This window comes from Rattus norvegicus, chromosome 1 (genome assembly GCF_036323735.1).
Source record: "Rattus norvegicus strain BN/NHsdMcwi chromosome 1, GRCr8, whole genome shotgun sequence".
NCBI lineage: Eukaryota > Metazoa > Chordata > Mammalia > Rodentia > Muridae > Rattus > Rattus norvegicus.
This window is the reverse complement of record NC_086019.1, coordinates 268256017-268327388: the sequence shown is the minus strand read 5'-3', so window position 1 is coordinate 268327388 and position 71372 is coordinate 268256017. Positions and strand designations below refer to the sequence as shown.

Sequence of the window (71372 nt, the reverse complement as noted above, 5' to 3'; positions counted from 1 at the left end):
TAATGTTTTAATTAGTTCTTTGAGAATTGGATACATGCATATAAGCTGTTCTGAATGTCACCTCCCATTTCACAGCCCACTGATCGTCTTTCCACTCCCACCCAACTTCACATCCTCTTTTGCTGTTCTGAGGGAGCAAGGAGTGTAGCTTAGTTGGTTGGGTGCTTACTATGTAAGCACAAGGGTCTGGATCCCACCCCCAGCACTATATAAAGTGTGCAAGGTAGAGCCAAGAAGACCTGAATCTCAAGGTCATCCTCAGCTGAGTTCAAGACCAGCCCAGGATACTTGAGATCGAGTCTCAAAATAAATAAGTAAATAAACAAACCAATGGAAATGGGGCTGGTGAGATGGCACCAATGGTGGTAGTCATGCCACCGAGCCTGGCAGCCCAAGTTTTATCACCAGAAATGACAGCAGAAAGAGAGAACTTAACTTCAGAAGTTGTTCTCTGACCCTCACATGAATATGTGGTTTGCCTGACTTCTCCAAATAAATAAATGTAAATTTTTAAATGAATAAACATTTTATTTTTAAGTATTGATTTGTGTGTGTGTGTCTTTGTGTGTGTGTGTGTGTGTGTGTGTATGCACACAGAGGTCAGAAAAGGGTATTGGATGGATCTCTTAGGGATGGAGCTACAGAAAGTTGTGATCTGCCATTTGGGTGCCAGGGGAATCAATCCTGGATCCTCTGGAAGAGTCTGTGCTCTTAACCACTCAGCTATCTCTCCAGCCCCAAATTAACATTTCGAAGGGGACAAAAAGAATGTGTAGTAAATAGCTGGGCCCAGGAGACAAAAGCCTATAAATCTTAGCTGTTAAGGAGGCTGAGGAAAGAGGATTGGAAGTTGAATGCCTGCCTAGGAAAGTTGGTGTCTCAAAATAAAACAGTAAAGACTGATGGGTGCATCTTGTTGGTGAAGTGCTGGTTTAGCAAACTTGAGGCCCCTCAACTATGGAGGGTGGGAACTAAGTTGTTGAAGGGATTTATGGCAGAGTCTCAACTGAGCTGTGGGTATTTTTTTAAAACACTGTGTATCAAGGATGTCATGCTCTGAACCAGATGTTTGGTGTCTGGTGGATGCCCCGGGAGAGGCATTTATAGTCAAGATGCTGGGAGAATCTGACTGACTCATGAGGTGGCCTCCTGATCCTTCCTGATTCCAGGGTTTAGAAAAGCCTGTGGACAGGGAATCACAGCAGGCTGCTGTAGAGAGACTCTCCAAGGTCCTTGCAGCTCAGCCTTGGTCTTCAGTGGTCCATACTGTGGAGGGGTGTGAATGTCTCCATCCACAGTGTCTGCAGACATCAAGCCACACTTAAATACTTAATCCTTCACAAACGCTGTTTCTGTTCCTATCTACTCCTCTTCAGGAACATTATACCTTAATTTTATTGTTTTTTTTTTCTTCAGAAAGTTCAGATTAAAGGGGCTCAATTTTGCTTTGAGAAGCCACGCTGGTTTAATTAGTCTACGTTTACAAAGCATTTTTCTTTGCTTTAAAAGAGGGAGTGTGATGTGAAGAAGAACACAGCGCACCAAAACATCCCCAGGCCCCTCCCCTTTATTCGCTGGACCTTCATTCCATGGAGACTAGTTTTGCCTTGTTTTTTGGTCACAGGGGGCCACGGGTCACTTCCAGTCCTTGGTGGCTGTAGGGCCCAAACCCTCCATTTCTTTTACAGGTGAGCATCTCTAGAAAACTCCAAACAATCTTGTCTCTCACGAATAACTGGGAGTCTTCCCATTTCCTTTTCTTCCCGATGCAAATAGAAGTACCCATAATGCATTAGGCTCCCATAATGCTTTAGGCTCGCTCTTCCTTCCACTCCACTTTACTGTCCTTCATTCTTTTGGTCTGTCTTACAAAACAGAAAATAGCTGGGGACAAAAACCGTCTCACCCTCAGTTCTGTAGCTCCAGGCCACAGATCTCTCCTCTCCGCGTGTCAAAGGAAGGACGTCCTCTAGTGTATTCTGCATCCACGCTGGCGCAGTTTGGGCATCTACAGCGACAGTGAGTTCTGCCTTATTTTAGAGAAATGAGCTATGGCACAGGAGCAATTTCGTGTATTTATTTTTATGTCAAAGCATCTCTCAAATATTGTTTGGGCTTCTTTGCCTTCTCAAACAACATATAAATGAATCCCAGAAGGCCATCGGCCTAGATATCTACTGCCTTCAGGTCCTCAAGAGCATTTGAGGTTGTCATGACTTGACTTGTGGCTCTGGTATTTATAGAATTCCCAGGTTTACTTTCTATCCTTATCCAAGGTTTCTTGTTGGCGGGCAGTCTCCATCACCAATGCTCCTGCCTGAGCCTATAATCTCATTTCCCTATACCACCTCTAAGTGTCTGATGGCTCAGAAACGGTGGGGGTGGGGGATTAAATTCCTTAGAATTGAATTTATGGGAGGAATGTGTTGGTTGTGTGCATAATCTCAATGCTCAGATATTGGATGCCAGTCTGGGTTAAATAGCAAGACCCTCTCTTTAATAAAAAAAATGAAAATTAAAAAAAAATTAAGTAGGTGTCTGCTTGATGGAGTGCTTGCCTAGCAGGCAGGAAACCCAGAATTGGTTGTGGTGATGCCCACCATATTCCAGCATAGGAGAGGTAGAAGCCCAAAGATTTCAAGTTCAAGGAAAGCATATTTCATTTTATAGTGAGTTCAAGGTCAGCCTGGGATAGAGGAGACCCTGTTCTAAGATTAGTAAATGAGTAACAGTAAAACAAAACCAATGAGCACCGCAGGCGTTGAGTGGGGAGCTGAAATGGTCTTGTCTGAGCACACGGAACAGACAGCATCTTCTTCCTTTTCCAGTTACAGCTGAATGGAGTGAGCTGTATAGAAAGAGACTCTAGGTGAGGAGCTGTCCTCGCTTCACCCTTTTGACACGGGACCTCTCTGTGGCCCTAGGATCCAGGAGCCTTTCATGCAGAAGCTGTTACTATCTACTGAGTAAACAACCCAGCTGTTTTCCAGCCCGTAAGGTATTTTAGAAAAATGATGGGTTTAAAGATGCTTTGAGACACAAATGTACCCTGTTAGAAAGATACAAATTTTATTACCAGGCTTCCTGGAAAACTTTTAAGTTCTTTGTGACCTAGAAAAATGCTTAATAAAAACCAGCCTTCCTTTTCCTTCTCCCAGAATACTCACCTGGAGAATTTCAAGGAGCCAAATGACCACCTGCTGTCACTTCCCATTTGCTGTTAGACTGTCTCTAATCTCTTAAAGGTGAGGGCTCAACCTGTCCCTTTGTACCTTTTCTTGTTTAAAGAGAAAGGAAGGAGTGAGACAGATGGCTCAGTGGTTAAGAGCACTGGTTTCTCTTCCAGAAAACAAAGTTTTGATTCCCAGGCTCATGACCGTCTGCAACTTCAGTCCTAGGGGATCTGACACCCTTTCCTGGCCCCTAGGCAAAACACCCATATATATAAAATAAAAGCTTGCTCTATCTATCTATCTATCTATCTATCTATCTATCTATCTATCTATCTGAGAAAGAAAGAAATACAGAATTGGGGGGTCTGGGATCCAAGGAGATGCCCCCCTTCACTTTTCAAGAGGAATGTCTTGGCAGATATCGCGCTTGTTATAATTAAAATCTTCGTTCCTTTCATCATCAGGCTAACAAATGAGTCCTTCATTAGCCCATCTTAAGGAGGTCACTCTGAAATATGAAAGGATAAACAAGAAATGTATAACTATCGCTTAGAACTGGGTGATTCTGAAGGGGTCACTAGAGTCCTTTAATTACCACCACCACCACCACCACCACCACCACCACCACCACCACCACCACCACCACCACAGATTTTGGTGCAGTATGGTTCTGGTTAACTCTGGTCTGTGGTATTCTTTAGCCGAGACTATGGACAAATGGCTGAGCTTTGGTTTCCTCTACATCCTATGGTTTTGTAGTTACCTGCTGAGGCCTAACAAACACACCCAAGGCTTAGCAATTTAAAGCAACCACCACTATATATTTTCTCAAGATTGTGCTTTGGACAGGACTCAGTATCAATGGTTCATGCCAAGATCTCTCATAAAACTACCACGAATATCGCATGGCCTTACAAGCACTGAACTTGCTCCTTTTCCCTAGGCTGACTTCCTTTCAGCAGGACAGGTGGATTCAGAATCTGACCACATTGCTTTAAGGCCCTCAAGGGACACAAGATCACATGCATAGAATTTTGTTGACTAAAGCATATGACAAAGCTACCCAAAATTAGCAAAGAGGAAATAGACCACAGCTCTTTATTTTATTTGATATTTTTATTTACATTCCAAATGTTATCCCAGTTTTCCTGTCCATAAACCCCTTATCCCATCTCCCCTCCCCTTTCTTCTATGAGGGTGTTATCCACCTACCCCTTCCCACCTCCCTGCCCTGACATTCCCCTACACTGGGAGGTCTGGCCTTGGCAGGACCAAGAGCTTCTCCTCCCATTGGTGCCTAACAAGGCCATCCCTGCTACTACGTATGCAGCTGGAGCCATGGGTCTGTCCATGTGTACTCTTTGGATGGTGGTTTAGTCCCTGAGAGCTCAGGCTGGTTTAGCTATTTATGGGAGGAAGGGCAACACATTTATGGCTAGGGAGTTTAATGAGATCATGGCAGCCCTTATTTTTTTTTTTTTTTTTTTTTTAGGTTGCCAGCAGTTCAGTTCAGTAACATCAGAATACCAAACACAGACCAGCAACGGTGGCATAATCCAGCAGAAACCATTAGGCCACCACTGAGTCAACATTAGTCAGCAGGAGTGGCCAGCTGTGATACCAGGAGAAATTCTCTGCCATGCCTCTCTCAATGAAGTGAAGATCAGTAAAGACAGGAGACATTGCAATGCTAGGTATGCAAACCCCTGTCACTGTTCCTTGAGTCCTATTTATATTCTCTCCAAACATCACATGTCCTCCTGTGCGTCTTGTCTCAGTAAAACACCATGTGAGTCTGTATCACATGACACTACTAGAAACTTCTACTTCGAAGAAATTTATAATTTAAAATTGTTTACTGTTCTAAGTAGAAAAATGAAATTCTGTGTGTCCTTTCTCTTCCCAAACCAGGACATAAATAATCTATGTGTAAAGCATGTCATCACTGTATGTTATCTGCCTAGAAATGAATAATCTTTGTGTAAAGTGTGTCATCACTGTATGTTAATTGCCCAGGACATGAAAATCTATGTGTAAAGTGGGTTCTTACTGTACACTATCTGCCCACTTGTCACTTGGTAGCTTTCTTGGTTATTTGTCACTACTACTTGTGTTCAATTAATTCTTTTTTTTTTTTTCTTTTTTTTTCTTTTTTTTTCTTTTTTTTTTTTTTTATTAACTTGAGTATTTCTTATATACATTTCGAGTGTTATTCCCTTTCCCGGTTTCCGGGCAAACATCCCCCTCCCCCCTCCCCTTCCTTATGGGTGTTCCCCTCCCAACCCTCCCACCATTGCCGCCCTCCCCCCATAGACTAGTTCACTGGGGGTTCAGTCTTAGCAGGACCCAGGGCTTCCCCTTCCACTGATGCTCTTACTAGGATATTCATTGCTACCTATGGGGTCAGAGTCCAGGGTCAGTCCATGTATAGTCTTTAGGTAGTGGCTTAGTCCCTGGAAGCTCTGGTTGCTTGGCATTGTTGTACTTTTGGGGTCTCGAGCCCCTTCAAGCTCTTCCAGTTCTTTCTCTGATTCCTTCAATAGGGGACCTATTCTCAGTTCAGTGGTTTGCTGCTGGCATTCGCATGGCAGCCCTTAAATCCTGGATATTCATTATTGTGTGGTGCTTAATCCGCCCACCTTCACTACACATTCCCAGAACCAGACACTGATCCTGGCTGGCTTCTGGTTCTTTCTTGGTATCTCTTGTTCTAGCTACATGAGGTGCACAAGTAAGGACACTGATGGCAAATATTTATTGACAGTGCTCATGATCTGACAGGCATCATTTAAAGCACTTTATTTTAGTTATTCAATACTTACAGGTGCTACATACAGCAAAACTTATTTTTCTGACAAAATGTCGAGGCACAGAGAAAGAATGTAACTGTTTAAAAATGACTGTCTAATAGGGAATGGAGCTGGGAGTTGCACACATGAATTATGTAACCTGATTGGCCACAGAGTCCATATTTGCTCCATTTCTTTGTTTGGTTTGTTACATTTAAAAAAAAATAACTGAACCTATAGAATTACTGAGCAATCACTCTAAGATTTCTCTAAAATTGAATGCTTCACATTCAAACTATTAATTCACTGACAAAACTTAACTCCCTGATACAACATGCAAGGCTAAGAAGTGGAAGCCAATGGAACCAATTGCTTCATGTGTAAAAAGACTAACCTAGAGTTTGGCTTTCTGCACACTGGCTGGTTCTTAAGGGGAAACAGGACAGAAATACCTGGATGGACAGCTACATTCTCCGTTTTAGATGTTCAATAGAAGCTTGTGTTTCATTTATTTTTCTATTACCTCAATGACTTCCAGCAGGATGGGGGCATTAGTAACTAGACAAGATGGAGTGCTCCACCTCTGGCAACTTTGTAGATGAAAGTTTGTACAAATGCCAGTTATCCTGGCTGTTAATTGATTGTATTCAGTACCCTACTCACAGAAAAGACTTCCTTTCTGTTTGCCTCATCTTCTCTGATGCAGTGGACTTTTACCTCTTATTTCTACTGAAAATAAACAAGGGAAGGGTGATGGAGGACTATGCTTAGCACCATCTTCATCCTACTTTCTAATGCCTGAGTGAGAGAACATGAGCAGAGGCATAGACTATGAAAGACATCCCCATGGCTCAAGTCAACGTTTAATTCATTTCTGTAGCATCATCTCACCCTGTCCCAAAGAGTGCATTCTCTTGCCAACTCTAGGAAGCTTGGGCAGAGATGAGAATGCAGCTTTGAGTCAGGGGTGGGGAGGGGACCAGGACTGCAGCCCAGAGGCCCCCACTAACTAGTTGTCTAATCCTTAATAAATTGCTTTGTCTTTCCCGGCTCATTTTCCTCATCTGTCAAGTCAAATGAAGGTTCTGGAATGGATGATCTCTAAAAACCCTTCCAGCTCTACAGTTCTATTCTGGGTCTCTCTGCACCTGCAGACAGACGTGTGGGGGCAGGAAGGGCAATGGTTGGGGGAAGAATGTAAGCAGGGGAGTAAAACACTTTCACCTGGAGCAGCCCTATGTCCTCATGTGTGTGGCACAGCACAGGCTTGTCTCAGATTATCCAAATAATTGAGCAGATCCCCCTCCCCTTTCTTTTGCCAATGGACACACAGCTTTCGTTTGGCTGAGAGCAGCAGCTGCTTTTCTGAAATTTCCATCCAGGCCGTCCATCCTCCACTGTGTCCTCTGGGAAACCTGTCATGGTTTTTCTGGATGGATGCCCACAGAATTTTAAACCAGTGAGGGGAGGTGGGGGGGGAGGGAGAGAGAGAGAGAGAGAGAGAGAGAGAGAAAAGGGGGGATAGAGGGGAGGGGGAGGGGGCACAGAACACTGACTTTTATTTAATTTTGCTATTTGAAATGCCTGAAGCCTAGATGGGCATCTGGTAATAGTATTATTAGTACTTCCAAGATGGAGCTATGATTAAAGTCAGTGAGTTCCCATAGCTGATTGGTTTGTTCTAGATCCTGTAGAAGACAGCCTGCCTGTGTGCTGGAGACCTCCTGAGTGCTACCTTGCTTTTGACATTTCTAGAGCTTGATAAATCTCTACATCATCAAGCCAGATAGATAGTTCAACGAAAGCATTTTGCAGATTCAATAAGCATTGAATGGTGGTGTGTCTCTGCCCTTACAACTAAGGGCCCCCAACTTAAAAGGTACAATTTTTTCCAACAAAGTTGTTAAAAGAGTCACCCCACCACCCCCCAGCCAGCAGAAATGTGAATTCTTGGATTTTGATCCCAGTCATCAGACAACTTTGAGACACAGAGAACTGGATTTTGTTCACCTCAGATCATGTCGGTGCAGGGTGATGGGCTCCTGGCTAGTTAAAAATAGTGAGACTCAATGTTTCTGTGTCTGTCTCCTGTTATTTGGGCATGAAGTGAAACAAATGTCAAATACTCAAAATGTTTTAGTATTAATGTTAAGGGCACAGCTATGTGTCTCTTTGAGCACTTTGCATCCCTTTGGGATTCTGGGGAAAACTCAAAGCAGGGAGTAGCTGGGAACTAAGCCAGAGCCCCAAGAAGCTGGACGACCTGGAACACTTCTGAGGTTAGCCAGAGAGGAGTTCAAATTTTGTATACACTGAGCTGAGATTCGGACAAGTTATCGAATGTCTCAGTTTCTCTACTCATTTAGCCCTAGCCTGGGATGTTGTTATCTTCCCAAGAAAGAGCTTAAGAATATTTAATGTGATTAGACACCCAATATACCAGTGCTCAAAACAAACAAAAACAAGCAATTGCTCCCGGGTTCAAGTGAACAGGCGCTCCCCAGAAATTTGAAAGAAATGGTGAGCTGGCCCCTCTTATTTTTTAAAAAAGACTTCCTTCCAGGTAGTAGGTGTCCTCCCGGTAAGGAGGAGGCTGCAGAGTCCTCAGGCCTAGGGGCCTGGAACCATCTAAGATAGGCCAGTTCTATCTGATCCGTTGTTGGGGTCTCAATGATTCTCCAAGGTTTTTGAAAGTCAAAGTGGGAACTCCAACTTGCCCCTAAGCAGAAGTCTGAACACCTCACGCTGGTTATTCAGCCCACCACTTGGAGTTTGGTGTGTGTGTGTGTGTGTGTGTGTGTGTGTGTGTGTTTGGGCTGGAATTCCAGACCTGCACCAGGAGCAGTACTACGAAGGATCTTAGCAAGGGCACCCAGACGGTAACATCCGAAGCCTCAGAAACCCTCCTTCACAGAGTCGTCGGGGCCAAGACGGCGCGGGCAGAACTTCTAGAGTCGGCGTGCTGGCTCGCCAAGGAGAGACCCTTTTCTTCTTTCCGTTTCCTTGCGTTCCTGCTGGGTGGACGTTCTAGGCACTTGCCGCCAGGTCGCACGGAGGCGTCCGGCCTGAGGACAGCTCCCGCAGAGATCTATATCTTTGGGCTCTCAACCTGTCCCCGGAATGCTCCCCGCTCAGTGAACAACACTCAACAGAATTACCCCAAGTATCCCCAATCATATAAAGTCGAAGCCCGAGGTCTGCCTGTGGTGCGACAGATACCCTGGGAACTGACCAAAGCGGTTGCCCCTAAGGGACCGGCCCGAGGTGGCTTGGAGAGGAGTGCGGTTACCCGGATGGGCCCACCCCCTCCACGTCCAACAGTCCCGAGGGACCGCGGCGGTGGCCGGGAGGTGACAGCCGGACTGTGGGGGCGGGCGCAGAGCCCCTCGGAGGCCGCCACACACACTCGCTGTCCTCCCCACTCACTCTGTGCCTCCCACCCTCTCGCCCAGACCCCCGCCCCTCCCCCTCCCGCCTCCGCCCCATTCTTGGAATTGTGTGGAAAAATTCTCAGCCAAACCTCCCACCTCTCCTCGCCTCTCCCCCCCAACCCCACTCCCTTTTAAAAACCCCCTTTCCTCCGCGGCCCCTGCACTCTTTGTGAATGAGGGCCGGGAACACGGCCCTTCCCCCGCCCAGGAGCCACGCCAGACCGCCGCACTCAGAGGACTGTTTGTTAATAGTCCAATTAGATAATTGCCATCTTTCACTCCTTTTGCTCCGCATTTCCCATAAAGGAATGAATGGGGAGAGCGGCGTGGAGAGGGCTTCTGCCCCGGCAAGGTGACGAGAAGGGCTGGAGCAAGCTCCTTGCACAAGGCCATGCGCTTGAATTGAATCATTGTGGCCTAATCAATGCTGTTATTGGATTACTGGCTGTTGCTTTTCTCAAAGACATTGTAGCAAGACAATGAAATAGCTAGGGGGAAACTTTTTTTTTTTTGAAGCAGATTTCACAGTTGAGATTTTTTGCGCGCTCTCTCTCTCTCTCTCTCTCTCCCTCTCCCTCTCTCTCCCTCTCTCCCCTTCTCTCCCTCTCTCCCTCTCTCCCTCTCTCCCTCTCTCCCTCTCTCTCCCTCTCTCTCCCTCTCTCTCCCTCTGTCTCCCTGTCTGTCTTCCTCCCTCCCTCCACCCCCCCCACTCTGAGTACAAAGCTGCCCTTTGAATGGGCTGCCTCAGGGCTGCTGGAGGTGCAGGCATGAAAAAAAATCCAACTGGGGCTACAGGAAGAGGGGCAGCAGTTTAAGATGGCTGTCAGCGTCGAGGTGTGTTAAGAAGTCGCTTGGGGAGAAAGCTTGGCCTTTTTGGAGTGTGGGGGAGAGACTTTAGGGGGAAACTTTTCTCCTCCCTCCTTTCCCCACCCAGAAGCAACTGCTTTCTTCAGCTACAGAGACTGAGGGTGTAACCCCCCTATCCGGCTCTCCCTGGCGAGTCTGGAGGAAACCCCCTTTAGCCAGTATGTGAGCAGGATGGTCAAAGGCAAAGAGAAAGTTAATAATGCCTACTAATGGTGCTAACAATTCAGGATGAATCTTGTCAAAAGTTTTTCTGGAAGTGTGGGTCTTTGATTGTGTTTCCCGAAAGCAAGACCAATCATTTCCGTTTATTCACTGGCTAAACCCCTACTTGATTGGGGACAAGGACAGAAACCATCCATTACGATCTGATATATTATCCAAACAATTTAGTGTATTCGTGAGGTAACTGAAACGTGGGGGCTGCGAAATTACCCGTAATCAATTGCAACAGCGAGTGTGCGTCCCCCCGGGTGTCGGACAACCACAACTCGGCCGTCTCAGTAACAGGCGGAGCCGCAGCGTTTCGGAGTTGCGCTGTTCGCTACATGATCGCCAGGCTGGGGACACTGGACGTGCTCAGAGGACGCGGGCGCTGACGAGGCGGCCTCACCACTGTTCCACCGGGATCCTGGACAAGACCTGCCGCATTTCTACCAGAGCGCCACTCTCCTGTCTGCGCTGACCCTCTGCGGCCGCCGAAGCCACCCCGCGGGGACATTCATTCTGGCGGGCGACCCAGCTTAGGTGCTGCGTTTTAGGGGTTTTGTCCCCTTCTGCCTCTTTTTTTTTTACCCCCTTCTTCTTTTCTGTGTTTTTTGTTTTTCTGGTTCTTTTTTTTTCTCTTTTTTTCCTTTTTTTTGCCTATGTTCGGGAAAACAGACAAAATGGACGTCCGGTGCCACTCGGACACCGAGGCCGCCAGGGTATCGAAGAACGCGCACAAGGAGAGCCGAGAGATCAAGGGCGCCGAGGGGAGCCTTCCGGCTGCCTTCCTCAAGGAGCCGCAGGGCGCCTTTTCGGCGTCTGGCGCTTCCGAAGATTGTAACAAAAGTAAATCCAATTCCTCAGCAGACCCAGATTACTGCCGCCGGATCCTAGTCCGAGGTAGGGATGGGCAGGGCTTTGGGGCGCGTTCTTTTGCGGGTAATTCTCCTGCGGTGGCTTCGCGTCGCCGCCTAGGGCTGGCGAGGACTTGGGAGAAAGTTGTTGGTGGCCCTCTCTTTCTTGGGTCCGGTCGGCCGCGGGAACCCGTGCCTGGGGCTCCTTTCAAAGCGCTCTCTCAGAGCCTGGGCCCTAGCAACCCGGAGGGGCCCCGCAGCACGGCTACCGGGAGGAACCCAGGTGCTGTGGACCGGCCACTAAGCTGGGGCTCGGACCCAGCTCCTCCGGGGGGACGTGCGCGCGACCTTCGGCCTGCAAGTGTCTGCGCCCTGGAGGGCAGAGCGCACCTGATGGAGCACTGAGCGAGGACCGGTAGCCTCCGGCTGTCGGCCAGCGCCGGCAAGTTAGCTGGCGGGGCCGAGGGCCCTGGTGCTGCGCTCCTGGCCTGGCCGCTGTCGCCAAGAGGGACTGCGGAGCTGGGCCGCAAGGCTGCGGATGCTGCCTCTTTGCTTCGCTGGTCCTCGCTCAAGGAGCGGCGTGCGCTTCTCCCGGGCAGTGGTGGCGCCGAGGCCCGGCTTCAGTCGGCGCCGCCCCCGCTAGCAGATAGCCAGGCCCTGCAAGCGGACATTCGGTCCCTCCTCCTTCCGCTGCCCGGACTGGAGCAGGCCAGAGACCCGGGGTGGGGGTGGGGACCACAGGAGTGCAGGCTGCCCTGCTATCTGGGACCATAATGGGGCTAGGGTTATCGTTAAGAGCCCCTTTGGGCTACTGGTGACTCGGATCACACACCAGAGGCTCCCCAGGCCGGAAGGAGCATCCACCTATTTGGAATTCAGTTTTGTTTTTTTGTTTGTTTGTTTTTGCTCTGCTTCTCCCCCTCACCCCCCACTCCAGTGTCTGGGAGAACTCTTCAAAGACACGCTGGTTACTCTCCCAGTTCATGGTATAAAGTTAGACTCCTTGGCCTCCATCCACCCAGAGTCTCGGCTTTATGACTACAATCACCACGTACACCCACCGCAGCCTACCAGAGTCTTGTCCCTAGCTAGCTCCGGTCAAGGAGGCAGAGAAAACCGGGGACGGGGTTCTGGTGGCTGACATCTACCCTTCCCTAGATGCCAAGGGGTCTATCCGAGAAATCATCCTGCCCAAGGGCTTGGACCTGGACCGGCCCAAGAGGACACGCACGTCCTTCACCGCGGAGCAGCTCTACAGACTGGAGATGGAGTTCCAGCGTTGCCAATATGTAGTGGGCCGGGAGAGAACCGAGCTGGCTCGGCAGCTCAATCTTTCTGAAACCCAGGTACCCAGCTGCCAGTGTTCACACCACCAGGCTTTCTCTCCCTCTCCCCAGCGCGGTAGCTTGCCTTTCCTCGCTATCTACCTTGTTTTGGACAGAACCTACCAGGGACTTAGAGGAGATGGAATGGATGGGGACCAAGGTCTTAGGCTCCCTCCTCTTTCTTAAAATGCCATGTCCTCTCCTCATTCTCACAAATCCACCATAGTCTAATTTCTGCATATCTTGATTTGGCCCAAGGGCCCCGTATTCCGTCCTTCTGGAATTCTTTTTGGCTCTTAAGAATTTTTGGATGGCTTCTGATTTTTAAAAGGCTGTTTCCCCCACTTGGATACATACCATCTTGGCTATATTCCCAGTTAACACCCCATGTCAGTGCCTTTAGCTTTACTCAGCACCTAGATCAATTCTGCAGGAAGTAGGATTAGAAAGGGGTGCCAACTCTCAGAAACCTGCCTGTGCAAATCTGGCAGCGCCCACTCCTTAAACAGTCAGCCCTGAGCACCACTCTGGGGTCCTAAAAGGCACTATCTTCTGTGCCAGTGACAGGGAGAGTCGGGTGGGTAGCAAATCTGGTGACTTGGGTGCCTGCAGTGTATATAGTGTCTTCTGCATTTTAGGTCCTCTCCTTACCATAAACAAAGTCCCATGCTGCTTTGGAGCTGACCCTGTGAGCTAAGGGTCCAGGATGCTAGAGGGAGGTTTTGCCCCTTCAGGCTGCTGGTCACCTCTCTTTCTAGTTTCTTTTTCTATGTCCAGCCCCAAAGCAGGTAGGGAGCATTTTAGACCTAAAAATCTAGACTGAATACTGGAAACTGAGGGCTGAACAGATGGGGAAATCTGAGTTTAAGTTGGCACTGTAATGGTTTTTTAATTGTCTGTGCAAAACCCCTTGAGCTTTCAAAACCTAAATAGGATGGTTTTTTCCATATAGCCACTACCCTCCACTCTAGGCCAGAAGAGGCAGAAAGAGAAGAGGGGTGTGTGTGTGTGTGTGTGTGTGTGTGTGTGTGTGTGTGTGTGTGTGTAAAATTTATTTAGTCTCCTTCAGTCTCCTATCTTCCTCCCATGATTCCAAAGTTCCCAATGGAGTGCAGAGGGAGGGTTAATGAAAAGAAACGTTCAGATCCTTCAAACCAGCTGGTGAAGAGAGGTGGCGGAGAAAGCTTGACTTGTGAAGCCCACCCTGCACAAATGTCTGCTTCCCACCCAGACCTTCCCTGTCTGCTGCTGGTTCGAGATCAGTCTTTGGTCTAACAGGCAGGGGGCAGTTCTTCGGAGCCACTAAGAGGCACACATAGATTTTTCTGGTGCTAAATTTGAAGTCACCGGACTAGGACCTGAATCTAGGAAGCCTGAGACACCGCTCCCCAATCACTTCAACTTTCTGCACAGCTTTGCTCTGACCTTAAGCTCTTACTTAGCCTGTGCCGATTCACCAGTTTGTAAAACCAAAACTGCTCCATGGGATACTGAAATAGCTCAGGCTTTTTTCCTAGTGGCGTGGACATTTTTATTACTTTGCTTTTGTAACCTGCGCTGGCCTGGGCCTGCTTGCATGACCCGGAAGCGTAGCCTAGTGGAGTGGTGTCCCCCTCGTGGTGGCACTTGATCCGCTTGCCGCTAGCAGCCTTGGAGCTGAGACCCTTTGCTGCGGGGTGGGGCTGCATCGAGGGCTGAGGTTGGGGGAGGGTCTCAGCAGCTCAGGCACACACCCCCGCCCCCCAAACCCTGCAGCGTTTGACCCTGCGTTTTCCTGTTGCTCTCTCCCACTTTTCCTCCTGCCTCTGCGCGCAGGTGAAGGTCTGGTTCCAGAATCGGCGGACCAAGCAGAAGAAGGACCAGGGTAAAGACTCGGAGCTGCGCTCGGTGGTGTCGGAGACCGCCGCCACGTGCAGCGTGCTGCGGCTGTTGGAGCAAGGCCGCCTGTTGTCGCCTCCCGGGCTGCCCGCCTTGCTGCCGCCCTGTGCTACAGGCGCTCTGGGCTCCGCGTTGCGCGGGCCCAGCCTCCCGGCCCTGGGTGCAGGCGCTGCTGCGGGCTCCGCCGCTGCTGCCGCCGCCGCCGCCACTGCCCCGGGTCCGGCCGGCGCGGCGTCCCAGCATCCGCCAGCCGTGGGCGGCGCTCCCGGCCCCGGGCCTGCAGGGCCCGGGGGACTGCACGCGGGAGCTCCGACAGCCAGCCACGGTCTCTTCAGCCTGCCGGTGCCGTCGCTGCTAGGCTCTGTCGCCAGCCGCCTGTCCTCCGCCCCGTTGACGATGGCTGGTTCGCTAGCCGGGAATTTGCAAGAACTCTCAGCCCGTTACCTGAGCTCCTCGGCCTTCGAGCCTTACTCCCGGACCAACAATAAAGAAGGGGCCGAGAAAAAAGCGCTGGACTGATTTTAAGTGTTACCCTGTATTTATATTTATAACATCTCTTGTGGTGGTATTTATGGACTCGCGCGCGTTAGGCGCCCAGTGCTCTTGCACTGGCCTTCCTGGCCCCCACCAAGCCTCTGACTGCGCCCCTGGCCCTCACCCCACCCCGGCACAGACTATTGGTTTCAACTCACTCGGGCTGTTTTGTTCTTTCTACTTTTCCTCCCTTCCTCCAACCCCGGTTTCTTTCTGAATCCAGGAATGATCCAAAGAATTAGGGAGAAATACCCGAATTAGCCAACCCCCACCCTGCTAGCCAGGGAAGGAACAGACTGAGCCTAAGTCCAGGCCCCCACACCTGCTCTGGATAGGGGCGCTGCACAGTGCTCCTATGAATATTCGAAAGAGGAACTATGTTCGCAGGGCGCCAGGGACTGAAAAGGCTTCTTGGGTTTTTTTTTTTAGACCCCAAAAGAAGGGCCTATCCCCTATTGTCAGAGAAATCAGGGCTTTGGGAGAGTTCCTGGTCCCGATTTTTAGACCTCTCAGGATAATTGGTGCATACTCAGCTCCTGTCCAGAACAGAGCTGATGAGTTTTATTTCTTTTAGGAAAACTATCACAGGCGCCCCGACCCTGAGAAACGATCCAGCAGACGTCCTGTTAGACAAAGGTGGTGATAAATTTGATCCAGCAGCAATAAAGCAAAAGTCATTGCTACATAAAACCGGATGAAGTGTTACCTGTTTTTAAACACTTAAACAGTTGAGTTTGAAAGATGTACGAAATTCGGACTAGAGAACGCACCATGGAACGTGCGAAATTAAAATCCTGAGCGCTGTGACTTTAGATAGGAATTTAAAGAGGAAACGGAAGGAAAAGCCAATGACAGAAGCTTGAGAATCTTCTTTTCAGGGCGGTGGCCCACGGCTTCCTGCTCCTCCCAGGAGAGTGCGCGGTGGCTAGTGTCAGTCTCCTGTCATGGGAACTTCTTTTTAGAGGCTCCCAGAAGCAAAGCTACAGAATAACGGGGGGGTTGGAACTAAATCAACACCCATTATATTTGCTTCATCTTCTAAACTCCGATATCTACAAAAGGCTTTTCACCAAGCAGGAAGGGCCGGGATTTTTTGATCAGCTGCTTTCTGAAGGACAGGTTGGGTGCCCGGCTTGGCCTTCACCGGTCCTAGTTTCTTGGTGCCAGTGGTTCCTTGTATGGCTGGCAGTACAAGCACTTCCTCTCCCTTCTCAACCCTAGGGTGTCAGACATCCGATCCCGAGTTACAACCCTTTCCACCACGCAGGTGCAGCCCCAGCCCTCGCAGCAACCTTAGCCCCCAGAGCCATCGCCACTCGCATTTTAACCAAAACCACAGGCCCAGAGAGCGAGGTGCCTCCGTGTCTAGAATGTATTCACCCATCTGAAACAAGCGCAAAACATTCTAAAGAACAAAGTAACTTTATTGTAAATTATTTACATCCGAAGTTTTTCATCTTTTTTCCCATTTTCTTTCTTGTTTCGTTTTCTCCTCTCTCTCTCTCTCTCTCTCTCTCTCTCTCTCTCTCTCTCTCGGCAAATAACGAAGAAAATAACGAACGAACGATTCAAACGCGGGTAGGTGTCACTAAATCCTGGCTACTAATTGTGTTCCGGACGTCTTGGCTCTTTGGATGTTTTTGTATTTATGTGGTGAGAGTGAAATATATATATCTATGATGATAAAGTGTATTTTTGTCTTATATTTGAAAGATTAAAAAAAATCACACACACATACAACCCCACTCCCCAAGGGAAGACCCAGCAAATGGTGAGTTTCAAGGTTAGGGTGTGAATCCTGAAGTGAAGGGAGGGACGGTGGGCACATCCTGTGCTGCCAGGGTTGAGGGTGGTCGCTGGAGAGGGTGTTGTTTTGTCTCTAAGAGGACCTGCATTTGGTCTTGAGTTCTTTCTGGTTTCCCCCTTCTTTGTCCGAAGTATGGGTTCCTCAGGGTCATCCTCTCTGTCCTGCACAAGTTTCTGTCTCCTAATGCTTTCTGTGTTTCTAGAGTTTTCCAGCTGCATCTACTTTACGATTTTGTGAAAATACAGTCCTGAACAAACAAAATTTTAATTACTTTATTTTAACTTGAAAGATATTTTGGCCGTTAAACAGAACCTTTTAGGGCAAAAGAAAATGAACTAGATATTAATTTCTCTCTGTGTTCCCGTGTGCGTGTCTCTCCTTCATCCTTCCCCCAGGACCTAGACTGTGACTCTGGAAGAAGGCATGGCAGTCTGGACTTAGGGGGATGTGGGAGTGCCCTGGAAAATGGTGGCAGTGGACATGGCCTCCTCAAAAGCTCAAGCAAGGGGTGCACACAGGGTGACATCTCCACAAGTGGGAGTCACTAGTGCATGGACCACAGTTTCTCAGTGGTGCAAGCCAGTCCCTGAACCCCAATTCATATGCTGTGCCTAGAGTCCCCAGTGGAAGAATCCAAAAGGCAGGCAAAGATGTCAGCAAGGACAGCAGAATGTTGAAGTGACTAGGAGGGCCTGGGGGTGGGGTGCGGTGGGGGCGGGGAGTGTCATGAACTCTGGGTTCTGCTGACATCAGAGCAGCAGCCCACACACAGTCACTCTTTGCTTTTCAAGTCGGCCATACACCCTCAGTTCTCCCTCTCTCCCTCTCTCTGTCTCTACCTCCCTCTTTTCCCAGATTCCATTTTCTCCCTACCCTGGCTACCCCAAAGCCAAGGCTGTGTGGGTGGGTTGCTCTGTCAAAGCTGGTGGCTGGGGCCCTCCTGGGGTAAGAAAGGGGGAGAGAAGGTGGCATAATCTTACAGAACAAAAGAAAACTCAAAATCTCAGCCTTAGGGTCCCTAATATGCTTGGCCCCTCTGCAACAGAGGCTTGGGAGGTTTCTTCCTGGCTCCCTCCTTCCAGCCCCACCCCTTCTTCCCACTTTGCTTTCTTCTCCCTAGAAGGGGAAGTACCCCCACTCATTGCCTTTGGCTGTCACCTCCCTTCCCTCTTTGGCTCTCGGCAAAGCTGCTAAGCTTGGTGCCCACCGCTTAGGAAGCACAATTGTTCTTAGAGGGCCTCTTCTCTCCTGAAAATGAATCACAATTTTAATTAAAAAACGTTTGTAGACAATCTATTTAATTTTAGTTCCTGTCTTGTTTTCCCTCCTTCTGCAAGGGCCTCCAGCAAGCTGCCATACTTTCTGGAGGCCTCTGGAACTGGAGACTCATAGGCCAGGGAAGAGGCCTCATAGGCAAGTGGCTTCTGTGACAACAGCTGGCTCCACTTGGGAGAGGTGGGAGGGCTCCTGGGAATATAGGAACAGCTGGGATGAGGGCCTAAGAGGAGTGTCAATCTCAAACCTGCACCCATGGTTGTAGAGCAGACAGGAAAGGAAAGAAATCCTTCCTCCAAACAGCTGTGTTTGCTGGTCAGGTCTTGTAAGGCGCTTAGGGAATTGTCCACTTTCGGTTGTCCACAGACTTGTCCACTCTTGCAGTAGGTCTAATCCCGGCTAGATGTCCTGTTTCTCATAGGCATCAGTTAGCCAGTCTTTAGGGTATGCACTCGCATGCACGTGTGCACACACACACACACACACACACACACACACACACACACACACACACGCTCCCGACTTGTTCTAGTGAAACCCCATTGCTTTCATTCTCTTCTGACTTAGATCATTTGTCTTTTTCCTGATTGGAAAGAGTCCTTAGATCTTACTGCTATGTCTCCTGCCCATTCTGAAAAGTCTTCCTAAGGTTCCCTAAAGGAGGCAGGAAGGAAGCTGAAGGAAAGAAGGGTAGGAAATGAGGCAGGCTCTAGGAGGAGCCTATGATCCGATGGTCCTGAGGAAGTCCATTGCTCCAACCCTGCATTTGAATCTTTAAAATGGGGCTGAACTTCCCTCCAAAAAACCAGTGTGTTCAGCCTTCACATGCTTCCTTCTTCCTTCTCTCCTGTTATCTAGAATTTGTAACCTATCTGTTCCCTCCCATTTCCAGTTTTGCAGCTGAGGTGCTCTTAATGAAGGAAGGGTCTGAATTTCTCCCTTCTTTCTCTACTCTTTTATGGCAGTATACCAGCTTGTTCCTCTATTTCTCTCCAGAATACCTTCCACGGCACTGGCCTTAAACTGTCTTTCAAAATTTGTTTTAAAATTACAGTCAGACACCTATAAAGTACATGAAGCTTGAGTATATGAGTTAGATGAATTGCACACACACACACACACACACACACACACACACACACACTTCTGACTTGTTCTAGTGAAACCCCTTTGCTTTCTCTTCTGACTTAGATCATTTGTGAACACTGTGTCCTTTTCCTGATTGGAAAGAGTCCTTAGATCTTACTGCTATGTCGCCTGCCCAATCTAAGAAATCTTTCTAAGGTTCCCTGAAGGATTTTCAAGGCACATACTTCTAGCTCTCCGACATCCCAAGTCTCAGGAACTTGATTCCACAGCTAACCGGAACTTAAACACTTGACTAGGTTAAAAGTTTTCCAAGATTCAATACCACCAGTTTCAACCTCTTATAGTGACTCTTTTATATAAATCTCTGTTTTGAGAATCAGACGCTTAGGATTGTGCTCTGCACAGAGGCCCACGGTTACTGTCGCGTTATCTTCCTTTCTTGCATCCCACTGTACTTTTTTTGAGGTGGGATTTCTCACTAAGCCTGGAGATTATAGATTGAACAAGATTAGAAGACCAGGGTTCTCCAGAGATCTTTCTGTCTCTATCCCTGAAATGCTAGAATTGCAGATGCTTGTCACCAAACTAGGTTTTTTACTCAGGTCCTAGGGATTCAAACTGAGGTTCCCGTGCTGAAGTGGCAAGCACTTTGCCACTGGGCCATCTCCTTGCGCGATTTAAACAAGTCTCCATTGAGATTCTTACACATACTAACATTTGAGAATCACTGCGTTAAATGGCAGACTCCCCATCACTACGGTCTCCAGCGTGTGGCCCGGGGACTAGGAGCTGGCGCAAATACAATGAGTGTCGGTTAAGCAAACTTAACCCTCCCTTCCTGGCCCAGCATAGTTTCTTGGGCTATACACTATAACATAATACCGTTTTATACACAGAAATCGTTACGTGTCACACAGTTTTTACTTCAATATGCGTCATGTCGATGGAGCAGGAGAGGAAGAAGGCGCCACCTTTGCTGGGCTCTAAGCCCTCTGTGAGGGTCTTCTGTAAGCTCAGCCCTGACCACCTTGCTGAACACATCCCTGTTCTCTTCCAGGACTGGTGAATTAAAAGAACAGAACAGGAGCCCATTAGGTCTGTTGAACTTGTCCTTGTTGAACTGACACCAGAGCATCTGGCTACCAGAACAGAAACTCTGATGAGGCTCATTGGCTTATATCCTCCTCTTCTGACCTTGAGTCCCCTGGGAGGTCTGCATCACACCCAGGGTATCATGCATGCAAGGCAAACATCCTAGCCCTGAGCTCCACTCCAGCCCTTCCCCTTATCCAGAAAACAGAAATGATTGTGCTGGTTGTAGTAGCGCTTGCCTATTCTTGGAAATAAACCACTTCATATAGGAATAAAATTTGAACAGAAAGGCTTTTTCTGTATACAAAACCGTATATGAAAAAACTTTCGTCGAAAACGTCCATTTGTCCATGTAGAACTGCAAGCAGCAACGACATGCATTCCTCAGTATATCCCAAAGCTGATGACTCTGGCTTGATACACAAAGGAAAAGCAATTTGTGTCGTTGATTACTACTTGTGACTTTGGAGTCGGGTGGCTTGGATTCAAGTCTGAGGTCTATCAGGGAGTACTTAGGACCCAGATGGAGCACTGAGCCAGCTGTACTTAGCACATGTCTCTATGTGCCAAAATGAAGAAAATAAACAGTCCCTTCAGCTCAGCACTGTCCTGGGCGATCACTTAAGGCAGGGAATGTGTCTAGTAAAATCCTCCGTCCAAGCCTTCACTCAAGGATGGAGAGATGGCTCTGCAGTTTAAACCCCTTGCTGTTCTTGCACAGGGCCTGGATACAGTTGCAACTAACAATTCTCTGTAACTCCGGCTCCGGGAGATCCCACGAAGACCAGGGGCACCAAGCACATACATGATATATATCCATACACAGGCAAAACACTCATACATACAAAATAAAAATAAACGAATCTTAAAAATAAGAAATAAAGATGTTTGAAAAGTCTATACTCAAATATTAGTGATTTTTTTTAAAGCCAGGGTGACTCACTCTTGGCTTCGGTTTACCCATCTGTAGAATAAGTGAGGGCAGCAAGTGTGGTTGGCCCATTCATAAGCTATTTCACTCGAGCTTTCAGAGTGAATACCACACACATTAGTGAGCACAGCCCTTGTTACTCCAAATTATGGATAATTGTGGCAGTGACTTGGCAGACAGACCTCAGCTTCAGACCCTTAACTATCCATCCGTTGGAGATTGATTGCCTGCACTAAAAGAGCATCTTGCCAAGCCGTGCCCCACTTGTGAGGAGTCGCCAATGACTTATGGACACAGTGGATATGTGTGTCTTACACTTCAACTTTCAGTGGTTTCCCAGGGCCATCCCTTCTTTCAAACTCCCTGAAGTGTTGGATGAGGTTTCTGTTGGATGAGAGTCCAACGATGTTTGACTCACGGCTAATCCTGCTTACTTCTTTCCCTTCCACAGTTGTTGAACTTGAATCTTTGCGGAGTGACCTTCCTGTGTGCTCATCTCTTACACTCTTCAGGAAGTCAACTTCAGGACCCACGTTGCAAGGAGCACAAGGAGGCAGCAGTGAGGGAGCCCAGTGGCTTAGAGTGTAGGACAGACAACAGCCAATAGAAGATGAAAGCAGATGTACAGACAGACAAAGAAAACCATGGAGGTGACCTTTGGAATCTACCCAAGGTAGCCAAGGAGTCGCTGAAAAGTCCTTCCAAGGAGATGATGGAAGCCTAGTCTTACCTCTCAAAGGCCTTTCTGGCATTTTGGGGAAAAGTGCAGGGGAGGCGGTGTGGAAACATCAGGGTGAGAGTTTTGAGGCAGAGGCCTATTGGTGAGTCTACCCCTACAGAGACATGAGGGGAGGAAGTGCTGCTCTGCTGCTGAGGGTCAGCGGGTCCAGAGGCAACAGAGAGACGATTCAAGGCATTTTAGAAAGGAGAGAATCCATGTTTTAGTACCAGACAGTAGGTGACTGGTAGCAGGATTGATAGATCTCAAGACTGGGTCCCAGTAGAAGTTTGAAACCATTTCCCTGGCACCTCAATGGGAATTAAAGGTGAAGTGTGACGCTAAGAGAGGGCTGGGTTCATCTTCTTCACTTCCATTTTACTGGCAGCCAGTGGCCTTTTTCACTTCTCCTCGAGTTTGGTTCCTGTTATAACCTATCTTCCTTTTCAGGAGGTCTCTTCCCTAGAATACCTGCTACTTTGGGATTCAGCTTCAGCTTTAGTTGACTTTTCCCATTTCCTCCCCTCCTCCTCCTTCCCTTTTCTCCTTCCTTCCTCCTCTTTTTTCCTCTTTTCTTTCCTCCCACCCTGCCCATGTCACTTACAGCCCAGGCTGGCCTCAAACTCACTATGTACTTACCACACCCGCCCCAGTAAGGCTTCCCGATTCTAGATTGTAGCTCCTCTGTGTTTTAAAAGTTTTTAGTGGTTTCCTGTTAACCACAGGACAGATTGAGCTTCTTTCTGTGGTTTACGAAGCCATTCACCACGGAGCCTTGCCTGTTGTTCTTTTTCCTACACATGAATTCATCTTCGTTGTTGTGTGTTATGGTTTGTATGTGCTCAGCCCAGGGAGTGGCACTATTAGAAGGTGTGGCCTTGTTAGACTAGGAGCATCACTGTGAGCATGGGCTATAAGACCCTCATCCTAGCTGCCCGGAAACCAGTATTCTGCTAGCAGCCTTCAGATGAAGATGTAGAACTCTCAGCTCCTCCTGCACCATGCCTGCCCTGCTCCCACCTTGATAATGGACTGAACCCCTGAACCTGTAAGACAGCCCCAATTAAATGCTGTCCCCATAAGAGTCGCCTTAGTCATGGTGTCTGTTCACAGGAGTAAAGCCCTAACTAAGACATCGTGTTAGTTTTTTGTTCATTTTGAGACAGGATCTCAGTATGTTGCCTTGGCTAGCCTGGCAGTCTTCATGTAGGGTAGGCTGACTTCAAACTCGCAGAGATCCTCCTACCTGCCTCTGAAATCCTGGGATTAAAGACATGTACTACCATGCCTGGGTTATTTACTAATCTTATAACCAAGTCTTAGTCAGGGTTTCTATTGCTGCGATGAAACACCATGACCAAGAAGCAAGTTGGGGAGGAAAGGGTTTATTTGGCTTACACTTCTATATCACTGTTCATCATTGAAGGGAGTCAGGACAAGAACTCACACACAGGGCAGGAACCTGGAGGCAGAAGCTGGTGCAGAGGCCGTGGAGGGGTGATGTTTACAGCCTTGCTCTCCATGGCTCGCTCAGTCTGCCTTCTTATAGAACCCAGGACTACCAGCCCAGGAATGTCACCACCCACAATGAGCTGTGCTCTTCACCATCAACCCTCAATTTAAAGACTGCCTTACAGATGGCTGGATCTCACGGAGGCGTCTCCTCAGTTGAGATTCCCTCCTCCCGGACAACTCAAGCATGTACCAAGTTAACGAAAAACAATGTGGCGCAGCCTCCAAACTTGCTTGATTTGTTAATTCTTGGGTTTTATTTTGTGCACTATTATTTTTCTTTTCCCGGTTTTCAAAGATGAGTCAACGCACCTTAGGACAAATAATGAGCCTCGCTGGAACTTGTTGGAAACGCAACGAGCTTCCTTTTGTTTGGATAACTGCTCATTCTTCTGGCTATTTAGTGAACATTGCTGCCAGGCCCCTCTGGGACCTCAGGAACCTGTGTTTACAAACAGGTTTATGATGAAGATCCCACCTCTGTGATTGGAAGAAGGGCTGAGGGAAACCGCCATTCAGAATGAGAAGTGTCCTGAACAGCAGACTCGTGGCACACCCTCTGTGTCTCTGAACAGGAAACATCTGTTCATGAGCTGTTCCCTAATTCCCTTCTCACTCATCCTGGATCACTGGGAACGTCTAATTCATCTCTGATTTCTCTCCCTTACAAGTCACCTGGTTCCAGCCACACTGGCCACAGTAAGGCTTCTCGGCTCTAGATGATAGTTCTTTACTGTTTAAAAGTTTCCAGCGGTTTCCTGTTAACCACAGGACAAATTCAGCTTCCTTGTGTGGTTTACAAGGCCATTCATCGTGAAGCCTTGCTGCTGCTCCATTTTCCTACACACTAGAGTGTTATGGCTTAGTGTCAGCGCGCTTTACACGTTCTCATTACCCCCAAACCGACCCTCCCTCAGGAGGTTCTAACTACGACAGATTCCTCACAGTCCTGACCCACACTGACAATTTCCAGTCCTCCTTCAGGACTCGGTTATGTCACATCTGTTGAGAGATGTCCTCAGATCTTCCAGGTCAGAACCGATGTTTGTGTTCTCTCGGAAGCCCCAGCTTTTTCGGTTGCTTTCATGCCATGATCAGCTTCCTGGCCTGTCTTCTCTAAAACCCTGCAGGTGCTACCACAGCAGGAATTGGGTCTACAATATTTACCTGAGCTCTCCCTTAAGAAAATACCGGGGTCACAATTGGTTTTAATAAGTATTTATGAAAATTCACTCGTTGTCAGGTCTGGGAGGATGGTTCAGTGTTTTGGGAGAGGACAGGAGTTTGGTTCCCAGAACTCACAGCCAGTGCCTGGTAACAACTTTAGCTGCAGGGGATCTGATGTCTCCCATTGGACCCTGAAAGGCATCTACATACATGTGCTCATAAGACACACACACCCATACACGTAACTAAAATCTTTTTTTTTTTTTAAGGACTATTAGCTGTTCTTCCAGGGACCCAGGTTCAACTCACAGCACACACAGACACAGCAGCTAAAAACTGTTCATAACTGAAGTTCCAGGGTGCCCAACACCTTCTTCTGGCTTCCTCTGGCACTGCTCACATGTGGTAGAGAGACTTATAAGCAAGCAAAATACCCATGCACATAAAATAAGAAAAATTTAGAGAAAAACTTTTTGGTGTGTGTGTGTGTGCATCCATCCTAGATTTGAGAACTAGAATGCATGATAACATTTGCCGACTGGCTACCTAGAATCATATCACCCCCTTTATATGCATGTACATGAGAAAATCAGTGAGAAAAGCAGCTTTAACCCCATTTTAAACATGTAGACTCTGACCCATGAAAAAAATCAGAGTGCCATTGAGGGAAGGCACTTTGAACTTTGAACTTTATCTCTTTTTACCCTTGGGTCCTGTCTTAGTTAGGGTTGTATCACTATAAAGAGACACCACAACCAAGGCAACTCATTAAAGTAAACATTTCACTGGGGCTGCCTTACAATTTCAGAGGTCCGGTCCATTACCATCATGGTGGGAAGCATGCTGCTGGAGGAGCTGAGAGTTCTACATCTTCTGCAGGCAGCCAGGAGTAGACTAACTTCCCCACTGGTTGTAGCTTGAGCATATATGAGACCTCAAAGCCCACCTCTACAGTGACACACTTCCTCCAACAAGGCCACACCCACTCCAACAAGGCCACGCCCACTTCACCAAGGTCATGCCCACTCTGACAAGGTTACGCCCACTCCAACAAGGCCACACCTCTGAATAGCGCCACTCCCTATGGCCAGCATTCAAACACATGAGTCTATGGGGGCTAAACCTATTCAAAACACCACAGTGGGTTTTTGCCTATGTCCATGCGTGTTCTGCCTTCAATATTTTCCTCAGGCTGGTGTAATTTTCTTTCATAGTCCAAGGCCCATTAAACGTCAAGATCGAGCCAAGGCCATGCATACTGCAGGAGCTTAGCAATGTTTTCACCTCTGTTCTCTGACAGGATACTTGGAGCAGCAACCTGGCTACTAGGCTTGGTGTTGTGCAAACGAATCTTCTAATAACTCATACAGCACTTGCCACACGGCAGACACAAACCAGGATTCTATATACATACTTACTACATATAGAATTTAGAAAAACGGGTAATCCACATGTAAATTTAAAATACTAGGGCTGGAGGCTGTAGGAGAGTGCTGATTACCTGCCATGCACAAAGCCCTAGGTTCCAGCCCCAGCACTAAACAAACCAGGTGTGGTGGTTTGAATGAGAATGACTCCCGTAGACCCATATATTTAAACGCTTTGTCACCAGAAAGTGGAATCTGTTGGAGAAGGGCTAGAAAAATAGGAGATGCGACCTCCTTGGAGGCGTGGCCTTGCTGAAGGAGGTGTGGCCCTGCTGGAGGTATGACCTTATTGGAGGAGGTGTGGCCTTGCTGGAAGAGGTGTGGTCTTGTTGGAGGAGGTGTGGCCTCGTTGGAGTTGGTTTTGTCACCTGGAGTAGACTTTGAGGTTTTAAAAGCCCATGCCGGGCCCAGTCTCTCTCTCTCTCTCTCTCTCTCTCTCTCTCTCTCTCTCTCTCTCTCTCTCTCTCTCTCTCTCCTCTCTCTCTCCTCTCTCTCTCTCTCCTCTCTCTCTCCTCTCTCTCTCCTCTCTCTCTCTCTCTCTCTGTCTCTCTCTCTCTCCTCTCTCTCTCCTCTCTCTCTCTCCTCTCTCTCTCCCCCTCTCTCTCTCTCTCCCTCTCTCTCTCTCTCTCTCCCTCCTTCCCTCCCCCTCCCTTTCTTCCCTCTCCCTCTCCCTCTCCTTTTCCCTCCTCCTTCTCCTTCCTCTGTTCCTCTCTCCTTTCCTCTCCCTCTCCCTCTCTCTCTGTGCCTGTTGCCTACAGATCCGAAAGTAAAGCTCTCAGTGCCTTGTCTATCTGCTTCACTGTGATGACCATGAACTAACCCTCTAAAAACTACAAGCAAGCCCCCGGATAAATGCTTTCCTTTAGAGGAGTTTCCTTAGCCCCCGTGCCTCTTCACAGCAATAGAACAGCGACTAAGACACATGGAGGGTGCCAGAGGTCTGGAAGCCCAGCTCTGGGGAGGTAGAGGCAGGAAGATCGGAAGTTCAAACTCCTCCACAGAGAGTTCAGTGCTGTTCTGGCTATATAAATTCTTGTTTCCAAAATATGTCTATAAAATGTGAGTTGGCATGTTGTGTGTGGTTTGGAAATCTGTATACTCACCTTTTGTCTTTATGATATCTCTCTAAGTCATTTCGTATTTAAAAACTTTTAATTGATCTTCGCGAGTTTCACAGCACGCACCCCAATGCCACTCATCTCCTTGTCCCTCCATATCCACCCTCTCCACCCTTGCAGCCCCCCCAAAAACAACAACAAACAAACAAAACTCGCTACCTCCACCACCACTACCAGCATCTCATTGTGGAATCCTCTAGGTGCTATAGTGTGTCCCACGGTGTACCATTTTGTACACACATCTCTTCTTACAAACGTTCATTGCAATGAGTCGTTGGTCTGGTTTGAGGCATCTGATTTAAGCTGCGCTATCATATTGGATCCTCATGGAGACTTCTCTCGGATGTCCTGTGTCATGGAGATCTTGAAGCTTTGGTTCTGTAGGACAGGCCCCTTCCCATGGTCCAGCAATTCATAGATGGGATAGATGTTGGGACAGGCTAACTAAAAGCCCTGGATCTCGGCCTATGTGGTAGCTGAGTTGTTCCACAGCTAGCTCTCCCCCATTACCCGGGCAAGGGGCGGGACCAACTCTCCTGCCTGAGGCAGCAAACAAGGAGCAGGCAGGACTATCTTTCCCTAGGGGTGGGGTCAGATCTCAGTGCCTCAGCTGGTGAAAGGAGGGGCCAGCTCAGACAACAAGATGGCCCCAGGAGGCAGCACAGACCAGGGATGCCTGCATGGGTTTTGGTGTTACATGGTTCACGGAGGTCAATACAGACCCCTGCTGCTCCAGGGCCACAGACCCAGACGTGGCCCTCAGCAGCAGCACGGGGTGGAGTCTCGCTAAGGCCTCAGATGGCAGCACAGGCTACTCACATGAGGCTATTCTAAGCCACCCTTAAGTTTCCAGTTCCTCCTCTCTTCTTAGTGCACAAACCATCCCTTCTCTTCCAGCTTTCCTCGTGGTGCCTGCCCGCCCGCCCGCCCGCCACCAGACAGTGGCCTGTGTCTCTCTGGATGTCTTCAGCATATCCACCACAGACCGGTGATTGTGTCGAACCTCTGTCCGTCACCTCCATAATCACCTTCGCCCTACAGAGGAGGGCACCAGAGGGCACAGAAGTAAACTGATCTGTGTACAGCTAGTAAGTAAGTGTTAGACCTGGGAGAGAGAAGACAGATGCTGTAGGGCCTGGCCATAGTCCCACTAAGTGGGACAAGTGGTGCCTTCACCAGAGAGGATTGCCTGGATTTTACAGGATGCCTGGAGTGCACAAATATCTGTTGCTTGGTGTAGGAAAACAGACAAGGAGCATCCTGAACATGGCAGGCGACGTTTCTTTCTTTACTCTCACAGAACCCACTGCATCCTCAGGAACTGGCACAGCAGAGCCAGTCTTTCGCCCTCTTAATACTGCAAGATAGGTGACATTGGTGTGATATTTTATTTTCACAAGGCTCAAAGATAAGAGAGAAAGGGAGGAGGGGGGAGGGGGAGAGGAAGAGGAAGAGGGAAGGAGAGGGAGAGGGAGAGGGAGAGGGAGAGGGAGAGGGAGAGGGAGAGGGAGAGGGAGAGGGAGAGGGAGAGGGAGAGGGAGAGGGAGAGGGAGAGGGAGAGGGAGAGGGAGAGGGAGAGGGAGAGGGAGAGAGAAGTGGGAGGGGTCTGGGGCCTAATTTTAGATCTGGCTAATTTCATTTTGAACTGAGAATCTTGGTTTGAAATTTAGGATTTCCATGAATGTTATTGGAGAAGATGGCCACTCCAAACAGATTCTCAGAGAATCTCTGGTCCCAAAGGAAGGAAGAGCTATTGTGTCCTGGACTGATAGAAGAACCTGATATACCAAAGGCACAGCCTTCACTTCGAATTTAGATAAAGCTGAGGGACAGAAGCTGCTCCAGGAACACAGAGAGGCGGGGCCAGAACTGGAGCTTGGTCTTCCTGATCCTGCAGTCCTGTCTTCTATGTCTTCCTGAAGGGCGGAGGACATCTGCAGTAGCCCAGAACAATCGCAGCCCTGGACTCCATGTCCAGTGAGATCATCTTGTCCAGGAGCTGACTAGGTTCCTCTTCTAGGACATAGTATATACTAGTACCCATTGGTAAATGGCTCCCACTGTTGGGCGCCATCTTACAACATGGTTCACAGTGAGCAGCCATAGCAGTGGCCCAGACACTTTCGCTTGCTTCCTCCCCAGACACAAGAAACTGTACACGGTTCTACAAGTCAGCTTCCCTTGAGGAGTTCATCTAGGAAGTGGGAGGGGAGAGACATATGCTATGAGTATCAGCCAAGGCCCTGGGTGCACACAGAAGGGGCTGGTATAGAAGGAAGTCTCATTGAGGGTCACTTCCTTCTTCTGTATATTTTAACTCATCTGAAGCTTCGTTCGATGATACCCTCCCTCCCTCTCAACCCCTCCCCTTTGCCTCGGTAGTGTTCCACCCAGTACTGAGGACTGAACTTAGGACCTCATGCATCCTACTCAACCACTGTGCTACACTCCCAGATCATACTTACACTCTTGATCCTCATTTATAGTCGGCATCCTACTGATTCTACATCAGTGTTCATTGACTAAATTAGCAAAATCCACTCGGTGTCAAATCTTGGTTTATACCATTTATCATCTGTACTGGTCACACACACACACACACACACACACACACACACACGGACATACACATATACATGGATACACAGGGATATACACATGCATATATACAAACACACACATGCATACACATATACACACACATACACACACAAACACACATACACACATATACACACACAACCACATGCATACCCATACATATATACACATGCATACATACAAACACACATCCACACATCCACATACATCCACATACACACATACACACACACACACTTACACACATCCACACACATCCACACACGTACACACAAATACACACATGCACTCATACAACACATACACATATGCCCATATGCAACATATACACATATGCATACACACAAACACGGACATACCCACACATATACACACATGCACACACATACACATATACACACATATATACACATAAACAAACACAAATACGCATACACACACATACACACATGCACACACACAAACACATACAGACATATACATACATACACACATGCACACATACACAAACACACACATACACACGTGGATACATGCACACACAAACACGCACATACACACATGGATACATATACACACAAACACACACATACACACATGGATATATACACATACATGCATACACGCATACACACATACACACACACACAAACACACACATGAAACCTCTCTCAGCAGTAATAGATATAGCTGCCTGTAAAATGAAAGATAGAAGGCTCCAATGATGGTTGAGAGACCCTCTTAGACCCAGGAGAAAGGATCAGCTGGAGCTCACCAGCCTCCTGGGGAACTGAGTACCTTAGTGACATCTCTTTTTCAGCCTTCTTCCATGGGTGACCTGTGCTTCTGAAACCCAGTCTCGAGTCTAATTCAGACCTTTGGGTCAGAAATGCTGGCGTTTGTCCTCGTTCTCTGCCTGACTCACTTGATGGCCCTCACATCTTCCACAAGGCAAGGCCAGGTCTGTGCCACTGTGATTCTCTGAGGACTGTTTATCTGGAAAGGTTCCTCCCCAAAGCGAGTGATGGTCAAGAGGTCTTGAGTTTCTCAAAGGTCGGCCCCTCCCGAGTTTCTATGACTTAGTCTAGAAAATGTGGATTTTAGATAGGCCACTGAAGTTTCAGACAGAACCATGAGGAATCTGCCAGGGAGTGAATGCCTGTCTGACATTAGACCAATTGCCTCTATACCATGACACTTATAAGAAACAGTCAGCTCTTTATTGGGATGAAAACAAAGCATGCCAGGGCCGATTAAAAAATACATTATTTTAATTTTTAGGGGGGAAAGAATTCTTTAAAGGGAATTGCCAACGATCAAAACTGGTTGATAAATCACGAGTGTAGCTATGTAATTAAACATTCCTACTCACAGCCCTGTAATTAGGTTCGTCGTCTACTGACTCATAATGAGCCCTTCCTCCTAATATGCTAAGTGCAGAAGGGAGGCAGGGAGAAGAATTTTAATTTGGAGTTTTCTGCTATTTGGACCGAGAGGTAGTAGAAATGTGTCTAGCCTGGGAATCTGGAGATCCCAGGAAGAGTTAGTGCCGAAGTTGTGCCGCTTACAAACTTCCAGGATTTTTGCCAAAATCACCGTTGTGCTTAACTGAACCGTCGTGTCGTCGAACGGGCAACAGGGTGTTGCCTCTTAGAGTCCCTTCTGAAGCCGTGGTGAAAGCTTGGATGTGGCACCATTTTGCAAATCTTAAACCAGTGCCAAGCCCTCATCTTTACCTATAGGACTTTCAGCTTCTTGTTACAGGTCAGGCACTCTGTCGGCGGGAGGAGGAAAAGACTTTAAGATGCACTATTAGCCTCCGTGGAGCACAGAATAAAAGGCGTAAAGAACCAGAGAACTGTGCTGGACCAGTCTGTAATTTGATTGACAGTGCCGTATGGGATGGCAGAGATAGGCTGGCAACGTGGGCGGTGGGGGAATGTTTAGGACAGGAAGAGGCAGAGGAGAGTCTCATCCACAATAGGCAAGAGGTGGAGAGACACGACATGGAGGCGATCCAAGGGACTTTTTACTTTTTTATTTTAATTAAATCTATCTGTTTGGGGCAGGTGTCACCAAACAGGTGTGGAGATAAGAGAATGTCTTGTGTAAGTCAGTTCTCTCCTTCCATGATGGAGTCCCACAGATAAAGCATGGGTTGTCTGTCTTGGTGGCAGACACCTTTACCGTGAGCTCTTTCCCTAGCCCGTGAAATGGCTGCTTTCATGGCCAGCAGGGCAGTGTTTGAGTGTCGCCGTGTTCTGGAACACTTTAGGGGATCACCGTGGTTAGCAAGTCTGGCCTTGAGGGGAAAGTGGTCTTGCAGAGGCTGCTGTCAATCTTTTGAAACGGCAACTCAGCGTGGGTGTGTGATAAGCAGTGTGTCTGTACAACAGTTACTCTAGAGGCAGAATCTGGCCACAGGAGGAAGTGCTTCGGTCTGTATGAGCCTGCTTAGTTGCTCTAGTGAGCTGTGTTCTCCTGGTGTCCTCCATTCCTCCTGACTTCTACAATCTTTCCTGGAGCTCTGAGGGAAGGAACCTGATGGAGATCTCCAATTTAGACTCTCGGCTTAATGTCTGGCTGTGGGGCTCCGGATCTCTTCCCATTTACTGCTGAGTGAAGCCTCTCAGAGACGATACTGGACAAGGCACTGATCTGTAAGTATAGCAAAAATATCATTAGGAATCATTTTATCCATATTTTTCCTCCTCTTCCTTTTCCTCCTCTTCCTCTTCCTCCTTCCTCTTCCTCTACCTCCTTCTCCCCTCTCTCCTCTTCCTCCTTCTCCCCTCACCCTCTTCCTCTTCCTCCTTCTCCTTCTCCTTCTTTTTTGCCAGTCTTGTTTGGTTCTAGTCTAAGTTTCTGACTCCACCACTGTTTCAAGGCCAGCCTGGCATGGTAGGTATGAACCACCACACCGGGTTTATGCAGTGCTGGGCATCAAACCCAGAGCTTCCAGTATGCTAGGCAAGTGTGTGTGTGTGTGTGTGTGTGTGTGTGTGTGTGTGTGTGTGTGACCACAATAACCACCAAAGGCAGTTGTTCTAGAACACTGCTACTCTAAAAGCAGAATCAGACCTCTTAGGGGTGGCTATTTTTTCTGTGGCACCACACCTTCCAGATGTCCTTAAAACACAGGTAACATGGTCGGGCAAGACAGCTCAGCCGTTAAAGGTGCTTGTCATCAGACATGACAGCCTGACCCAGACATGACCCTTCAAGACCCAGATGGCAGAGGGAGAAAGCTGACTACTGCGAGGAGTCTTAGACCTACATGAGTGCACCAAGGCACACTGTTGTACACACACACACACACACACACACACACACACTAAAATTTTGAAAAAATGCAATGTCATTTTGGTACATAATTCTCTGCATACTACTCTAAGCGCTTAAAATTTAAAAATACAAGTTGCAGACTGGGGATGCAACTCAGTAGAGAGATGTTTACCTAGCATGCTGGAAGCCCTGGGTTTGATCCCCAGCACTGCGTAAACCTGGTGTGGTGGTGCATACCTATCATGCCAGCATTCAGAAGATAGAGGCCGGGGGACCAGAAATTCAAAAGTGTTCTGGATTACATAGCTAGTCTGAGACCAGTCTGGACCACATGAGACCCTGTCTCTAATAGATCAATAAATGGAGGTGGAGGGATATCTTAGTCATGAGCATGAAGACTCGGGTTCAAATCCCTAGTCCCCAAATAACTAGCTGTGTGTGCTGGCATTTAACCATAATCCCAGTGCTGCAGAGATAGACAGGAAGACAGAATGATCTCCTGTAGCTCACTGGCTGTTAGCCTTGCAAAACTAGGGAGAGACCTTACCTGGAAAATAAGGTGGAAAACGGCAGAGCCCCTGTGTTGACCTCTGGCTTCTACATGCACACACACTTGCAGATATCATGACCTCATCTTCAAGACACAGGACTACACATATGCCACACCCACACATGGAGTAGGTAAATAAATCTGAGCTTTATAGTGAGGCTTGCTCTTCCACGGAGGCATCGATGTGATGGCAGCGGCTGGCAAGGCTGTTGAAGTGTATGTGGAGTCTGATTGGTTCCCTGAAGATGATGCCTTTATGTAGGAAGGCAGGTGCAGGATAGAACGAGGCCTGTCATTGGACGAGAAGGAAGGATGGGCGGGAACAAAGTTTTAGAAAGAGGAGAAGGAGCTGGATTGAACAGGAGCTGGGAGAACATGGCGGCAGATGTTAAGATTCTCCTCTGCTCATAGATACGGGTTGTTATGAATATTTTTAAGGGGTGGGTGTGTACAGGATTTTGTGCTGTCTAGTTGGGCAAATTATGTCTTATCAATTGGATCAGAGGTTATTGTGTGGTGTGTTCTTTCGTGTGGTGACTTAATTGAGTTCAAGAGAAGGTTCGGTGGCCAGACGCACCAAGCCCACCACGGAGTTGGGATGCGCATGCCTGGCATGGTAACAACCCCCACAAGGGAACTGTGGTGAAAGCGGTGTGGCAAGGTGCCACGCTAGAATGGCTCATGGACCACCCGGGTCAGAGAGTACTTAGGGATATTATGGAGCGGCTGAGATAAAGATACCCCACAATGCCATGTGTCCCCATGGGTGCCAGCGCTAGTGTAGGATAAAGGTTCAGGTATCATACCCCACAGTGCCATATGGCCCCACAGGTGCTGGCAGTAGCCTGGGGATAAAAGGTTTAGCAGGTTTTTTAAACATTTACTACAACAGTTCCCAGTGTCTGTCCTGTATGAAAATAGAAGGGAACTTAGAATAAATCAGATATCGCGCACGCCTCTCCAGCAGACTTTGAAGACTTTGAAGTTGAGTAGCTGGAGAACCACAGACACTGGTGAGAGGAGAGTGTGAATACACATTTACTTCACTGTTCCTCTCTCCCAAGTAGCTCAAGGTACCTCCGAGGAGGACAATGAACTCTGTACTCCTGAGGATGTGAGAGACACCTCATCCAAGACCTCTCTCTCGATGGTCATGGTCACATAGAAAGGAGAACAAACTCAGGTGAAGCTGACGCCTACCATTTAGTTCTTTCATCTGTTAAGTGAAAAATAATAGGATTTCCACAGGGACCAATCACAAGCTAACATAATCACAAGCTAAGAGCCTCCGAGGAAAGATTTTCTCTATTAAGATTTGCAGTCAGAGCTAGCAGGGTGGCTCGGCAGGTAAGGATGTTTGCTGCCAAGCCTGACAATTCAAATTCGATTCCCAGATGGTAGAAAGACAGAGCTGACTCCACAAGTTGTCCTCTGACCTTTCCGTGTACGCTACGGCATGTGCATGTGTGAATAAATAAACTTTAAAAGTTTGAAGTGAAAAAGAAAGATTGAGCTTCATTGATTTTTTTTGTGATCCAGATGTAATTCGTGTCCAAACTTCAGAAGAGGATAAACAAGAAAATGTAAAAGCCAGCCATAATCGTGCCATGTGGAGAAAACCACCTCAGTCAAGGTGTGGGTGATCTGAAACCAGAATGAAAAGAGGTAGGACTCAAAGCTGCCGTCGGTTGGAGGAGGCACACATGCACTCCTGTCTTCTGTGTGCCGTGCCTATCTCGCGCCTGTGCTAATCCTGAAGACACGTCAGCCGATCCTGAACAGCACTCCGACACACGGGCTTCAAGCTTGACTACATCCTGGAGGCACCAAGAGCATCATTTTTGTTTGGTACGGTGTCTCGTTAGGTAGGCCTGGCTAACCTAGAACTCACTATGTAGACCTGACTGGCCTTGAACTCAGAGACTCACTTGCCTCTGCCTTCCGAGTACTGCGATTGAAGATGTGCATCTTCGGAGTACATATTTGAAGGTATGATTTAGAAATCGGAAGGCATCGGTGTTGTCCAGATGAGGACAAAACACAGTCAAAAGCTGAACATTTGCCATGAGTTAGACCACTGGTCCATGCCCTCTCTCCCTCTGTGATCTTATGTAACCTTGGTGACTTTGAACTCCAGATTCTCCTGCCTTCGCCTCCTCTGTGCTGAGATTATAGGCATGGGTTTATTTGGTATTAGGGATAGAATCCAGCATTGTTATGTATGGTAAACAAGTACTCTATCAACTGAGCCAGACCTGCAGCAGGTTAGTGACGCTCAAACATTGCTGTCACCACTATAATGGACACACCACATAATGGAAACACAGACAGCTGGGAGCTCCCCCAAAGCCCTTCACTTAATAGTCTGCAGCAGGGTCTGAGAAACCGTATTCCCATTAAGTACCTAGGTATAAGGATGCTATTGGTCTAGGGAAACCTTAAGAATCATTGGGGGGAGATTATACAGAGACTGCTTTCTCGGTGTGGGAAGGAAAATGATAAGGCTCAGGTTCAGTAATTTGGCCGAGGTAAAAACCCAAGCCAGAATGTGAATCTGTGTCCACACAACGTCTAAACTTTTCCATCCCTCTGACTCAGTCAGTGCCACTAGGCTTATGCCCATACATCTGAAATGAGCTGTAACCATGGCAACACAGACTTTCTCAACACTCTCATCTCTGAGCACTTTTCAAACAGTGATTAAGGGAAAGGCTCCTGGTTTAGCCTTTGCCACAAAATAGTAATCATAAATGCAGATTTTTGGCTGGTTCAACCTACTACCTGTAAGTAACTAGCACCGGGCAGCTGGAGGTAAAAATTATCCACTGAAATTCTTCTCAAGATTGGGGGTGTGGCTCAGTTGGTGAAGTGCTTGCCTAGCATGCTCAAAGTCCCGGGCTCCATCCCATGACTGAATAAAACCATGCTTGTGGTGGTGCACACCTGTAATTCCAGCTCTAGGAAGGCAGAGGCAGAAGGACCAGGATCGGTTCAATTTCAATATTATTCTCAGCTGTGTAGTGAGTTTGAAGCCAGTTTGAGCTACATGGGACCCGGTTACAAATCATCAAGTAACAACGTCAAAAGCCACCTCTGAGATTTGCTGAGGGGAAAACTTCTTTTGTGTTTGACCCCTAACTGTGATCTCATGGCTGTGGACTCAGATGTTGCAGAATGGGAATCTGAGGTCCCAACCTTCTGCCTCCTATCTCACCTTTCCGATCTGTTGCCTGGTCAGTGCATTCTATGAAATCTCCCGAGATGTGGTAGCGCAGAGGTCTGCCTCAGTCCCAGCTCTTGTCAAACACATTCTGACTCACTTTCAGTCTTTGCCTCCCACTGTGTTCTGACACTGCATAAAAGCTCATTGACCTACATATCCGGAGTAAATCGGATAGGTAAGGACACTTTATCACTGGATTTGGAAGTCGCATGAGGGCCAGGCAATGCCTATCTTACTCCACACTTCACCGGAGCCACACTTAGTCATGTGGCCTGGATGCATCTTCTCACCTTTCTGAGTTCCCTTCCTCATACATAAATGTGTAGACTGATACTCTCCTTTCTAAGAGTCACTGTGAGGACCACGTGGGAGTTTGGCTCTATGTTAGGCATACAGCCAATGCTCAATTGATTAATAATTTGATCGCCGCTGGCATTGCTAGGGATAAGTCAAGGCTAGAGAAATGGGTAGAAGTTTGCAGTTCCGGTACCATACTTAAAGACACCTTAAGTGTGAATATTTGACTTGGGGTAGGGGTAATTTACTGGTGTGATCCGCCGTACTTCTGGCCCTGTATGTAGTGTTAGGGAATCAAACCCAGGGACTCATACTTGCTACGTAAGCACTCTACCAGCTGAACCCGACTTGGGTTTCTGAGAACCAGGCTAGGAACCTAAAGACCAGACTTATTCCGGTTGTTCACACCATCCCTGGGACTGTGGACAAGCCACTTGACCCTTCTGTCTCTGCTTACTTCATCATAGCTAAGAATAATGAACGATTCCTCATTTGCAGGGGTAGAGTGTAGCTCAGGTTAGTAGAGTGGCTGCCTAGTACCTCCCTAGAGGTAGGGCTTTGAACACCAGCCCCAAATACACTGAATATGGTAACAGGACAAATTCTTGTAATGCAGCACTTGGTGGGCAAAGGCAGGAAGTTTAGAAGTTCAAGACCATCCTTGACTGTGTTCTAGTAAGTTCAAGGCTAGTCTGGGCTACAGTGTGAGTCTTATTCCAAAGATAATTTTTCATTGTTGTTGTTTTTGTTTTTTTGGGGGAGGGCAGTTGTTTTGTTTTTTGACACAGGGTTTCTCTGAGTAGCTCTGGTTGTCCTCTAACTCACTGTGTAGATCAGACTGATGTCCTCAGAGGTTCACCTGCCTCCGCTTCCCAAGTGCTGGGATTAAAGGCGTGCACCACCATCACTTGGCTCAAAAAAAATAATTCTTAATTTGTTTAGTTAATACAATTTTCTGGAATATTGAGCAAGACCATCTAAACCCCTTTGTTTACCACAAAGCACACAGAGGTGGATATAATTTTTCCTGTACCATTTTCCTATTGTGTCCTATCAAAAATTGGGAAATTTTTATTTTCCACCTTTTAGTTTTTATTAGTATACATCAGTGCTTTTCACCCCCCCCTTTTTTTTAAGATTTATTTATTTATTTTGTATATGAGTACACTGTAGCTGTCTTCAGACACACCAGAAGAGGGCATCGGATTCCATTACAGATGGTTGTGAGCCACCATGTGGTTGCTGGGATTTGAACTCAGGACCTCTGGAAGAGCAGTTGGTGTTCTTAACCACTGAGCCATCTCTCCAGCCCCCACTTCTCGCCCTTTCTAATACTGCAGTCCTTTAATAGGGCTCCCTGTGTTGTGGTGATTCCTAACCGTAGAATCGTTTTGCTGCTGTTCGTAACTGGAATTCTGCTACTGCTGTGCACCGTAATGTAAATATCTGAAACTTGACCCTGTGGAGGTTACAATGCACAGGTGATATGTGTTAGTTAAACCCAGCAATGTATTTCTATTAAAATATTTGCATTTATTTATTCGTGTATGTGTGTGCATATTATGCATGGTTGAGCTCATGTGCAAACCTATACATGCTTGGGTGCGTGTCTGTATACATCAGAGCACCACCCCCTCAGGTGGGTCCTGGGGATTGAACTCAGAATGTCAGACTTGTATGACACCTTTACCCCCTACACCATTTCAGCGATGTTTGTTTTCTTAATGGTAGCATCTGACTGAGATGGCATCTTGGCGTAGCTTTGGTTTGTGTTTCCATGTCGATTAAAGATGCCGAACACTTCGTGTGTTCATTAGCTCTTTGTATTCTTCCTTCTGATGTGCCCACTTAGTTCATTTGCCCACTTCTTGGTTAGAGTATTTGCTCTTCTGTTTAACTTTTTGAGCTCTTCATATATTCTGGGTGTTAATCTCCTGTTGAATATCTAGTTGAGGGCTGTCTCCACACTCTGATTATTAGCTACACAGAAGATTTTAGCTTGATGGGATCCCATTTATGTGTTCTTACTATGTCGTCCTGTGCAACTGCTAGATGACGTTGTCGTCCTAAGTGATGCCGAGGTTTCTGAGGTAAACGATCAGACTCTGCCTCTGGGAGTTAGCTGTGCAGTTGAGGTCATGGCTTGTTGACATTGCTGTTGGAACAAGCTTTGCAGTTTGGCCTTCCCAGTGGGTTTGGGTGGTCTTGGTGCTCTCTGGGCAGGGATACGGAGCTGGGCTGTGAAGGCTGGAGAAGCTGGTTGTGTGCACCTGAAGTTGTGAGAAAGGTGGATGGTGAAGCCTGGGGCAAGAAGACAGTGTTGGAGAAAGGGGAGTCCAGCCTGCCTGAAATCTAATCCAATTCATGCGATTGCCAGACAAAGCAAATTTTTACTCTGGAGGCTCATTATAACAACTCATTCAGGCTACCAATGAACGAAAAACAATTAGGAGGCCATTGATGACAAATCGTTTCAGTGTTAATTGTGAATTAATGAGCAATTAATAGTACTAGGGTTGGGCTTGAGGCTTTCAGTAACTTCCTCAATTACCACACTTACTTCCTCAATAGCCATTTGAAGGAAATATTTTCATTCTCATGTGTGGGAGCAAGGCAGAGGCTTGCTCTAGGCACATGTTTGGTCAGAACCAGAAGTCAAATCCAGATTTATCTGGCCTCTAGTCTACCATTTCTACACTATTATGCAGCTCTTTGCTTTTGTTTTTTAAGTCTACCCTTCCCTTCCTCCATCCCTCCCTTCCTCTCTCTCTCTCTCCCTCCCTCATTTTCTTCTTTCCTTCCTTCTTACCTCCCTTCCTCCCTCCCTTCTTCCTTCTCTCTTCCTTCCTTCCTCCCTTCCTTCTTTCTTCTCCCTCCAACCCTCCTTCCCTCCCTCCGTTCTTCCCTCCCTCCCTTCCTCTCTCTTCCTCCCTCATTTTTCTCTTTCCTCCCTCCCTCCCTCCCTCCCTCCCTTCCTCCCTTCCTTCCTTCTTCCCTCCCTCCCTCCCTCCCTCCCTCCCAGCTAGAGTCTCCTGTAACTCAGCCTTGCCTCAAACTTGCTGTGTAGCTGAGGCTGACCTTGAGTTTCTCCTAAGAGCTGAGTTTGCAGGTGTGATTTCCACGGGGGTGGGGTGGGGGGTGAAGGGAGGCGCGATGGAACTGCTGCTTTGTGCGTTCCTCTCATTGCTCTCTGTTTTACTCTATACCCAATTCCCCATTTTCTGTATTTATTTCTGTCTCGGGGATTGTGTTAGAGGTCATTTCAGGTAATCATCAAGTGTCAGTGGAGATCCTAAAGTCCTATATCCCCAGCGGGAGTCACACTTTCGAAGCAACATTCCCCACTTTCTGGTCAGTATCTTAGTAATTTGGTTCTGACCATGTCTTTTCCGAGCACTTTTGCTAATAATCACATTCTAGGTCCAAAAACAGGAGTTCTGAAAACCCATAACCACTAAGGGAAAGCACATGCACAAAATTCACATGGTTCCTTAGGTTCGCTCTATTTCCACCAGGTGATAGAACAAAGACCGAGGTAAGAGGTTGGCTGCCGGGGCGGGGGCGGGGTGGCAGGCAGCAGGGGCGGGGGTGGGGGCAGGGGCAGGGACAAGAACAGCAGCGGGCAGGGGAGGGTTCAGTTTTTTTGTTTTTTTACAAGATGTCATGGAGGAGGCAGGTGAGAACAAATGCAGTGTAAGGATCCTCACTGGTCTAGGAGCGTTCTGGTCGCCTTGCCCTTTAAACAGATAGCTAGCAGGAGAGTTAAAGGGTAAAGGGCTGGTGGTCACTCTGGGGCCATTCTCCCGCTGATGCCCTGGGGAGTTGGGGGGTGAGTCCCACTAATGTTAATGGAAGTTACACGTGTAAACCCCCTCCCCGCCTTTTTTTAACCCCGGAGAGAATAGAGCCTTATACTACTTGGGTAATTATGGTACTGGCACTGTTTTGTTTTGTCTCCTTTTTTTCCCCTAGTTAACTTTTTCACCTGCTTTTCCTGCCTTGGACTCTTAAAAAAAGGAACTCAATTCTTCTTCCCTTGGGAAAAAAAAAAAGGAAAATTGCCAAAATATCTGAGAGGCTGAACAAAGGTAACTGGATCTACTTGGTGGAGGGGAGGAAAAGCAAGAGAACACCAGGGCAGGAAGCTGGGGTGCTCCCCTGCTAATTTTCAGAGCCCAGGAAGCAGGCCGAAGAGCGGATTTGCTAACAATGAAGGGCTTTCGTGGGCTGCCCATTTCCTCAGGTATTTGATGTGAGAGGAAAACAATCCTAGAATCTTCCGCTGAATTAAGTGTAGCAGGGAAGATTTAAGCAGCATTGCCTCAGCATTCACGGAACCGAATAACTAAATAAAGAGTTTGGTATCTGAGAGTTGACTTATGGGAGGGAAAGGATATTGTATTAAGGCTTCAATTAGCAATGTAAGTTTTGGGGCATTGTCACACCAGGAACATTGATTATAGCACTCCATCTTTCATCCAGGTCGTGTGTGTGTGTGTGTGTGTGTGTGTGTGTGTCTGTGTGTCTGTGTGTGTCTGTGTGTGTGTGTTTGTGTGTGTGTGTCTGTGTGTGTGTGTGTCTGTGTGTGTGTGTGTGTCTGTGTCTGTGTGTCTGTGTGTCTGTGTGTCTGTGTGTGTCTGTGTGTGTGTGTCTGTGTGTGTGTCTGTGTGTGTGTGTCCGTGTGTGTGTGCATGCGTGTGTGTGTCTGTGTGTGTGTGTGTGTCTGTGTGTGTGTGTGTCTGTGTGTATATGTGCTGTGTACGACCTGGGGACTGACCCCCAACGCATTATGTGTGCTGGGCAAGTGCTCCACCACTGAGCTATACTCCCATCCCTGTGCTATAAGCACTTCACCAACTAAGCTGCCTCTCCAGACCAAGGTGTGATTAATTTTAAAAGGAGAAAAGCTCTCTCCCTGGTGGCTTTATTTCCATCCCTTTAGAATAGCTTGTTGTTTGTTTCTGTAATCGAAAGCGAAGGAGAGGTGTACTTTGGTATACAAACATCTGCAGGTTTGTGATAACCATCGAATCTAATCCTGGAAGGGGCTCTGTGGTCACTGAACTCAGTGTTTAGGGTTGAGGGGACTGCTTGTATTTACTGCTTAGTTCTGAACCCAGGGGAAGCTGAGGGATTTCACCCAGCATGCTGGTAACACGCTCCTGTCTTCAAGCTCCTCTGCTCTGGAAAGTTCTGCTACACGTTAGGAATAAAATCCCTGTCTTCTACATTTCCTTACCCCAGGAACTCTGCTCTGCCCGTCACTCACTGAGCCCTCATCCTGGAACCTTAACAAATGGTTCACCTTCCCCTTCTGTTGAAGACTCTCACCACTCACATCTCAGCATTAAACTCCGAGGCATTAGCTGGGTTTGGGGCCACAAGCTTCACCCCTGCACTCAGGAGGCAGAGGTGGACAGATCTCTCTGAGTTCCAAGACCAGCCAGATGCTCCCACAAAAACAAAACACATTTTATTGGCCGGCTTCCTCCATCCTCCATAGACCATACACCCTTCAGCTGTCCTGTGAACGTTGACTCCGATTTCTCCAATTCAGTTCACTTCCTGAGCCCCATGACAGAAGTGTAATGCCTGGTCTTTTAATAGTTACAGCTACATCACTGCTCTGGAGTTGCCTGTGACTGAAGCCTCATTCAGATGATCAAATTGTCGATGCTCGCTTGGGAGAGGACTGAGACCCAGTGTTACATAAGCCGCCTTCTCGGAACAGCCCAGAATACAAAGGGTATCAGCAGATTTGGGAGACCGGATTTTATTCCTTTCTCAGTCATGGAGACTCCTTATTCCAACCCATTGTCCTCTACCCACTTCACTATTTAACAGATCTCTTTACATAGAATTGCATCGTCTCACTTAAAACCCTTCAGTGAGTTCACAATCTACTTAGTCCTTATTCTAAATCCAGATTCTTTACTGTGCACTAAGGGCCCAGAGGGTGTGGTGCCATCACGCCACCCTCACTCTTCTCTGTTTATCCAAACCCCTTTCTGTGTTACCACTCTGCGCTGATCTGGTGTTGGAAGCTTGGCTCCGGATATGAAGATGTTGACCTCAAGGGGTGGAGCCTAGGAAAGGGGTGGAGCCTTGGGAAAAGGGTGGCGGTGGGTAGAGCCTGGAAAAGTAGTGGAACCTGGGGAAGGGGTGGAGCCAGTGAGAGGGGTGGAGCCAGTGAGAGGGGTGGAGCCAGTGAGAGGGGTGGAGCCAGTGAGAGGGGTGGAGCCAGTGAGAGGGGTGGAGCCACGAGAGAGGTCACTTTAGTTCCCATTTCCTGTCTCACTCTAACCATTCCTCTACATTACTGTGCACCCGAGCTGAGCAGAAGTCATACTTTGTCCTTGCACCTCAAATGCTTGGAGTCTCACTTTCTGCCTAGCTAACCCTGAATCTCTACGTTTTAGTTAACTATCATTTCTGCAAAACCCTCTTGAGGACAAGCATAGTCTAGCCTATAAACCAGTGTTTTCTTCGTTTGTGGGTTTTCTATCTGGCTGTTACTGATGAACTGTAGAGACAGAAGCCAGAGGAGCTTTGAGCATGTCAGGCCAACGCTAAGCTCCGGCCCAGACGCTGGCCCGTGCATCAGGTTATGTATATAGCTCTTCTCTGGTTCTTGCCTGTATGTTCTGTAAGGTCCAACTTCATGCAATCTGGCCATGTAGGCCTTTTGCTAGTACTGTTGCACCTGGAGCTTCAAACACTGGTTTTTTGGTTTATTGAACCCAAAGCCACCACTGTCAGCAAAGAACAAGGGACAAGAGAAACATGTGTATTGGATACCCTCTCGAGGATTCAGCTCCTGTCTGTCTTTGTTGCAAAGACTTGATTGCCACTGTAGCAAGAAAGTATCCATAAGGCAGGCACAGAAGATGAGTCTGAGAATCTAATAAAACTCTATTGATAAAAACAGAGTTGGGGGCCGGGGTTGGGGTAGTGGGGGGAGATGACTCATTGGTTAAGAGCACTGATTTTAATTCCCCGTAACCACATGGTGGCTCAAAACCATCTGTAATGGGATCCGATGCCCTCTTCTGGTGTCCCCGCCAGCGGGGACCCAGTTATTCAGGGTCCCGAAGGGGCGCTACCCTTGGGCCTAAATGGGGGGCGAGAGAAGAAGGAGACCAAGCAAGATTCTGTTGTCGAGGTCTCGTTTATTGGGGTGAACCTTACAGCTTTTAAGGCTTTCAGGTAGGGGGAGTGTCCTTTGTGAAACACAGAGGAGGGGGAGGTGCGGATATAGGTAGTGATAGCTGGAGGCAAAGAGGTCAGGCGGTAGACGGTGAGGTCAGGTGGTGGAGACACCTGGTGTAGACTGAGGAGATAACTGGTATCTGTTTGAGCTGAGGCATCCCTTGAATGTTATCTTCCTGTGCCATAAATTCATGGGAGAGGCTTTCATTCAACAATCTTAAGACTTATGGCAGTCATCTTAGGGGTGAGTCTCTGTGGCCAAACAGCCCAGAGTCACCTAGTCACTTTGAGCCATGCAGTCAAAAAGCGGCTAGGCCCAAATCCAATATGGCTCTGTACATTCTGGTGTGTCTGAAGACTGTGACAGTGTACTCACATACTTAAAATAAATAAATCTTTTTTTAAAAACCACAACAACAAACAAACAAAAAAACCAAACAGAGCTGGGGGTTGGGAGAGAGATGGCTCAGCAGTTAACAGTACTTGAGCAGCTAAGAATTCATTTCCCAGCAACTAACATTGGGCAGCTCACAACCACCTGTAACTTCAGATCCAAGGGAACCAACACACTCTTCGTCTCTGCAGACACCAAGCCAAGGGTGGCTGGGAATGGGGGCCAAAGGTAGAGTTCAGTGGGAGACATAGCACCTGCCTAATCTGTAAGGCTGTGTCAGGTCTTGGATTCAATCCCTGGTGTTGCATAGCTAAACTAACAATGAAGATGGCGGTAACCAGCTGGTCAAACCCCCTCCCCAGGCCGTGTGTGCCCAGATTGCACGTGCATTTATTTCAGAACAACCTGATGGGTAGGAGAGATAAAGTAACTGTCCGAAGCCTCTCCTCCTGTGTAGGGACAGAGTTAAGCTTCTAATGTACACAGGAATGGTCAAAGGTTTAATTCAACAAACATTAATTGAACATCTACTATGGACTACACTTAAACATTTGAAAACACTAGTACCTTTATACTTTGCCTAATATCTAAAGATTTCTTTTTAATTTTTATCATTTTTAGCGTGCGTATGCCTGTGTGAACATGTGTCCACACATGTGTGGAGGTGTCTGGGAAGCCAGAAGAGAGCACCTGATGACTTGGAACTGGATTCTCAAGCAGATGTAAGTCACTTGCTGGGGATGCTAGGGTCAAAACCCTGGTCCTCAGGACAGAGCAGCCAGCACGTTGAACCTCTAGGCCATCTTTCCAGCCTCCATCTCATTTATTTTTGATCATCTGGCATGATTTTATAATGTGATATGATTTTGTAATGGTATGGTGAATGTAAGTGTTACAGTCGCACATGAATTCTTACCTCGCAACTCAACAATGCTCTGAATTGGTAAATATATTTAAATTCTGTCTTTGATAATCGGACACAAAAATATAAATGACGTGGTGCGGATGACGCTCATCCTCTAGCAAACAATACTGAAATAGTTTCCTATGGAATGACTCATATTTAGAGTAGAGTTTGGTTTGCTCAGTATGGTTATGGGTGGTGACCATTCTTAAACACGAATTGTTGTTGTATCAAGGACTGTCTTTATAATTTAATACCTCTAGGGCTGGAGAGATGGTTGAGTGGAGCAGTAGCTGTAACTTGTAAGCCTTGCTTTGACCAGCAAAGATAAGCAGCTCCAGATCAGCCGGCCTAGCCAAAAAGACAAACTTCTGGTTCACTGAGAGATCCTGTCTCAAGGCAATGAGGTGGAGGGTGCTACAGAAAGATACCTGGCTTCCTCGTGTGTGCACCCATATATTCTTGTGCATCTATCACACACACACTTTTTTTTCGCTTACGCATTGGGAAAATGCAAATCAAAACAACCCTGAGATTCCACCTCACACCAGTCAGAATGGCTGAGATCAAAAACTCAGGTGACAACAGATGCTGGTGAGGATGTGGAGAAAGAGGAACACTCCTCCATTGCTGGAGGGATTACAAGCTGATACAACCACTTTGGAAATTAGTCTGGAGATTCCTCAGAAAATTGGACATTCAAACTACCTGAGGACCCAGCTATACCACTCCTGGGCATATACCCAAAAGATGTTCCAACATACAACAAGGACACATACTCCACTATGTTCATAGCAGCCTTATTTATAATAGCCAGAATCTGGAAAGAACCTAGCTGTTCTTCAACAGAGGAATAGATACAGAAAATGTGGTAAATTTACACAATGGAGTACTACTCAGGTATTAAAAATAATGACTTCATGAAATTCTTAGGCAAATGGATGGAACTAGAAAATATCATCCTGAGTGAGATAACCCAATCACAGAAAAACACACATGGCATGTACTCACCGAAAAGTGGATATTAGCCCAAAAGCTCAGAATACCCAAGATACAATTCATAGATCATATGAAGGTCAAGAAGAAGGAAGATCAAAAGGGGGAACAAAATACTCATAGGAAGTAGAGGGTAGGAGGGACTTGGGAGGAGGGGAAAGAAGGGGGTCAGTACCAGGTATGGGAGGAGACAGGGATGATATACAGAGGGTCAGAAATTTGAACAGAGGTGTGTAGCAATGGGGGATGGAAAACTGGGGGTAGCACCAGCAAGCTCCAGATGCCAGGAAAGCAAGAGGCTTCCAAGACCTAGTGGGGACGGGGTTAGCTGAAATGCCCAACAAAGGGGAGGGAGAACCTATAGAGACCATATCCAGAGGTTAGGCAAGGCCCCCAGTTTGAGGATGGGGCCACCCATTCATCTCCAATTTTTTTTTAACCCAGAATTGCTCCCGTTTAAAGGAAATACAGAGGCAAAGAGTGGAGCAGAGACTGATGGAAAGGCTATTCAGAGACTGTCCGACCTGGGGATCCATCCCATATACAGATACCAAAGCCAGACACTATTGTGAATGCCAAGGAGTGCTTGCTGACAGGAGCCTGATATAGCTGTCCCCTGAGAGGCTCTGCCAGAGTCTGACAAATACAGAGGCAGATGCTTGTAGCCAACCATTGGACTGAGCATGGGGACCCCAATGGAGGAGATAGAGAAAGAACTGAAGGAGCTGAAGGGGTTTGCAACCCCATAGGAAGAACAACAATATCAACCAACCAGATCTCCCAGAGCTCCAGGGACTAGTCAACCAAAGAGTACATATGGAGTGATCCATGGCTCCAGCTGCATATGTAGCAGAGGATGGCCTTGTCGGGCATCTCTTGGTCCTGTGGAGGCTCAGGAGTGAGTGGGTGGGTGTAAGTGTGGGAGAATAACCTCATAGAAGCAGGGGGAGAAGGGAAGGGATGGGGGGATTGGAAGGGAAACTCGGGAAAGGGGGATAACATTTGAAATGAAAATAAGTAAAATATCCAATTAAAAAAACTAAAATAAAATAAATTTGAGTATGTTGCTGATGCTGGAGACCCAAGTTGAGCATGTCTGTCAGGTAAGGAGTTCATTGCATTAATCACTGAGCTGCAGCCCAGACCCCAGTGATACTTTCTGAGTCCTACATCACCTCACGGCCCCGGTATCTCTCTTTTTAAAAAGTCGTTTTTTATTTTAAAAATGTTCAGATGATATATTTTGATCATGTTTTTTCTCCTCCCCAGCTCCTCCCAGCTCCTCCTCACCTCCCCCTACCCACCCAACTTCTTTCAAAAACAAAAGCAATATCAAAAACGTGGAAATCAAGATAGGCTTTAAAAAAAGACTAATTATACAAAAACAAAAGCAAAAAAATAAATCCAAAACAAACCACCCAACAAAACACACACACGCATGCGCACGCGCACGCGCACGCACATGCACAGCACAGATTTCATTTTGTTGCCCAGCTTTACTCCCGCACATGGGGACTGCCCTGGCATATAGCAGAGATCCCCAGTGACGCTCCATTAGAGGAATGGCTCTCCCTTTCCCAGCAGGCATCAGTTACAAAGAGTTTCTCCGTCGGGGCGGGACTTTTGCCCACTTCCTCTTCTCAATGCTGGGATTTCCTCTGCTTTGAATCTGTACAGCTCTCGTGTGTACTCTCACAGTCTCTGAATTCACCTGTACATCAGTCCTGTTGTGTCTGGGAGACACTATTTCCTCGGAGTCCTCCTCCACCTCTTACACTCTTTTGTCTCCTGGTCCACATAACACTCGAGAAGCGACTTCCGACTCTTAGAACCAGAAACATCTGCCCTCCTCATTCCGGGTTTGGAAGCAAATCCTGAAGCACCTTCTAGCCTTCCCACTAGAGCCCACACCCTGGCCCATGTTGTCATCTGCATCTGCTGGACTAATCGGGGGAAGAAGGAAGAAGTTCAAAAATCAGTGTGGTGGTTATAAATTGGGTCGTGACTGAAAATTTGGCCCTTGGTGTGTGCAATTTTAGCCGTCTGTCACCTTCATGCCCTTCAGCTTGCACTAGATGAAAGACCTGCTCCTTTCACCCAAGAAGTTGATCTGTGAACTCTGTCAAAAACCTCCCAACCTCACGGTTGTCCATCATGCATTCCATTAGCATAATTTGCCACCCAAGGTGTGAATGTGTAATCTCTAAATTGCTGTGTAGAATAGTGCCCCTCGCACGTCAAGACACTGTTTCCTTGCCATTGTAGTAGAGGGAGTTAAAAGTTGCCATTAAGAATTACTAATTTCTCTTAACCTTTCTCTTAAGAGGGACCTCTCATAAAAATTTAACTGATGCCATTGAGTTAGATGCTGTCCTTCTGCCAAATGAAGCCTCCAGCAGAGTCCTTGGGAGCTGGAAAAGATCCGAATCTGATTTTCGTAAGCTTGTTGGTCTGTTCAGCTGGGGTGAGGATAGCCAGACACTTCAGAAAATTACATAAACCGCATTCACTTTTCCAACTGCAGCAAACTGGTCCATAAACTAAAGCAATAAAGTAGAGAAACTGAGATCCTGAGTCCTTCTTTGTCCCTATTTTAGGATCTCTCTCTCTCTCTCTCTCTCTCTCTCTCTCTCTCTCTCTGTGTGTGTGTGTGTGTGTGTGTGTGTGTGTGTGTGTAGCCTGTGTGTTTATAGGACTTACTTCACCAGCATTAAAGCTTTGTGAAATTTCTCTAGGGTCTCCGTCATGATCTTCCTCCTTTTTAATTCCTAAAATTAAAATGTGTTGGAATGCTCTCCTGCCTTTCACTCCCTCCTCAATGGACCCTTTAGTTTTCCACACCAAGGTGTCCTTCTTCAGGGTGCCAGGTCAGGCTACCAAAACAGCTTCTACGAGGGGATTAGCACCAATTAACATCTTTGTACACAAAAGCCACTGGCAGCTGAACACGCAGGCTGGTGGTGGCTGGGGGCTGCATTTTAAACAGGGGCCTTCTGTACTTGCTTCGAGTAGGAAGAGGTGGAGAAAGTTTTTATTTATAATTGGAAATGCCATTTTTGGGTAAATTCTAATGAAAAGCAAAGTAGAACTCAGAAGTATCTACCAAAGACCAATTGCACCCTGGTCTCCATTGTCTGGGGTCCAGGAAGATGCTGACACAATGTAACTTGTTCCTGTGTATATTGAGATGCAAAGATGTCCCTCCCCTAACTATTTTGTTCTTATGTTTCTCTCTCTCTCTCTCTCTCTCTCTCTCTCTCTCTCTCTCTCTCCCTCCCTCCCTCCCTCCCTCCCTCCCTCTCTCTCCTAAAGCACAAAAAAGAGCCCCTGAAAAGTCTATATGGTCTTAAAAGCCTTTTCAAACGGAATCTATCATGTAGGTACCTGCACCACAAGGTCTTTGTTTCAGGCAGAATAAAGTAGAGCGTGAGTGGTATTGTGCAAAGCGTGCTTGCTCCATAGTCCTTAAGTTAGAGTTGCAGTCACTGTCATTTCAAGTAGACCTATCAACTGCTGTGTTCTTTGGTTTTGGGGTGTGTGTGTGTGTGTGTGTGTGTGTGTGTGTGTGTGTGTGTGTGTGTTTGAGAGATAGTGTATCTTGTATTCAGAAATGCTGAAGTCAATAAAGACTAGTGTTAAAGAGAATGTCAGGACCTAAGCAATTAGGCAGACTGAGACTGTGGTTGGCATCTTCTGAGAATAGTATTGTTAAAGCTGTTAGGGGATGTTTCTGCAGTTGGACTGTGAGTTTGGGGGCTCATTTGAAAGCTGGAGGGTAATCTGAGTGTTTGTGGTCTGCTCTATTTTGCACCTTCGTGGCTTTCTGGACAGCATGGAAGAGACATTTCTCTGCGAATGATAGTACTAGACAGGACAATGCTGTTTGCAGCAACGTCTCCAGAAGACGACAGTGGGAACCCATGGAAAACCAGAGGTCTGTAAAAGAAATTAATTAATGCATGGTAGGTTACATGATGATTGGGGATTACAGACTTCCTGAGTCAGGATGGGGAGGGTTGGAAACAGGGACATGCCATATTCAGTCTCGGTTATCTTTTGTGTTTTATGAACAGACGCGATAAATAAAATCACATGCATTTTCTCTCCTTCAAAGACTGCACCGGAAAATTATTTTTGTTTGTTTTGTTTTGTTTTAAGTCAGCCTCTTGGTACCTAATATAAATTATGGTCATTTTCAGTTTCCTGGGTTTCATACATAACTCGAGATTCTTCTTGGTGTAATATTTTTGAAGCAAACCTTAATACAGTCTCACTGTGTGGTTTTCCCCCCTGGGCTCAGATTTCAGATACTGTATTGTGAGTCTTCAGACATGTGGAGTACCCCTAATGTTACATGGAAATTGCCAGAGGCATAGGTGGGATGGAAACATTGTTATATTTTGTTCATTTTTCACCCTTCAGCAGTTGCTCCTTTCTCCCTCTTGCTGAACGCTTATTAGGGTATGAAGTGCAGGTGTGTGGGAAATGGCTAGCGGACATTGACAGGTTATTTTGTTGGTCACTGCCTAATTAGAAGAATAGTGGATGCTCCCTGCTAAGCTTTAGTGTGGGGCAGCAGAGCTGGTCCGGTCTAATTTCCTCACGGCTTTGATACTCGCCAAGAGATTGACGGTTTACACAAAAAGCCAAGGCCCGAAGGAGGCCTGTGCAAACAATGAGCCTTCTTGCTTGTAGACACCACAGATGTGAGAGAAAGCTGGCGAAAAACAATCGGCTGACACTGTCTAATTGTCTCCGATGTCAGCGTCATTAATGTTTTCCCATGTAAACCGGAGAAGGCCAAGGTTGTACCCTCCCTTTATTTCTAAGGCACATGATTATGTAACTCACCAAGATTCAGATTAAGCGTTAATTGTATTTGTGCAATAAAGAATCCAAAGCTACCTTGGATTTAATGAATATGTGTTTAATTAATTTTGACAGCTTTTATCTTTATTACCTTTGGAGCGATCCTTATCAGGATTAATCACATTTTTTTCCAGTAATTAAAAAAAAAATTCACAGCTTGGTTCACGATTTACATTTATTTACATTGCAGAATTCAAACCAAAGGAAAACCAGGAAACTTTGCCGATCTTCTTCGGGGGAAACTTCTGAAATGTTTGCCATCATCGGGACAATTGTTCGGGATGTCAATAGAGTTTCTTAATTAGGTGACAGACCTGAGTGTTCTAAAGAGACACGTGTCAAGAGATTCGGTTTTCCCAGGTTACCCCTGAGAAACACCAAACCTGGTTAAAAATAAAACGCTTTCCCCTACTCTGGGGAACACTGGAAAAATTAACAGACTGGACTGAAATTCTATTACTGTTGTTGTTGCTGTTGTTGCTATTATTATTATTATTATATTATTATTATTATTATTATTATTATTATTATTATTATTATTATTACATTTTGGTGAGGTAACCCATAATTTCTTACAGGGCTGGTGAGTCCTCATGAGCTGAAGTAAATTGCAGCAACACTGCAGATGCTCAAGTCATCCAAGGATGGAAGAATTTCCTTGTTCTCTCTTTCCCTCCCTCTCCTCCTCCCCCTCCCCTTCCCCCTTCCCAGCTCCTCCCCCTCTCACTCTCTGACTACCTGTGGGTGAACTTTTTCCCCACTGGGGCAGTAGAGTGCCCCAGAGTAGTAGTCAAGGAACAGAGCTGTGACTGGGGCCATGCTGTATTTGTGGTCAGAGAAGTCCACATATGCAGAGTCCTTTATAGCAGATAATGTATTGACTTTGGAGTTTTAGGAGAGCTCAGAGGAAATATGTGTGGTTAGCATGTGTTTAGTCCCCAGTAGTAAACAACACCATTTAAGTCTAAAAAATAGTGTCTTTCTGGCCTAGAGAGATAGCTCAATGGCTAAGATGCTTGCTGGAAGTGTCCTGAGTCCACTACTCAACTCCCTATCCCTCAAAGAGCTGGGCAGCCTGTGCTTGTAAATCCAGTGACGGGAGGACCCCAGAGTTCCACTGGCAATAACCATGTTATGTACAAAGACAGCACTTTACACCATTTCTCTGTCCAACTCTCACAGACTTTCTGGATTTATAGTTATGCATAGAAAATCATTTTGGGTTTTAGCTTCCTATTCACCCCTTATTTGTAGAATATCATCTCTCAGCATCCACAAGTGAGGGCCCAAGGCGTCTGAGCCCCAATTTGTCATCAACTGTGGTTTCGTAGAGAGGACTAAAGAAATTCTGCTTTTGCGGTCAGGAGACCTGAGTGAGAATCTATTCTCAGCTCCATATTAACCAGGAGGCTTTGGGTAGCTCCTTCAGAAACTCCGTATTTTTGTATTTACTTTTCTTTTTTAAGATTTATTTTATTTTTAACTCTGTGTGTGTGTGTGTGTGTGTGTGTGTGTGTGAGTGTGTGTGTCGGTGTCTGTGTCAGTGTCTCTGTGTGTCTATCAATGTATGTTGGCGTGTGTGTCAGTGTATGTGTTGGTGTGTGTGTGTGTGTGTGTGTGTGTGTGTGTGTGTGTGTACTCGCATGCTTATGAATACAGGTGCTCACTGAGGCTAGGGACGTGAAATCCCTTGGAGCTGGAATTTCAGGCAGCTGTGAGCTTCCAAACATGGGTTCTAGGAAACAAACTCTGGTTCTATGTAAGACCAGAGCATGCATGCTCTTAACTGCTGAGCCATCTCTTCCGCCCAAACCTTTATATCAAGAAGCGGCAGTGATACTCGTTTTCGAGACTTGTCATTAAACATAACAAACGTGAAGCAAAGACAACAAAACAACAATCCTGGTGCTTGGGTGGCAGGGGCAGCCGATCTCTGTGAGTGTAAGACCAGCCTGCTCCACCTGGAGAGAGTTCCAGGCTAGCCAGGGCTCTGCAGTCTGAGACCGTATCTCAAAACAAAAAGATAGTGAGGTGGGTTTGGAGCAGTTGAGAGTGCTTGCTCCTCTTACAGAGGATCCCGGTTTGGTTCCCAGCACTTACATCAGGGGACTCATGACGTCTCTACTCTTGTTCCTTTGTGGGCATCTGCACACGTGTGGTACACAGGTGCACACATGTGCACATAAAATGGCACAGAGGTGTTTGTGGCAGGTCTGGTGGGTGCCACTGCTTTACAGAAAAAGCCTCTGCACAGGGGCAGCCTGTCTTCCCTGCCTCCGTTTTGCGTTTGTGTCTGCTTGTGCGAAACACCTATCCCGCCTGAGCTTAGAGTCTCGAGTAAGACATGAGATGACAGCCTCCGTCCTCACAGTGCTACCGTGGGGAATGAATGAATGAATGAATGAATGAATGAATGAATGATCAGTGTCAGCATAACGATGACACTCACAATGTGAACACCCATGTTACATTGCAGCAGCAGGCATTGTGTGAAATTTTGTGTGTACGCTGGGGCAGCATTAGCTGCCCTTTCGGAAGACCCCAGGCTGATTCTCTGCACCCACGTGGCAGCTTCCAACTGACTGTAACTCCAGCTCCAGGGGATCCTACACCCTCTTCTGCCCTCTGTGAGCACCAGTCATGTGCATGATGCACACACACACACATGCAGGAATCCCCTCCCCACAACACACACATATAAAATAATGTTTTTAATTTGAAAATAAAAATGTCATTATCTTATGTACTTTGCATCACATGGAGTCCGAAACACCAGCTTTTTTCTCTTTCTTTTCTTCTTTTATTTTTAAACTTTTTGAGACAAGTTTTTTTTTCCTTTTTCTTTTTACATTGCCCTAGCTGTTCACTATGTACACAAGGCTGACCTTGAACTCACAGAGATCCACCTGCTTCTGTCTCCCAAGTTCTGGGATTAAAGGTGAGCAAACACTGCCATGCCCGGCTTTCTGAGCACTTTTAGGTTAGCTGTCAAGAATGCATTTGTTGTCAGCCCTTCCAAGTCATTGAATTTTTGCTCAGCAAAATTCCTCACGTCGTGTTACAGGAGCTGGAAGAACCTGCTCCCAGAGGAAGAACCTGCTCCCAGAGCATGCTTTCCTATGGAGGAGGTTAGAGAGAATTTTACACAAGTCCCTGCCCTTTGAGATCCTTCGGTCTGTGTTTCCGTCATCTGAACTGCGTTTGTAAGATTCTTTTCTCCAAAGGCAGCAACAGGGGGACGCTTACACTGAACAAAGTCTACTCTTCCCCAGAAAATGGTAATTGCCTGTCTTGCTTTCTTCCAGTCTATAGGCTGTCTGTGTGCAGCTCTTTGCTCAATGCCCCAGACCAGCTGGGAACTGGTGCCCGATGATTGGCAGATCCTACACTGGGCATAGCCAGATGGGCCTAGAAAACGCCCTCTTCCCCTTTGATTAGTTAATTTGTCCCCAAAGGAGATAAGTTTTACAGTTTTTAAATACTATGCCTACATTTGTGTGGATCGGTTTGTTTTAAAGACAAAGGAATATTTTACTCTCACAAACGATCTTATTTGTTGAAAATTCTAAGCATAGGATAAGGGGTATGGGAAGGAAGAGAACCATAGCTTATCATTTACGGAGGAAGCAGCATCTTTTGCAGGCTGGTGTGACTGCCACAGGCAGAGCTTGGTGGCTGGAGAAGGCCCAGGTCACCAGCTAACTTCCTGCACACACATTCCGCATTGTGGAACTTGGAAACCAATGGCTTCATGTCAGGTCAGCAGGGTGTGCTAACTGTGAGTCATGTGTAAGCTCCTGCACTGAGTACAACACGGGAGTCGTGCAGGGAAGTAACACAGTGAGGGATCTAGTGTCCTTCTCACCAGCCAGAAAAGGAGGATTACTGAAGAGGACAGCACAGGACTCTGGTCCTGATGTTCACAGAAGCATCCTGTGGGGAAAGTAGGAAAGAAGGGGACTGTTCCCAGTGGAGAGGCCAACATGCGGGAATGCACAGTGAGGGAAATGTGACCTGGGATAGGAACTTCTAAACCTCTAGTGTAGGCCAGGGACACGGCTTCATAGGCAGACAGCTTCTGCTGTGTAGGCATAAGGACCTGAATTTGGATTCCAAGCACCCACATAAGGGGTTGTGCATGGTATCTCAGACCTGTAACCCCAGCTCTAGAAGTTGGACACAAATAGATCCTGGGGCTCTCTAGATAACAAACTGAATTAGCAGGCTCTAGGCTCAGTGAGAGACACTGTCTCGAAAAATAAGCTGGACAATGATTGAGAAAACATCCAAATATGATGTTCCACAGGTGCACACATACACACGTATATACATACACATATGTATACCCACACGCACATACACACATGTACATATACATGCACACATATACATACACACATGTACATACACGCACATACAAACACACACACACACGAGAAGGGGTGGAGATTTTGAGATTATATTTATTTGGGGTGTTTCAGGATATGATTCAGTCCTTGATATAGAAGATCCTCAAAAATCATAGGCACATTAACTGTCAATGGGGTGTCCACCCCCCAAAGAACACTCAGAAAATGACTGGTGGGCTTGTTCTGCCTGAGGCTGCTAGCTCTGTGGGACAGAGGCCAGCGAGAGAATGAGAAAAGCAGTCCAGGGTTCCCCTCTGTTCTTCTTCAAAGTGCCTGCTCAGCTTCAGGTGCCAATTGAAAGGAGGCACCGACCCCAGGCTCTCGAAGGGAGCCTCTCAGAGGCTGATGCTTTGCAAAAATGCCCCCCAACACCTCCCCTGGCAGAACTTCCTTCCGTTTCTTTAAAAAATGCGTTTACATTTATTTGTCATTTCTTTGCATATGTACATGGGTTTGCCGTGGCACATGTGGAGAGGAGTCCTGATAGAAAGGAGAGCTGAGTGTTCCAAGAGGAGCACTCTCTCCACAGTTACTGTGTCTATGGCTTTCAAGAATCTCCTTTTATATCATGGACTGGGTTATATCCTAAAGTATCCCAGATAAATATTATACATTCAAAATCTCTTCTACTGTGTAGGTTCTGAGAATTGAACTCAGGTCCTCAGGCTTAGAAGCAAGTGCCTTTTCATGGAGCCATCTGGCCTCCCACCTTCCCTCCCTTCTCTCCTCCAGCTCTTCCCCTGGCTCTCCTGGCTTACCCTCCTTCCTTTCTTCCCTCTGTCCCTGTCCACCTGAAGGGCATTATTTGGCTTAGAGAACAGATGGTTCTCAATTGGATCTCAAGCCCATGCTTCTTCCTCAACATACAAGGCAACAGACACAATAATTACATGGGATTACCTCTATCCTCTTCCGAACTCCAAGCTCCCAATTGAACCCATCTAATTGTGATCGTTTTAATTGATCAATAATTTATTTGAGGTATGTTGTATACATCCCAGGCTGTCCTCAAACACAAAATGTAGCCAAGGATAACCCTGAATACTTGTTCCTCCAGACTCCCTCTTCCAGGCACTAGGATTACAAATGAACGCCACTACACCTAGCTGTGTTTGTTCTAATTGTGGTAAAATACACATAAAGTTTATTGCAAACCATGTTTACATTTCAATAGTGTCACACATACTCCTTCTGATAGTGGGGACTGAACTCAGAACTTCATACATGCTAGGCAGATGCTCTACCTTTGAGCCACCTCACCCTTTTCACATCCTATTTTAAGATAGGGTGTTGCTTAGGAAGGCCTTGAATTTATGATCTTCCTGCCTCGGTGTCTACTACATCAATAGCAATGCTACTGTGTTTTCATGATGACTGTACTATCTTACATTCCTACCAACAGTAGCCAAGGTTCTAGGTTCTCTGTGATTGCTAACACATTGTTTTCTCTTTGTTTCAGGTTTAATAGGAGGTCATTCTCGTACCTTGGGTGACTGTAGCTCTGATTTGTATTTCCCTTAAAAACAGGGGTGATGACAAGTTTTAAAATGCTTTTACTGCTACTTATCCTTCCTGGGAGAAATGCCTCATGCATACTTTTTTTTTTTTTTTTTTTAGATTTGTGACTTTTTGCTCCATTTAAAATTTTTGTCTAACCAAAAATTGGTTTCACAAAAGGTGTGACTATAAGTAGAGAGGTTTGTAATCTTAGCTACTCAGGAGGCTGAGGCAGGAGGATCACAAGTTCAAGACCAGTCCGAGTAACTTCAAGAGACCCTGTCTCTAAATGAAACCAAACAAACAAACAAACAAATAAAAATATAGGGTCAATGGTAGAGCTTAGTGGCCTAACAAGGCCACATTGTTTCACATTGTTTCACTGAGAAATTTTTGTTTAGCTCTTTAAAGTTAAGTTGTATCCATTTTGAGTAAACTTTGTTCTATAGTATGAAGCAGGAGCTGCTCCCTGCTCCCTAATTCCCCCTCCCATCCCCAGTGCTTCATTGCTATTTGAAAAAACTGTCTTTTCGCCATTACCTTTTCCTGGCTGAAAATCAGTTGACAATTGGTGTTCATAGGCGTAGGTTTGGAGTCTGTTCTAATAAGTTGAAGTTTCAGAGTTACAGACTTCTGTTACCAGAATTCCTGGTTCTGTCGATGAAATTGAATGGATTATTGTAGACACTTCACATTTCTGTGTAGACCTTGGAGCTGTAAATCCTGTGCGTACAATAAATCCGTGTGTTCAAGACACTACACAGTGAATGGTATAGTCTATCTCCATTTTTGCTAACTGACTGCTGGGAATGGTTTGAGTCAGTAGGATTCAATTCATTGAAGTCTAGATTTTTGGGGAACACTCAAGTGAATATTAAGACCATTTCATCAAATAGATGACCTTGATCTACTTGTCAATCAGATAGTAAGTCAGGATCAGTTGGGCCCAGAACTCAGATCTTCTACCTACATGTGTTGGTAGACCCATTCAATCTTCTTTGTATACCAGAGATAGAATTCCACTGTGCCTTTAACACAATAACATGCACGTCGGAGAGACTGATAACAACATAGTACTTACATTGTCATGGTCTATTAACATCCCCGTTGTACTCTTCACCTGAAGTGCCCCAGACAAGACCTGTGTGTGTGTGTGTGTGTGTGTGTGTGTGTGTGTGTGTGTGTGTGTGTGGTCTAGGAAACGTGCCTGAAGTAGACCTTCGGCACCTGTGTTTTAGTGTCGGACTTATGACAAGCCCATACCTGAGTGAATCCCATCAAAGACTTCCCAGACACACAGCAGTTCTGCCGTACAGGGAATTCTTGCAGAGTAAACAGCCTGCGCACTACAGGTGCTGCCATCCGCACACCTGTATTGGAGGACTTGCTGAGCGAAGACATTCTGACTTCTTAATGGATGGCCATGAAATTGACAAATTAGGGGGGAAGGAAATTGCCTCTGTGAAAGTGCACAGCTCATCTTCCCAGGAATGACTCAGGGCCTTCTTCCCTCTAGGCTATAATTTTAGTTTCTTTTCTAATGGAAGCATTCATATTTTTGTGCTTTTCTCTCACCTTACAGCCTACTGAAAATTTCCTTAAAGGGAAATAAAGTTAGGAGCCACAGTACAGAAAGTAGCTTTTACCTGAGCCACCTCTGCTAACATTAAGATTTAGGCAACTCCTTATAATGGAGCATTCCTGAATTTTAATGAGCTATGAATCAATGTTACCATCTCACTAGGATCAAGACAATGTTTTATTCTTCTAAAGTACCTTTAGCTAAGGTTTTAAAACAATACAAATGTAAATTGCCTTTAAGGTAAAAGCATTATTGAAGAAATGTGTTTCCCTCATGTGTTGTATTTTTGTGCTCGAGTAAACAAACTTAGATTAGTTTAATGAATATGAATTTAGTGCATATTTAGTACATGAGTTAGGAATTCTTAGAATGTGATTACTCTGCCCACGTGGTGGCTTCCCATTATCCCATTTTTCTGTCTTTTGCAGAGGCAACTGCCATCTTGAATTTTTTGCTTCATTGTTACATGGGTCTTGTTTTTTAAATGTTAAGTTATACTGGAGGCTGAAGAGATGGCTCAGTGGTTAAGAGTGTGCACCTCTCTTTCAGAGGCCCCAGGTTTTCAGCAGTCACATATGACTGCTCCCAACAGTCTGTAACTCCAGCTCTGGGGATTAAATCTAATGATCTCTTCTGGTCTCTTCAGATGCCCAAACCCAAGTGCATGCACACACACACACACACACACACACACACACACACACACACCAAAACCCAAAACATTTTTAAAAGTCTTTAAGTTGGCCAGGCATGGTAGCACACACTTTTAATCCTAGCACTTGGGAGGCAGAGGCTGGTAGATCTCTGGGAGTTCAAAGCTGGTCTAATCTACAAAGAGAGCCTGGGGCAGCAAGGGCTTTGTTACACAGAGAAACCCTGTCTCAAAAAACCAAACCCAAACCAAACAAACAAAAGTCTTTAAGTTATAGCACACATATGCGCATACATTTTAAGCAGAGCATTATCTGATGTTTTTGATGTACCCCACACCGTCTTCTGTGATTTGTCTTTATTTTTGCCCCAAAGTCATGCTTTTCACTTCATTTCATCTGTTTGTTGGTTTATTTATTAAAAAGTCGCATTTATTTTTATATTCATTGATGTTTCACCTACATCTATATCTCCCTGAAGGTGTCAGATCTTCTGGAACTGGAATTACAGACAGTTGTGAGCTGCAGGGTGGGTGTTGGGAATTGAACCCAGGCCCTCTGGAAGAGCAACCAGTGCCCTTAACCTCTGGGCCATCTCTCCAGGCCTCGTTTTATTTTTTTTATTTTTTTTGTAGAATAGTCTATTGCACAACATCCTATTCTCTTTTACTACCACACTGCCATTAGTTGTTTGTACTGTTCCTTCCTTAAATGTTTGTGCTCAGAATGTCCGTGACCATGTCTCCTGCTGCAGCTGTCTACATTAGAGTAGAATCACTAAATCACAAGGCCGGTGTTCAGCTGCCCCCAGAAAGACCCAGTTCTTGCCTGTGGAAGTGGGCACTGGATGTTTGGAAAGAGCATAAGCCTAACCCAACAGAACCAAAGAACTTCTGGTGGTGTTCCGGCTGCTTCTTGCTGATTTTTATTTCTCTCTCTCTCTCTCTCTCTCTCTCTCTCTCTCTCTCTCTCATTCTCTCTCTCTCTCTCTCTCTCTCTCTCTCTCTGTTTAGGTTGAGCATGGGTGTGCAAGAATAGGCATTAGTGTATATATCTGAGTGTGTGTAGGATGTTTGTGAGTGTTTATATGAGTGAATGTGTGATGTATAAAGACTCACAAACACGACAGTTCAGGTGTGAAAACACGGGGTATGAGTGTCCACATGTGTTTCTGTGTAGGTATCTGGGTGTGTGTTTTCGAGAACTTCAATGCCTGAGTGTACATCAGTGTGTGGTATATGCATACACGTGGTGTGCACATGCATAAACCTCTGAATGTGCCCCTGGAGGACATAAGGTATCCTGCTCTGCTCTCTCGAGGCAATGGCTTTCGCTGTTTCTGCAGACACCTCGAGTTAAGCACAGACATTCCGCACCTTGGCCCTCCTTGTGAGAGAGCACTAACTGTATGTCAGTACTGCCTGGTTCTTTCTACACTTCTACTGATCACTTTCCCAAACTAGACTCCATCACCTACTACTTCTAACTAGCCCCTCTGCCTTTGTTCTTGGCACCCTGGGCCCGTTTGTCTGCATCATCCAAAGTTACTTTTCTGGACTGTAGCCTGGCCTATGTCTACCATGCCTGAAGTCCTGCTACATTTTCCTATTGCTCTCAGAAAAGGTCCACATGCTTTAGTACAATTCACACAGGCTTTGCAATAGAGCCCTCTCTGCCTTTACCTGTCTACATAGCCCTGCAGTGTATTCTAACACCGCTGTAACATTTTGAGTCACCATTCATCATTTGCACTTGCGTTTCTTCCTCTGACTCTTATTGACCAAGTTCCATTCAGGTCTCAGGTCCCAGCTGAACCCTCACTTCCTCTGCTGTCTTCCTGATAGCTCCCGAAAAGGTCAGGTATAGGTTCCCTTTTAATGAGGCCTCCAATTCCTGTTCCTCCGAAACATTACGACCATAGTACTTAGCACTTTGTGTCATACTTTGTATGATGTACTAAATTGGAAATCCACAAATTGCCAGACCAATCTCATCTTGGACATCCTTGTACTCTCGATGCCTAGTGAAATATTAGACATGGAGGTGTCCCATGCTCATCAGCTGACATTTAAAGGAATCAAATGAAGCCTTGCAATGGTGCCCCAGAACTTCAGTAATTCTAGAATTGGGAGAGCTGTGGCTTCTGAGAATCAGTTGAAAGTTACGGATCCTCTCCTCAGAAAGACGGGCGTATGTGCAAATTTGCATGCAGTTCCAGAGGGCTCATGTGTTAATACTCTCTGCTAGATGTATTTGCTAAAGTACTCTCATCAGTTCTGAGACTCGAGTACCATGGGATGAGAGGTATGAGAGATGTTTACACCCGTGGGTTTGCTATTAAGAATGAAATTGAAATCTGAGGAGTGCACCCATCACTGAGCGTGATTGTCTGCATTGACACAGGTTTTGACACTGTCAGCGCAAAGGCTGTTAGGACTGCAGAGCAAGGTCATTTGGTGTGTGTGGAGAGTGGTTTGAGACCATTAACTTTCTAATGAAAGCACATGGATGTGCCATTAGAATAAAAGAGAATTAGCTAAATTGAGCTAAAAGGGGGTAGTGGTGGGAACTATGTGCTTTAAACTAATATTTCCCAAACCCTAGAACTTAAAAAAAAAAGTAGGCTGGCCTTCCTCCTTCACCCTACCTACCCTATGACTTCCTCCTGCCCTTCCCCACCCCATCACCAAATTTTGATCTACTGGGAAATGACTGCAGGGCTTCTGGGCTGTCCATACCCAGGGATGCAAAGTACCTTCTCTGGTGTAAAGGCTATAAATGGGTAAAGAAGGGAGAAGACAGTCCTTCTACTTAATGTTTTGTGTGTTTATGCACACACATGTGTGTATGCATGTATAAATGTATGCATGCAATTTGTACATGCACAAATGTGTGCATGTACACATGTGTCTATGCATGTAGAAATGTGTGTGCATGTAGAAATTGTGTATGTACACATGGGTATGCCTGTACAAGTGTGTATGCATGTATACATGTATATGTTCAAATGTGTGTGGATGTACACATGTATATGTTCAAATGTGTGTGCATATACAAATGTGTATATGTATGTATATATGTAGGTATGCTTATACAAACATATGTGCATGTACAGATGTGTGTATGCATACATAGGTGTGTGCATGTACACATGTGTGTGCATGTGCAAATATATAAAAATGTACAAGTGTGTGTTCATGTACACATGTGTGTGCATGTATATGTGTGTGAATGAATATGCACATGTGTATGCAGAGGCCAGAAAAAATAACTCTTCAAGGCACAGTCAACCTCTCATCATTGTTTGGTTTGGAGGGTCTCTCACTGGCTGGAACTTGCCAAGGAGGCTAGGCTGGCTGTGAGCCCGAAGGATTCACTGTTCTCAACCTCCCCAGAGCACACCACCATGTCTAGATTTTTATTTTTAATGTGAGTTCCGGGGATTGAATTCAGGTCCTCATGTTTGGAAGGTAAACATTTTACTAGCAGAGCTGTTCCCTCCATGCCCCTCTGGTTAATTATTGCTCCAATGCTGGCAGAGACACACCAATCCCTCGAAGCTTCCTGTGAGAACTCTCCAGCATGTTGCATGTCAGGCCTTTGGGAGAGGGCCTGCCATGGAGTAAGGGATCAATATACTTCTCTGTGGGAGATAAGGAAAATATTTTCCAAATGAACAATGCAGGATTGTTTTGTTAATTGGCTCTATTGTTCTATAAAAGGTATTGGGATGAGTGTTTGCTTTGTGTATTGTGACCATGGTTGGCTGAAAGTATGACAGGCTGAGGACACCCACATTTAGGGAGAAATTGAAGATTTTTCTGTCTAGAATCGAGCAATGGGCACTAATTTCATAGGATGACACCTTTAGAGCATGCTTACATCATTCTTGAGCTGACACATTGTGGTTTTTTCAAAAGAATACTGCAGAGAATTGAAGTATAGAACTCTGTGATCTCCTCATTAGCTCAGATATATTTGAGTGACATGTGCAAAAGCCAGGCTTGCTAAAAACTTGTGTATATGCATGTGTGTGATGACTGTGTGGACAACACGTGTGTACGATGCATGTGTGGACATGTTGAGGTCAGAGGACAACTTTGAAGACTTAGTTTTCTCCTCTTACCTTTCAATGGATCCCAGGGGTTAAACTCAGAGCACCAGGCTTCCAAGGCAAGCACTGGGCTTCTGAGGCAAGCACCTTCACGTGCTGAGCTGTTTCACAGGCCCTAGCAGTAGTTTTTGATGCAAAATCCCATGTCCCATAAAATCCCCTCTAGTTTTCTGGCAGAAACACATTATCTGGCAGAAAGACATTATCACAAGTGCTTGGCTACTTGGCTGCTGCTATTCTCTTGTCTGTGTGGGGCTTTTTTGTGTGCTAGGGACTGAACTTAGGGTCTCTTAAATGCTAGGCAAGTTTGTTACACCTGACCTACATCCCTGGCCATATTATATTTTAATATATATATATTTAATAATAACATATTAATACATCATATATAAGATATAAATTTAAAGATGTAACAGTATATTTAATATGTAGTGCATTATTAATAAACCATGTTTAATACAATGTATTAATATATTATTATACATATGTGCACATATATTATATACTACATAATTATATATAGTATGTATCTCATACACACACACGTGCACACACACACACGTGCACACACACACACACACACACACATACTCATTCATTCTGAAACAAATTCTCACTACGTTGCCTGGTCTGGCCTTATACTCACTCCATAGACATGTTTGAACTTGTAATACTCTCATTCTAGGACTATGGCCTGAGTCACTGGGCCTGGCCTGCCTTTATTAACTGAGTTTACCCCAAAGCCCATACCTATTTTCATAATGCAAATCCTAAGTTCACTGATAGATGTGGAAAGATGAAAGACTGTAAGAAGAGTAGAGGGATAACCCCACTCCTGGTACATACTACCTATGCCTGCCTGGGAGGGATAACCCCACTCCTGGTATACATTACCTATACATGTCTGGGAAATGTCTTCATTTTTTTGTGCCCCTGTTTCCTCATCCACATGAGAGAGACAATCACACCCACAGCATGGGCAATACGTGATGCTGTTAAAGAGTCTACATCCTTCCTGACACTTGGTACACTGTGATGTCAGTCATCACAGGAAGGCCACAAAGCAGCTGCTTCTTGAAGGCATTTGTTTTTTTTACCATTCTTATTCTTATGATGATGGTGGTGATGGTGGTGGTGGTGGTGGTGGTGGTGGTGGTGGTGGTGGTGGTGGTGATGATGATGATGATGATGATGATGATGATGATGATGATGATGATGAGTCTCACTATGTAGCTCTGGCTGGCTTGGAATTTGCTACATAGGCTAGGCTAGTCTCCAACTCATAGGCATCCTCCTGCTTCTGCCTTCCCGGGTGCTGGGATTAAAGTCATGTGCCACTGTACCTAACTTATTTTTTCTCTTATAAACAAATACTTTTATTTGTGTTTGCTTGTGCGAGTATGTGCTGCATGTGTGTGCATGCCTGACGAGGCCAGGAGAGGGTGCTGGAGTCCTTGAAGCTGTCTTGTGTCGATCAGAGGGCAATTTACAGGAGTCAGTTTTCTAATCCACCACGCAGGCTCCAGGCACTGAACTCAGGGCCTTTACCTGCTGAGCCATCTTGCAGGCCCCATGGAACAGATTTTTGTTTTGACTGTAGTTAAAGACAGGACACTGAGCACACACTTTCAAATCCAATAACATGAATCATTTCATCAATGCAAAGTGCCAAACAAGAAGAAACAGCAATAATTGATACCAAGAGAGCACAGCAGACTACTTAGAAAAATGAGTGAGTCTTTACAACATTCATTCTGCTTAAATTTTTCTTTTTTGTAAAATGTCACTTTATTAAGTGACATTTTTATTCACGAGAGATAATTGCTGTTTGTTGTTATAGAAGGGAGGAAAATGAAAATATAATGCTTTAAAAAAAATAAAGCCAAAATATTGTTCTGCTTTCTCCAAAACTCTTTAGGGAGAGGAGGAGAAAGGGGCACGGGGAGACAGAGAGAGAGAGAGAGAGAGAGAGAGAGAGAGAGAGAGAGAGAGAGAGAGAGAGAATCAGAGACACAAAGACAGAGACACAAAGAGAGACACAGAGATAGAGACACATAGAGAGACAGAGACACGGAGAGAGAAAGAGACACAGAGGGAGACAGAGAGGCAGAGACATACGGAGAGAGAGAGGGAGAGAGAGAGAGAATGTCATCTGCCTTCAGACTCCTGTATTGTCCGAGGGAGAAGACAAGCGCCTCTTAAGAAAGGGTTCAGCATCCAGAAAATCATGACCAAGTGTGATAGGACTGACACTCTTCAGTTTTTGGAGGTCACATAGCAGCCAAGTAACTCCAGGGCAACAGCAGAGAGAGGGGCAGCCTCCAGTAACAGAAACTCAAAAGAACATCACTGCGGCTTCCAACTAGAACCAGTGATTTGAAGTTTTGACTGCAGCTTAAGCAGGGGCCAGCAACACCCAGTGAAACCCCTGCGCAGGCGTGAACTGTCCGCACCTTCCTCCGTCTTCGTGCAGGGATGAGCTGGGGAGGATCGGAGGACAGACTTCAGAGCCCATTATGGACATCAAGGCGGCAGCCCGGAATTTTTTATTTTTTTATTTTTTGACGGTTTGATATTCAAGACTTCCCCATGAGCTTTTAGTATTTTTTTTTTATTCATCCTCATTAAGGATTTTAAAAGCAGAGGTCTTTTGCTTACATTGAGAGTGCTACTTTCCTAGCGCCCTGGCTCCTTGCTAATGGGTTTCTGAATACCATTCTGATTATTTCGTTTTTATAGAACTCCCCTTCCTTTATTATTGCATTTGCCTTTGTAACGTGTACAATCTGTTGGCTACCTATTACTAAGCTTTAAATATGTTTCCTGTTTATTGCTAATAAACATTTGCTTTGCTAAAGACATCACTAGGTCCTATGTGCCCAACAGAAAAATGGCATGAATTATCTCCTGATTATGTTCACTAGCTATTTTGCTCAGATCTCCCCTTTTTCCTCTACATTAGTTACTGTTAGGGTCGCAATAAAAGCCCATTAAGAAGGAAAAAAACCCTCCTCTGGCCAAGAGAATGAATCTTTGGTCTGGGTAGAGACCTAACATTCCATCTGCCCGGGGTCGATCACCTGGTCGAGGACGCCCTTGGGAAGCTGGGTTCACCTCCCGACACGCTAAAAGAATGATTGGTCCTTCAATGAGATACTGTATTTTCCTTCCCAGAATCCCCTCTGCTAACCCAACCACAGCTACACAGCTTCACAAGTCTCTGTAGTCATGCAGAAAAGCATGCATTCTCTTCCTTCATCATTTTCTAAGCATGCTTTCCCTAGCATTTTGGCTTTGCCCAATATTTAATCCATCCTTCCCCTTTCCTCTCCACCAGGCAGGTTCTTCTGTGTTTTTCATTTTTTGCTTGTTTGTTTGTTGTTGTTGTTGGTGGTGGTGGTGGCGGTGGTGAGGTGTGTGTGTGTGTGTGTGTGTGTGTGTGTGTGTGTGTGTGTGTGCATGTCTGTCCATATGTGTGTCTGTATGTGTGGTGTGTGTGTTTGTGTATGTGTGTGTCTATGTGTATGCATATATATGTCTATTGGTATGTGTCTGTGTCTGTATGTATATGTATTTGTGTTTGTATCTGTATGTTTGTATGTATGTGTGTATGGTGTGTGTAAATGTCTGTCTCTCTATGTGTTTGTATGTATGTGTGTGTGTGTCTATCTATATGTGTGTTTATATGTATGTGTGTGTGTGTCGGTGGTGGTAGTGATGGTGGTATGTGTATGTTGTTGTTGGGGTGTGTATGTGTGGTGTGTGTGTGTGTGTGTGTGTGTGTTGGTGGTGGTGGTGAGTGAATAAGTTTATTAAGTGTACGGTGAACCAAAGTAAATCTATAGCAAGAGACAGACAGACAGACAGACAGACAGGCAGGCAGGCAGGCAGGCAGGCAGACAGAGAAACATGAACCAGTCAGGAACTTACAAACATCCAGCACTAAGAGCCTAGTTAAAGAAGCTGGAACTCCCTCGCCCCCATAAGAAAAAGTATCAGATAGAGACCGTAACATCAAACCTGGTGCTCACAACATCCAGTGACAACCAGCCGGGGAAATGGAGGCAGTCGGCAGGGCTGGAGCTTTCTCCCTATGCATGAGATTCCATAGATGAACTTCCGGCTGTCTTTCCCACTGCAGGCACTTCTATATTTGGGGACAATAGTAACCCCTGTTGGAATACAGGTCTGCAATACACCTGTTACTCGTAAGCTGTCACATGCTGTTTGAGGCCACCGAGAAACTGGCTCTAGAAGGAAGCCTGTTCCCTTCATTTTGGGTGTTGAGACCGACACTCTTGGGTAACATGACAAAGCTCCTGAATACTGAGGCTAGCCCTTCTATCCTTCGATCAGACTCATCTCAGTCCTGTGAAGAAGCCATATCCCTTTCCCAGCCTTACACCCCTTTCCCTCATACCTCAGCTCCCTGGGGCCTCCATCAGTGGATGCACGCAGGGAAGGTGGTTGCTTCAAACCAGCTGTTTCCTCGGTGTGGTGGACTCTGGAGCCCTTCTTCCACCCACTTTGGCTCAGCCACTGGACATTCCATTTTATTCCTGCCTAAAGTTTTGAAACTGTACATTGGTCTCTGGGACTTCACCCTCCCTGGGGGGGTCCCTCCAGTGACTCCTGCTCCCACTCCCTTTCCTTAAATCTCAAGATTTCATATCTCTTTGACTCCATCTCTCTCCCTCCCTTTCTTCTCATCCTGAAGAAGTCACGGCCACTCTCATCCTTCCTTCTACAGTGAGTGGGTTTTTTAAAAAAAGAAATCTGGATGCTTTCAAACGTAAGGAAACTAGAGGTGCTAGTTGAGCACATGGGCCTCCACCCCTCCCTCAGCTGCAATCCTTAGTAGCACAGCGCATAGCCCCTGTTCTTCCATACACATCCCAGCGGGGCTTTTTGAACCCCCACTTAAATGCATCACGTTTGCATTTAAGCAGCATTTGCAGCAATCACTTAATAACATTAAGTAATGGCATCAAATCCAGGTTAGAACAGGGGGTTGATGGCGTTTTGTTTAAAGTCAGGTCTTCTGATCTTATTTCACCCCATACTGGACTCGAACTCCTAAAGCTAAAAAGATCCTGCCACCCCAGTATTCACACCTTACCCTTCTCAGAGCTGATGCCTCTTGAGCATGCATCCATGCATAGCCTTACCCACCCAGGCCTACCAGTATCTGAGTGCTCATGGCTGAGCCCAGAGGCTTCAGGGGTCCTCAGAATATCTCTAACTTCACTCCCTTTGGGCTCAAAGTGACTTTGAAAAAAAGTCTTATTTATTTATTTTATGTAAGTACACTGTCTGTATCTTCTGACATGTTAGAAGAGGGCATCAGATCCCATTACAGATGATTGTGAGCCACCATGTGGATGCTGGGAATTGAACTCAGGACCTCTAGAAGAGCAGCCATTGGTCTTAACTGCTGAGCCATCTCTCCAACCCTCAAAGTGATTTCTTAACTGTGCTTCCCTCTCAGCAAATGACACACTTGACCCACCCAATTCTTGCACCAGAAGTAGGGATTCATCTCCCTGTTATCATTTTCTCCCTCATCTCCTGCACCCACATCATCACCCAGTACTATCAGTTCCATTTCCTGCACACGGGTCTAGTCCATCTTTCCATGTTCCAGCCATGGTTCAGGTCACCACTTTTTCTCTGGGCTAAGTGCTCCTGCTTCTAGATCAGTCTTTTCATCAGCTCTGGCTCCAGCATTTAACAGGGTCCCATCGGATCCCTCCTATAAGCTCTTCAGAGGCTCCTCTTATCCTCAGGACGCCCTTGAACGGATAAAGCCTTCTGCAGACGGGACCTGCTCATGTCTCCAGATACCTGTGTGGGTATGAATTTTCTTCCTCCCTTCCTTTACATTTTTGGTTACATTTTCAGTGCACGGGTGTGCATGTGTGTGCGCGCACATATGTGTGGAGGTCAGAGGACAACTTTTGGGAGTCAGTTCTTTCTCTCCACGTTGGTCCCAGGGATTAAACTCAGGTCGTTGGGTTTGGTGCCTTTACCCAGAGCCATCTCTCTGGCCCTGCGCTCTTTCTTATCTTTTATGCAGAAATATTCAGAATGTTCTTTCGGTTTTTCTCCCTCCCTCCCCTTGTTGGTTTGTAGCCCGCTCATCTTCCTTGCTCACAGCTCTGGGCAAGCCTGAGAGAGGTACCTAGAAGGATCTGGGCTCATCTCCTTTTGTAGCCTGCTTTCCACAGTTTCATACTTGCTTGTCTGTTCCCTGTTTCACGTACGGTTGTTGTCTTAGTGTCAAAACTGGCCTCTGGCCCAAGTGTTATCGATCACACTGATAATTTCAGCTCTAGGAATGTCAGGCAGGAAAATCACCACCAGTTCAAGGCCAGTTTGGTCTACTGGGTAGCCTGAACTACACAGCAAGAATCTGTTTTTAACGAGAGAAAGAGAGAGAGAGAGAAAGAGAGAGAGAGAGAGAGAGAGAGAGAGAGAGAGAGGAGAATGATATCTGCGGAGAAGCCTAGTAAATATTTGAATGATCCATATTCATTATTTTATTATTTGAATGATAAATACTCATTTAATGATGCATCCAGAGCTTGAGAAATGGCTGAAGCCTGATGACTACATTCAATCCTAGGGGACCTTCACAGTGGAAGGAAGGAACCAACTTCACAATTTGTCCTTTGACCGCCACACGTCATGCTGTGTGCACACACATGTATGCGCACACATAGATAAATAAATAAACAAATATAATAAACATGAATCTAATGGGCATCTGGACCTTAAAATCCAGTTGCATTTTCAGAAAAACAGTTCGTAATGATAAGATGATTGTGGTGTGTGTGCATGTGTGTGTGCATATGTTTGTGCCTGTGAATATGCATATGTGTGTGCATGCATGTATGTATGTGAGTGTGTATGCTGTGTGTGTGTGCCTGTGTGTATGCATGAGTGTGTGGATGCAGGCATGTGCATGTGCATATGCCCGTGTGTGCATGTGTTTGTGCCTGTGTATCTGCGTGTGTGTGCATGAGTGTGTGTATGTGTATGTATATGTGCCTGTGTATGTGCAAGGGTGCATGTACATGCATGCATGTATGTGTGTGTGTGCATGTGCGCGCGCGCGCGTGTGTGTGTGTGTGTGTGTGTGTGTGCTATTCTGTGTCCTGATGTCTTGTATCACCACCTGGTTGGTGTCTTATGATTTAGACTTGGGTGTAATTATCACCCCTGAGGAAAGGTGCTACCTAAGGGTGCTCCCTAGCCACACAATCCAATGTACTCACCTATTTAACATCACCTGTGTTGATTTTAATTCTCTGTGAAGCTCTTCTATTTGTTTGTCTGTCTTTCTCCAGCAGGGAGAAAAAAGATCATACCTGTCTTGTTTATTCCTGCATGGTGTGCACTCTATACGTATTTACCGAATTACTGGAAGAAAAGTGAAGAATCAGTGACTGCTACAGATACTAGGTGATATGGACCTAGGACAGGGGAGGAAAGACTGCAAGCTGCCTTTCTCTAAAGTGTGTGTGTACCCCTGTGTGTGTTTGAGTGTGTGTGTTTGTGTATACATGAGTGTGTATGTATGTGTGTGTATGAGTGTGTGT

At 46.3% G+C, this 71372-nt stretch overlaps 1 protein-coding gene and 1 long non-coding RNA gene across 5 annotated transcripts; both read left to right on the top strand.

Annotated features, from left to right (window-relative positions):
* The first annotated feature begins 675 nt into the window (after nt 1-675).
* Vax1 (ventral anterior homeobox 1) lies at nt 676-16745 on the top strand. Of its 3 annotated transcripts, XM_039089676.2 has the most exons (6): nt 676-2019; nt 2829-2998; nt 3159-3245; nt 4666-4867; nt 12477-12664; nt 14459-16745. In XM_039089676.2, exons 4-6 carry the CDS (start codon nt 4861-4863, stop codon nt 15038-15040), a joined length of 777 nt encoding a protein of 258 aa, XP_038945604.1. In that variant the 5' UTR covers nt 676-2019; nt 2829-2998; nt 3159-3245; nt 4666-4860; the 3' UTR covers nt 15041-16745. The 3 variants fall into 3 exon arrangements, with proteins under 3 accessions (XP_038945604.1, XP_038945611.1, NP_072158.1); XM_039089683.2 differs by lacking the exon at nt 3159-3245; NM_022636.1 differs by lacking the exons at nt 676-2019; nt 2829-2998; nt 3159-3245; nt 4666-4867 and adding an exon at nt 11124-11364 and having other exon boundaries at nt 14459-15040.
* Nucleotides 16746-33962: 17217 nt separating this feature from the next.
* LOC120100067 (uncharacterized) lies at nt 33963-51955 on the top strand. Of its 2 annotated transcripts, XR_010063323.1 has the most exons (7): nt 33979-34067; nt 35167-35616; nt 41120-41235; nt 42755-42893; nt 45372-45472; nt 50482-50584; nt 51710-51955. It is a non-coding gene; the product is annotated as an uncharacterized LOC120100067 (long non-coding RNA). The 2 variants fall into 2 exon arrangements; XR_005499779.2 differs by lacking the exon at nt 50482-50584 and having other exon boundaries at nt 33963-35616.
* The last annotated feature ends 19417 nt before the right edge of the window (nt 51956-71372 follow it).

Bases quoted from the DNA above. Each gene is read 5' to 3' on its own strand.
- Vax1 (NM_022636.1), top strand. From the start codon at position 11,124: ATGTTCGGGAAAACAGACAAAATGGACGTCCGGTGCCACTCGGACACC. The intron at 11,365-12,476 runs GTAGGGATGGGC...ACCCTTCCCTAG, and splicing joins CCGCCGGATCCTAGTCCGAG to ATGCCAAGGGGTCTATCCGA. The intron at 12,665-14,458 runs GTACCCAGCTGC...CTCTGCGCGCAG, and splicing joins TCAATCTTTCTGAAACCCAG to GTGAAGGTCTGGTTCCAGAA.